This window comes from Lissotriton vulgaris, unplaced genomic scaffold (genome assembly GCF_964263255.1).
Source record: "Lissotriton vulgaris unplaced genomic scaffold, aLisVul1.2 SCAFFOLD_3410, whole genome shotgun sequence".
Classification (NCBI taxonomy): domain Eukaryota; kingdom Metazoa; phylum Chordata; class Amphibia; order Caudata; family Salamandridae; genus Lissotriton; species Lissotriton vulgaris.
In genome coordinates this window covers 168,997-241,085 of record NW_028251725.1, presented here as the reverse complement: position 1 = coordinate 241,085, position 72,089 = coordinate 168,997, and the positions used below count along the sequence as shown (strand labels likewise).

The 72,089-nt window shown below is 43.6% G+C and overlaps 1 protein-coding gene across 1 annotated transcript; it reads right to left on the bottom strand.

The window, feature by feature from the left end:
• Positions 1 to 41,036: 41,036 nt before the first annotated feature.
• LOC147662791 (olfactory receptor 8U9-like) lies at positions 41,037 to 64,719 on the bottom strand. The gene is made up of 2 exons (XM_086950900.1): positions 64,207 to 64,719; positions 41,037 to 41,999 (listed from the first exon to the last, which is right to left on the bottom strand). Exons 1-2 carry the CDS (start codon positions 64,717 to 64,719, stop codon positions 41,037 to 41,039), a joined length of 1,476 nt encoding a protein of 491 aa, XP_086807026.1.
• Positions 64,720 to 72,089: the final 7,370 nt, after the last annotated feature.

Genomic DNA, 72,089 nt, shown 5'->3' with positions numbered 1-72,089 from the left:
CCAGGAAAGCATTTTGTTGTGCTTCTATACTGCATCCTTCCCTTGGTTTCGTCCTCCTTTGGCACCTCTTTATCCTTTTGGGTCCCTCAATTTTTGGAATTTTACTTTGTTTTAATAGTTGATATTTATCTATAAAAAGTTGTTAGATATTGGGGGTGCTTGTCTAGTAATGAAGCAGTTCCTTCTCAGACAGATGGTGCATTGAAACTAGAGTCAGTTGTTAGCATCTCCTATTTTCTCTGTATCTGCTTCTTTTTGTAATCATTCCTAATGTTATCACATTTTCTGACAAAAGTAAACAATGTCCCTCCCATGTAATAATTCTTATCGCTCAGGAATGTTCAGCATTTTTTGTGGTATTTCTTCTGCCTATTTATCAAGTATTTTCTCCATTTCCCCTCAGAATCTGTTTATTGTTTCCCGATCCTTTTCATTTTTTAACTTGTCATTCATTTTTTAAATTTCCTCTGATATGCTGTCAAGATCAAATTTTGGATATTTTTTACAAGTAACTCCATCATATGATTCGATGTAGTGCCCATGAGACTAGACCATTCCTCTAACAACTTGGGATTTGTTTTTTCATGGGTGAGGGTAATGACTGTTCGAAGACATCTAGGCACATTACCAACTTCAATACATTTGTCTATTAACGTAATAGCTTGAGTTTCAAATAGAAAGAAAGGGGTTTATTAAAATATTTCTCAAGTATGTTGCTTGCAAGGAGATTGGCTTATAATTCTCTGCAAGTAAGACACAGTGGTCTTTTTTTTACTAAGGGTTTTACGATAGCATGTTTCCATGCAGAGGAGATATTGCCACTATTCAAGGAATGATTGAAAATGTCAGTTAACTCCAAAGCACTAGCTACCTCTCTGCTTCACTCTCGCTTACTTTCTGCTGATCCCTTTTTACGCACCCCAATATGGTATCACAAATCCAATCAAAATCAACAAACGCTCTTTATTTTGGAAAGAATGGATTGACAAGGGTAATATTGCACCTCAGCAGCTAATGAAAGATGGATCTTTTATGGATTTCTCAGCTCTCCAATCTTTCTACATTGTTTCCTCTACTCATGCCCTTCATTATCCTCTACTCAAGGAATCTCTTATTCGCCTTTCTCTTCAGGACTCTCCAAATATGCCCCTAGGGGCGGACAGAAAGACTTTGGCAATTTGTTTGTGGGTGGGGTAATTGGCATGCCCATCCTGGGTAGCCACCACCCCTACATATAAACAAACAACAACATTCCTGGTAGTGCTTTCCACCCCCTGGAATGGCAGATATGGGGCTATTGACCACATCTGCCTCCTGGGGATGGGCGGAAAGACTGTGGCATTTGTTTTGTGAGGGTGGGGTATAGGCATGTGTATGCTGGGCAGCCCCCACCACTAAACCTTTAGAAAAGTCCTTGGCGTACTAGTAGGCTTTCTGTCCCTTAGGGGGCAGATCGGGGGCTACTGCCCCAGTTTCCACCCCATTGTGGATGAATGACTGAATATACTAATTTAAGAATAGGGAACGCAAAGGACTCTGTAAAAGGGGCCTCTCCCCTCTCCCTGGTGCCTAGTGCGTGGATTTCTGCTTGGGGTCTTCATCCTCGGGTGATCCACAAGTAGAGTTCCACAAAGGAGGGATATCATTGGAAAGGGGAGATTCTCTCCTTTCCAACAATACTTCTCCCATGTGTTGCGATGCTAGGGGGCTGAGATAACCCCACAAGCACTGAAGCACTGAAACTGAAAAGAGATAATCTGCTCATTTCAATTTTAGTTGGAGAGCAATGACGTCAGTGTGCCATGCATGCGATCGTCATTACATTTAAATGAAAAAAATGCCTCTGGAGGTGGGAAAGTTGTCCCATACCTCCAGAGGCAAAAAAGGAAATCCCCCTGCTGTAAACAGGAGAGGGATTTAGTGCATTTGTGCTCATGACAGAACGGTTCCGTTATGAGCACATGAGCACTGGTTCTCATGATGGAACCATTCCATCATGAGCACAGAAGGGGTAAAACACAGGATCCTGAAAAGCGTTTCTGTTGTCCTATCTCATTTTATGATGAAAGGTAGATTTAGGCTTGAAACAACCTATGCCTGTTATGTCAGTTTGTAAACCCAGTTCCACCAATGCCACCAATCCACCAGAGTGCCGTTTGCGCGGAGGGTCCCTGCACGAGCGTCACTTCCGCCTTTGCACCACTTCCGCCCTGCCTCTCCACCGTGCAGGTGAGCGGTCTAGTGGTTAACGTCGACCAGTATAAATGGCAACCTGGAGGAAGCGCAGCGGACGAGCGCAGCGGGAGCGCCGACTTCGCGCCGAAGTCGCGCATAAGTCAAGCCCGTCTGCGCCCGTCCGCGGCCGACCGGGGCTAGGTGCCATGCATGCTGCTCAACGTATCACTTATACTTCATCTGCTCTCCGCTCCTGTTATACTCGTGCTCTTCCATCCCCTCACACGATTGCCATCGCTCAGACATATGGTATTTTCTCTCCGCTCCCTCCTAGCACCCCTCCGGCTGTTCCCTCCACTACTTTTCCTCCCAACTCTATCTCTACCACACTTCCCAAGCCTAGCTTTTCCGGTACGCGCTCTATTTCTGTCGTGTACCTGAACACCCGCTCTCTCCCCAAACATCAGCTTGAGGTCTTTCAACTTCTTGAGACGGGCAACATTGACATCTTGCTCCTCGCTGAAACCTGGCTACATGCGGACTCTTACCCTGACATTTTGGCCGCAATACCCCCGTGCTACTATATCCTCCATTCCAACAGGACCTCTGGCAGACCGGGTGGGGGAGTTGCTGCCATTATTCGTTCCAATTTGCAATTCACTTCCTCTATAATCACTCCTATATTGAACTCCGACATTCTTATGTTGAAGTTTTCTTCTCCCAAACACTCCTTTATTTGTGTCTTAGTGTATCGCCCGCCTGTCAACATGCCTTCCTTCCCATCCCTGTTCAGTGATCTCATCTCGCAACTTACCATTAACTCTTCTAGGATCCTGATTATTGGTGACTTTAATTACTGGCCATCCGACCCTTCTGAATCCTCTGTGTCACTTGACTTCTCTGGCTTTCTATCCGGCCTTAATCTTTCCCAACATATTTCTGTTCCGACTCACAACAAGGGCCACACCCTGGATCAGGTGTGGACCACCAACTTGGATATTTCTTCTCCCATGGTATACCCCTGTACCTGGTCCGATCACTTTTTTATTTCCTTTACCCTACAAATCATTGCACCCACCCGCCCCCCTCCATCTCTTAATTTTTCCGCCCGTAATTGGAAGCACGCCGATATCCCTCTGTTTCATTCGACCCTTGCTTCCACTCTGCCCCCTAGTCACTCTGATCTGAACTCCCAAGCTACCGCAATGGACCAATGGTTGTCTCATGCCAGTGACGCAGTCGCTCCTGTTAAATCCATCAAATCGAAGCGACCCCACGACGCTCAGCGCTGGTTCACTGATTCACTCAAGGCCAGCAAACTCCTTCTTCGCCAGGCTGAGCGCCGCTGGAGGCGTAATTATGATCCTTCACTCAAGTCTGTCTATACTGACTTACTTAAATCTTACAAAACATCTATCATCCTGGCTAAATCTGCTTATTTTTCTCAAAAAGTAATGAACTCTGCTTCCAAAACCAAAGAAATTTTCTCAATTGTCGCTGAACTTTCCCTACCTGACCGCGTCACACCCCAGCCCCAGCCATCACAAGCTTTGTGCGACTCCCTCAACTCTTTTTTTATTGATAAAATTATTACAATTAAAAACAATATTCCCCCTACCACAATGTCTCACACCAGTGCCCTTCCTCCTTCGAATCCTCACTCCCTGAATGTTTTTCCCCCGATTTCTTTAGACACCTTCCGCTCTCTTCTCTCGGCTGTGGGCTCAGGCTCTCCCAAGGATTGCTGTCCCCCCCAAATCCTCAGAGATGCCTTTATGGCATGCCCTGACCCCCCTTTGGACCTCCTTAACCGCTCTCTTTCCATAGGCTCTGTCCCTAATGCTTTCAAAAGCGCTGTGGTGGTACCTATCTTAAAAAAACCCGGTTCCGATCCCACGGTACTGGGCAATTACCGACCTATTTCCCTTCTCCCATATCTCGGGAAGGTCTTGGAAACCTATGTCACCCGCTGCCTCAGCTCTTTCATCGAGGAGACTCATTTCCTCGATGACCAGCAGGCAGGCTTCAGACCTTCCCACTCTACGGAGGCAGTGGTGACAGCGGTCATGGACACGCTGAGACAGGGGGCGGATAAGAACTTGGCCCAGGCCCTGGTACTACTTGATCTCTCGGCCGCTTTCGACACGGTCGACCATGACATTTTGGTCGACCGTGTCAGAAATGCTGGGATCTCGGGCCTGGCCCTGTCTTGGATTGTGTCCTTTCTCCAACTCCGGTCTCAATCTGTTCACCTATCCTCCTTTTCTGCTCCTTCCACTTCACTTTCCTGTGGTGTTCCCCAGGGTTCTGCATTATCCCCCCTTCTCTTCAATCTTTACATGCAGCCTCTTTTGGTCTCCCTCCGTCACTCTTCTGTTACCACTTTTAATTATGCAGATGATCTGCAACTTATCTTTCCTATTGATTCTTCTCCTCTCTCCCGCTCTAATTTCCAATCCACCATGCTTTCCATCTACGAGTGGATGAACTTCAGTCAGCTGAAGCTCAATCCTAGTAAGACAGAGCTGGTCCTGATCGGTGGGCCCCCTCATCCTTGGACTCCCAACTTTTGGCCTCCTGCCCTCGGCCCTCCCCCTTGCCCAGTTGACTCCGTGAAGAGTTTAGGTGTGGTCATCTCCAGTGATCTCTCGATGCGACCGCACATTAATGCTGTCACCTCGGCCTGCTTCTTTCATCTCCGCAGGATCGGGAAGATCCGAAGGTACCTGTCTCCAGAGGCCCTTATACTTGTCATCTTGGCCCTGGTTACCTCACGTCTAGACTACGCCAACTGTCTATACGTGGGGATTCCAGCTTACCACCTTCAACGCCTTCAACTGGTGCAAAATCAGGCTGCTAGATTAATCTTCCAGCAACCAAAACATCAACATGTCACTCCACTGTTAAAAACCTTGCACTGGCTTCCGGTTGCGCAACGATGCATCTTCAAGCTTGGTTGCACCGTCTTCAAATCTCTTTTCTTTTCTGCTCCTGCTTTTATTTCTTCCTGTCTCCATTCTTACACTCCTTCCCGACACCTCAGATCCTCTGCCCACAATCTGCTGGTTATTCCAAGGTTTCGTCGCAAGAAGCACGGTGGTGCTCGTTTCTCCTTCCTTGCCCCTTTCACTTGGAATTCCCTCCCTCTCCCTATCCGGCTCACTCCTGACTACCCCACTTTTCGCAAATCTTTAAAAACTTATCTGTTCCGCCTTGCCCACGGTTAGCTGTTCACACCCCCCGTGCTACACCCCTGTTGTCTTTGAGCGCCAAGAAACCAATTGGTGTATGAGCGCGGTATTAAAATTTTTGTAACATAACATAACATAACATAACCAATGTTCCCTTCTTATCATGTCCCTGTGAGATGCTACCCTTCATTTTACTTAGGTCTATCAATGTATCAATGTGAGCAATACATAGGTTAAAATCTGTGTCAGATCCAAATAAATCACTGATATTTTCTTTGTAACGTTTTGATTTGAAATTTTTTTTCTGAGGAATCAAAAGAGATCTGTACGTGTATCACAATAATTATACTTAGTCGCTGGACAAAAATACAAACACAATTCCAGCACATATTTCTCAATCAGGATCAGTTCATGACTGGATACATTTACAACAGTAAACATGATGTCTCACCGAATATTTCTGTTGCTGCTGCCTTGCCCTCCTCCAGGAAAGCATTTTGTTGTCTTTCTATAATGCATCCTTCCCTTGGTTTTGTCCTCCTTTGGCACCTCTTCATCCTTTTGGGTGACCCCTCAATTTTTGGAACTTTACTTTGTTTTTACAAGTTGATATTTATCTATAAAAAGTTGTTAGATATTGGAGGTGCTTGTCTAGTAATGAAGCAGTTTCTTCTCAGACAGATGGTGCCTTGAAACTAGAGTCAGTTGTTAGTATCTCCTATTTTCTCTGTATCTGCTTCTTTTTGTAATCATTCCTAATGTTATCACATTTTCTGACAATGTCCCTCCCATGTAATAATTTTTATCTCTCAGGAATGTTCAGCATTTTTTGTGGTATTTCTTCTGCCTATTTATCAAGTATTTTCTCCATTTCCCCTCAGAATCTGTTTATTGTTTCCTGATCCTTTTCATTTTTTAACTTGTCATTCATTTTTTAAATTTCCTCTGATATGCTGTCAAGTTAAATTTTAGGATATTTTTTTTACATGTAATTGCATCACATGATTCGATGTAGTGCCCATGTGACTAGACCATTCCTCTAACAACTTGGGATTTGGTTTTTCATGGGTGAGGGTAATGACTGTTCGAAGACATCTAGGCATATTACCAACTTCTATACATTTGTCTATTAACGTAATAGCTTAAGTTTCAAATAGAAAGAAAGGGGTTTATTCAAATATTTCTCTAGTACATTGCTTGCAAGGAGATTGGCCTATAATTCTCTGCAAGTAAGACACAGTGGTCTTTTTTTTAGTAAGGGTTTTACGATAGCATGTTTCCATGCAGAGGAGATATTGCCACTATTCAAGGAATGATTGAAAATGTCAGTTAACTCCAAAGCACTAGCTACCTCTCTGCTTCACTCTCGCTTACTTTCTGCTGATCCCTTTTTACGCACCGCAATTTGGTATCACAAATCCATCAAAATCAACAAACGCTCTTTATTTTGGAAAGAATGGATTGACAAGGGTATTATTACACCTCAGCATCTAATGAAAGATGGATCTTTTATGAATTTCTCAGATCTCCAATTTTTCTACAATGTTTCCTCTACTCATGCCCTTCATTATCCTCTACTCAAGGAATCTCTTATTCGTCTTTCTCTTCAGGACTCTCCAAATATGCCCCCAAGGGTGGACAGAAAGACTTTGGCAATTCGTTTGTGGGTGGGGTCATTGGCATGCCCATCCTGGACAGCCACCACCCCTATATATATAAACAAATAACATAATACCTGGTGGGGTCTTTCTGCTCACTGTAATGGCAGATATGGGGCTATTGACCACATCTGCCTCCTGGGGGTGGGCCGAAAGACTGTGGCATTTGTTTTTTGAGGGTGGGGCATAGGCATGTGTATGCTGGGCAGCCCCCACCACTTAACCTTTCAAAAACTTCCTGGCTTACTAGTAGGCTTTTTGTCCCTTAGGGAGCAGATCAGGGGCTATCGCCCCTGTCTCCCCCCCAGGGGGGATGAAAGACTGAATATACTCATTTAAGAATGGGGAAGGCAAAAGACTCTGTACGAGGGGCCCCTCCCCTCTCCTTGTTGCCTAGTGGGTGGATCTCTGCTTGGGGGTCTTCATCCTCGGGTGATCCACAAGTAGGGTTCCACAAAGGAGGGATATCATTGGAAAGGGGAGATTCTCTCCTTTCCAATGATACTACTCCCATGTGTTTCGATGCTAGGGGGCTGAGATAACCCCACAATCACTGAAGCACTGAAACTGAAACGAGATGATCTGCTCATTTCAATTTTAGTTGGAAAGCAATGACGTCAGTGTGCCATGCGTGCGATCGTCATTACATTTAAATGAAAAAAAGCCTCTGGAGGTGGAGAAAGCTTCCCCACCTCCAGAGGCAAAAAAAGGAACCCCCCCTGCTGTAAATAGGAGAGGGGTTTAGTGCATTTGTGCTCATGACAGAACGGTTCCGTTATGAGCACATGATCACTGGTGCTCATGATGGAACCATTCCATCATGAGCACAGAAGGGGTAAAACACTGGATCCTGAAAAGCGTTTCTGTTGTCCTGTCTCATTTTATGATGAAAGGTAGATTTAGGCTTGAAACAACCTATGCAAGGTGGCCCATGCTGAATCCTGATATGGTTCAAAGGCTGCTAAAAACTATTAAATCTGGCTCACCCAAAGACCCATTGCCCTGCTCAGTCCTAAAGCAACTTAACAGCAATGTTTTGGTGACTATTACTGATCTTCTCAATGCTTCGCTACTGGAACAATGTGTACCCAGTGAATGGAAGCATGCAATGATTCATCCGCTTCTGAAGAAAGCTGGCGCTGACCCCAATTTGCCAGCTAACTTCCGCCCAATATCCTTGCTGCCCACCTTTGCAAAAATATTGGAGAAACATGTACATCGTTGCCTTACTGATTTCATTGCCACTCATGACCTGTTACCATCCCACCAGTCGGGATTTCGTACAGGCTTTTCCACAGAGACCACCCTACTGGGGGTAACCGAAAACATGCGTCGTATGGTGGACAAGGGCGAAACAGTGGCACTTTTGCTACTCGACCTCAGCGCGACATTCGACACCGTGTCGCATGCGGTCCTCGCCCAGACACTCCACTCTCTGGGCATCCGTGGGGCGGCTCTCAACTGGATTAGATCATTATTGGAAAACCGCACATTCCAGGTCTTCTCACAAACTGCCTGCTCCGATATCATGACATTTAAACACAGAGTTCCACAGGGCTCCATTCTTAGCCCGCTGCTTTTTAACGTGTATATGAGTCCCCTGGCCAAGATAGTGGAGGAAACAGGGCTTTTAATGTTTTCTTACGCTGATGATTCCCAGCTGCTCTTTTCTTTATCAGCTGCAGATTCTGACAATTCCTCTTCCCTACAACTCGGACTTAGAAAAATCGCTGAATGGATGCAAAAAAACTTCCTAAAATTAAACGGCGAAAAAAATGAGTTAATCGTGTTGGGCAAAAATAAAGAACTCTGGGGACCCCAACACTGGCCAACTGAAATGGGCACCCCCCCAATCCTGTCACTCATGCTCGCAACTTGGGCGTCATTATTGACGACTCACTCAGTCTACACCAGCAAGCGGTAAAGACTTCAGCCACCTGCTTCGCCATTTTAAAATGGCTAAAAAAGATCTGTTGGATGCTGCCTGAAAACACAAAGAAAACAGTTGTCAAAGCCCTAATAACATCCAGGCTAGATTATGGCAACGTTTTGTACCTGGGGGCGAACAAAGTCTCTGTCCGCCGGTTACAATCAGTACAAAATGCAGCAGCCAGACTACTCTGCAAAATTCCCATCTTTATTCCAACCACTAAATATATCAGGAAGTTACACTGGCTAAAAATTGAAAACCGAGTTAAATTTAAATCCCTATGCTTTATGCACAGGATCTCCACCAATACCGCTCCAAAATACCTGCAAAACCTGGTGCGCCCCTATCGTCCTTCCAGATCTCTCTGGTCTTCCACGGCAAATCATTTTGAAATTCCTAGGATCAAACTGTCACGTATGGGTGGCAAGTCCTTTTCACTCCTAGGACCTTCTCTTTGGAATTCAATGCCACTTACACTGCGGTCTGAGCCGAATTACATCAAATTCAGGAAAGCCTTAAAGACATGGCTCTTTAACAACTAGTTTTCTGTAACTGCATTGCTATTGGGATCTGCTGCGCCGGGAAACCCTTTGTTGGGTAGCTGTGCGCTATACAAATGTAAACAAATAAATAAATAAATAAAATATGCCTGCTAGGTCAGATTGTAAAACCAGTTCCACCAATGTTCGCTTCGTATGATGTCCCTGTGAGATGCTACCCTTCATTTCACTCACGTCTATCAATGTATCAATGTCAGCAATACATAATTACTTAAAATAAGTGTCAGATCCAGATTAATCACTGATATTTTCTTAGTAACGTTTTGATTTGAATCATTTTTTGTAGTCTAAGTTTTCTGAGGAATCAAAAGAGATCTGTGGGGCGTGGCCGGGTGAGCTTGATGGAGCAGATTTCATCTGCAGTCAGGCATTGTTTTATTTTTTGTGCTTCAGACAGACTGCATTTAAATTGCCACACACCTTTTGGTGCAAGTTAAAAACATGGCACATGAAAAATATGAAAGAGAGGCCTATTCACTCTCAAATGCTTTTGCTGAATTAACATATGTTTTTTGCAATGTAGAGAAAAGTGGCCTTTTTAGCTTTGAAGATTAATAGAATATGTTTCTCTCTTCCCAGCTCATCCCTTATAATCTACATCCACTATTTCTGTCTTAATAGACTTTGACTTGTTGCATATTTTGATAAATATTTTCAGTTAATAACATCTCTTTTTCTTTGTTGCACATTGCAATGTTGTCATAAATAATAGAAAAGCTGCTTTACACTAGTAGCTTGGCTAGGTAAACATTTATACATGACATTAATATTATCTTTTTGTTTGTTTTATTCTGGGGCCTACCATTAAATGGCTGCCTGTGAAACCAGGCTATGGCTTGCTTTGAAAGAGAAGAGAGCATGCGCAGACTGTGACAGCTTGACTCAAACCACGAAGAAGTCAAGGACAGCTTGAACTGTACATTCTTGTGACTGTGCCAATGTACCAGTTAGTTAAAAGTATCCATCTGACTGCTCTGTGGCAGGAAGGAAGGAACTATAGAAACATTTTCCCTAGCAATTGTTGCAAACTTATAAAATGTATTTAATCATGTATGCTTCTTTTGTTAAAACTAGTAAAGTCAGGTTTTTTAGAATGATTCAGGGTTGTGAGAACTCGTGCCATCATGACAGACCAATCAGGTACAGGTTTTCCTGAAAGTTGAAACATTTTGTTTAGTCTGCCAAAATTTTGTGTATAAAAACTGACCTCTCCGGAGGAGGGGCTGGCTTTCTTAGCTCAGTTGGCTTCTTACTCATTTTGGCTTAGGCTTTGCTTCATTCTATGGGTTAGGTACAAGAAACGTCCCGGGAGATTGCTGAAGGGAGGAGTGGCGTCCGAGGAGTGTCAGGGGGAGGTTTCTTGCTTCCACGCCATATTTTTGCACTGAGGCCACATTCCTTTGAGGTCTGGTGAAGGGCGGGCTGTCTCCCTCCCTGCTTGCTCTTTAGACACAGAGATGCACAGGGCACCAAACAGATAGAAAGGCTTTTTAGATTTAGATAAACTTTCAGTTATGCTTTGACTAATTAATTAGGTCTGAAAAGATTTATTTTGACTTATGCATTTATTTCTCTTAATGGGAGATTTTTGCAAACTATTTGATTTTTGATTAGCCTTGCAAGACTATTTTTTCTCAGAAACTCTTTAAGAATTTTGAATGACATTTTGCGCCACATTCCTATATGTAATGCTTATATGCAAACTGTAATATGTTCTGTATTGATGCTATTTTTCCTGTTTTCCAAATTCTGTAACCTGATTGATATTTTACTAATTAATAAAGGGTCAGAGAAAAATTAACTTTTGACTAGAAAATAAAACCCTTTAAATACTCAACAACTCTCTTTATTGGCTTAAAATAACAATTGCATTTTTGACTGTTCATGATTATTAAAGTCTCCTGAAGGTAATACATGGTGTGAAGGGCCCAACACCTTTTGAGCGGTAAATTAGAGGTAGCATGAGGGTTTTGCATTGAGAAATTACCAGAAGAAATTACCGCTCCATCAGTTTTTGGTAAGCAGAGGATGGTTATTATTGATTAGTTTGGTCATTAATGATTATTGATTTCACCATCAACTACTCAACTAATGGATCATTGACCTTAGGAGGGAAATAAAATAATTGCCCAAGTTAGATAAATGTCCAAGTCCTGATTTCTGACTCCAATGCTCAGAACCTGAAGACTGGCAAAGCAGTACTGGAAGGTGATACAAGAAGTGGTGTAAGTATGAATAGGGTTGTGAAATGTTGTTAATATGCTAGCATGCTTTTTTTAAAGCGTTGAAAATAGTAAGGGTTTTTACTGTTGGTGACATTTTGCTCATTTTGAATTGATGGTGTTATTGATTATATTGGTAATTTCATAGGACATAATTTTTGGTTATTGATTACATGTTTTAACTCTTTATGTTAAGTAAGTGTCTTGTTCTATATTGTCTGAACACGCAGGTATGCACACCTGTGGAATCCCGGGAAGGAATAGCGGGTGGTAAATGGAAGCCACACTGCACTGAGGTTACTCGTCTGTTGGAATAATACTGAGAAGCTGGGTAGGGCTGGCAGTGTTAAATTAGGGACTATTTTCTGTGTGAGTGATTGTAGCAAAGAGTTCGCTGGTGAAACTTTGGTCTGATATCACCTAGAAAGGGTCACACCGAAGGAGTAGCAGGTTCTTCTGAGCTTGATTGACAGCAAAAGGGTTCGCTGGTGAAACTTTGGCCTAAGATATATCCTGAAGGATGAGGCCAAAGGAGTAGCAGGTTCTTCTGAGCTTGAGTGAAAGGTAAGCGGAAGGGATTTACCTGTAGTGTTTGAAGAGTAAACGGAAGGTCTAACTTTGTGAAGGGTAAGCGGAATGTGTTACTCGCAGTGAATATAAATCTATCCTTTATTTAGCACAACAGACAGAGTAGTGAATGTATTTATGTTGTTACTAACAAAGTTTATTGATTAAGAAAATATTGCAGTAAGGTTTTGTGGAGGGTCAGTAGTAGGAGTAAAACTGACTGAAATTGAGACTGACAGCTTTGAAAAAAAGAAATTGCATTGAACTATTGCAAAAATGAAATTGTTTGAAGGCTTAAAGAAGCTGTTAGGAGGTAAAGTGAAAAATTAGTTTTTTATTGGTGATGCTCCTGAAGGAACACCTGTGCATTTTATGTCTACCAATTTGGGACAAAATACATGTATGTGGGTTCACCAATGGTGCAAGATTACTGAAAAAGAGGGTGTTTTGAGGTTTCCAAAAGATGGTACTTTTGAATTGCAAATAATTGACAAATTAAGGGAAGTCTTATGTGAAATAAAGACACCATCTAAAGCTGCACAATTTGAGGCCTTAAGCATGTGGGAAAAGGTAGCAAGAGAGAAAGCAAGTGAGGATAAAAAGGTAAAGCACCAAATGCAGGAGAAGGGAATTAATGCTGACAAAGAGCTTCAAATAAATAATGATTCAGGTGATGAAATAATGGATGCATTGTTAACTGAGTGTCCACCACTTTATGTGGTTCCCATTAAAAATACTGAAAATAGTGTACTAGTAAGCACTACAGTGGCTACTGCTTCTGTTGAGCAGAGAAAAACAGAGATTGAGAAAACTGTGCAAACATTTCAGATTGACCCATTACCTGTTGATTCAGCACTGACAGTGATACCTCCAGGTGTTACTGCTTCAAATGTGCCTGATTCAGTCCAAGAATTGCTAACTGCAGATGCACAGATAATGCATAGAAAGATTATGACTGTCCCAATTAATATAGTCCCTACTGAAAAGGTTCAAAGAGCTGCAGAAGGAGTGATTATGGCAGGGTTTATTTCAGAAACTCAGAATTCACAGATTATTGAACAGAAATTACCCCAAGCACCGAAAGGTGAGGGAAAAGGGGTATTTACAACATCTGTAGCCCAGAATAAAATAAATGTAATTGAAAATTTGATTTTTCAAACCTGCTCTGAGGAAACAGCAGTGATTAAAAAGATTGAAAACATGGGAGAACATATTAACACAGGCCCTGAAAAAGAGAAACAGCTTAGTGTTTTAGATTCAGTACTTGAACATGGAGAAAATAACAGTCCATGCTGTTTAAATAATGAAAATGTGAACCAGTGTCAGGAAAAAGAATTAATTTCCCTGAGTAAGGAAACGTTTGCATGTGCATTAACTACACATAATGGCCTGACAGATTTGGCTCAAAATTATGAAATTGATGGTTCAGGAAGTTTTGCATCTCAGAAAAGTTTTAGGGTACATATGGATGATGAAGCAAATGAGAAAATATGTTCTTCAGAAATGCAATTGCACATTGTAGAAATATAATATATTTTTAAATGTGATTGGTTTGAGAAATTAGGAGACAAGTGGGCAAGAAAACATGAGAAGAAAAAGAAACCACCAGATCTAGCAAGGAAAATGGATAAGGAAAAGAAGCCACCAGATTTAGTTGAGAAAAATAATAAGCAGAATGAGGGAGAAGCTTTTGCTTACTCATTGAGAGAAATAGTGGGAGAAGTGCATGTTCCTATGCCACAGAATAAAAGTGAACTTGCAGCATTTCTGAACACATTCCCACAATTGAGAGACAGAATTATGCTGTGGTACCCAAATGTTGATGGATTTGTTGAAATTTTAAAGGAGATGTGCATTAATTTGGAAATGTTCTTTTACATTGCCATGCAGACTGAATTGTGGTTTGAATCTAAAGTTTTGCAAAGGCCAGGTGAGGAGACAGTGAAAAGGGTTTGCATTAATGTACCATTATTTTCTGTTGTTATGGAGAAAAACATAGCAGTGATTATTTTCCTGAAGGGTGGAGTGCCAGCAAAGGATGTTGATTGGGTACAGATTAAAAGAACACAGGATGGAAGTAAAGGTGTTTTGGTTTGTGAAAATTCAGGTATGGATGTTGCACTGCTGGAAAATGTGTCCTTTTGCCATCTTTATAGCAGATTTGAGCATTGGAAGAAGAAATATAAATTTAAAAATAATGCCCAAAAACATGGAGAAATGCAGATGCAAAATATACCAGCTAAGCAAATGCAAATGTCAGTTCAGAAACAGGTACCTATGGCAGGAGTTTTCCAAGCAAAGATGGTCCCACAAAATATGGAAAATGCTAAAATTGATTTAAATAAAATGTCCAGAGCAAATGTGAATTATTTCCAGAGACAAAATCAGAACCCAGTCCAACAGGTTGCTGTGTTTGAAAATGAGAGTTTTAACCCTCACAATTCTGAATTTGCCAAGTGCATTGTGAAGGCACAGGAAAGTCCAGATTTAGTTGCAGGAGTTTTAAAAAAAGAAATTACAAACCCAGTTTTAGAAGAATTTGAACCAAAATTAGGCCCATTTGAGGAAGATTGCAAAACTGTTGTCTGTGATTCAGGCCTAGCAGTAACACAATTGTTTTACAAATTAAACAGCACAGAATACTGTACATCAGATAATGTTATTTTTCAGATTCCTGATGAGGATGTACATTTTAAAATGGCCCAACAAGAAACTGCTGTAGCCTTATTTTCAGAAAAGACAGTTGGAAGATTACCTTCTGATTTTGAAAAAATAATAAACACAGAAATAAGAGAGTTCACAGAGAAGGATGCCAGATTAATAAAATGTGCAGAACATGTCTTATTAAAATTAGAACTAAATGACATGTATTCAGGAACACCATCAGTTGCAGGAATTTTACCAATAAAAGGATTTTTGATGGAACTGATTAGAAGTTTATGTAACTTTCTGATCACAGGTTCACAGAAAATAAATGAAAAGAACAGAATAGTGCAGGAGATTAAAAGCATATTTTTTTCATGTTGTCCTCTGGTACCGAATCCAGCCAATATATTTTTTCACATTCCATGTGCTGAAGTATGGCTTACTTTTAGTGATGTTTGCAAAGTCCATGTAACAGTGCCATTGCATGAGAATAGTCAGGAGTACTGTCAAAAAGAAGATGAATATCCGGGACACAAAATTGGAAAGGGAGGTAGAAAGGTGTCACCAGAAAGGGTGGAAATTATTCACCAGATGAATCCACCTCAAATTAAGAAAGAAGTCAGGAAATTTTTGGGAATGGTTAGCTGCTGTAGAGAGTGGTTACTAAACCTTTCCCTAGTGGCCAAGCCTTTACTGAGGTTGACACACACAGTTGTGTCTGATCCGCTTCCATTGGACAACAATTGCACAAAAGCATTCCTAGAGTTGAAAGAGAAAAAATGTTGCGCCCCAGCACTAGGAATGAAAGTTTCTTTGAAAGAAAATACACCAATTTGCAGTGAGAGGGAGGGCTGCACTCTCTCATTGCCTATTCAAAAAGATGACTGTGTTCAAAGGTCTGTGATGTATTGCCCAATGACCTTTGACCCTAACTTCACAAAAATGTCAACAAATGAATTGAATTGTGATGAAACTGAATATGAGTGTCTAAATATCATGAAAATATGCATAAAGCCAAAATCAGACTTTAAAGATGAACGTCTGAGTCAGCCCAACAATGTCCATTTTGTAGATGGCCCATGTTTGAAAGGTGACACATTAAAAGCAGCACATGCTGTGCTCCTTATACATTATGTTGTGAAAGCTTCATGGCTTTCAGTAGTTACCTCAGCCCAAAATTCGAAATTGATTGCCCTTACCATAACATGCAGTATATCTGCTCAAATGAGAGTCACTGTTGTCATGGGAGAGAGAAATGCTTATTCAGTTGCACACATTTGTGTTCTGTTAGCAGGTACATTCTATGGAATCTTCACAGATGAATTAAAAGAGGCTCAAGAAAATGTTTTTGAAGCAGCACTACAGGGTTGTATCAGAACTATTTTTGAGAAAAGTGACAACTGCATAGTGGCAAAAGTGTTATTGCAAAGACTGATGCCGAGGTATAGATTGCCAGTTTCTCTGAAATCAGATCATAATGTGGTCTCAAAGATAATGTAAATGTAAATGTAAATGTATTGGCATTTATATAGCGCACTACTTACCCGTAGGGTCCCAAGGCGCTTGGACAATGAGTGCAGGACAACAGATTGGACAAGGAATGGATTGCAGCTATCTGCCTGAAGTGTCAAGCATAATAAAGCAACACAATGGCAGCACTGAGTTACCTTTTGCAAAAGACGGTGTCTCACCAACACCAAAGTGGCTTGAAAATGCATATGCAAATGCACTTGTGGAAAAAAATGATGTGAACACTAGCCATGGCTGTGTAGGTCTGGTTGATGTACAGTGTGCAGTTTCTCATCAGATTGCAGCTGCTACACAGGATCTGCATAATGGATGGTGCAACGGCTTTGATCTGAGAGATGCTGTGGTGAAACATCTGAATCTGATCAAAGTGAAAATAAGAGTGAAAGGCATTGGTTGAAAAAGTGCAAAGGATTGATGGTGCTCTGTCAGAGTTTCTCAGCACCTAAGTAGTCTAATTTGCATTGAAAAGGTAGAGAATGCCACACTGTATGAGCCATTCTGAAGGCAAGCTGATGACAAAGAGAAAAGAAAGGCTGAAACTGTCCTGTTGAATTCCTTTTTTATTATTTTAGTTACTTATTTTAAAGAAGACTAACTGTTCCAAGAAGCTACTTACAGAACTCTGCACTAAAACAATTGAGCTTGGCTATATATGATCTGATTACAGATAGACTTGTGTTTGCCTTTGTAAAATTGTTATGTGCTCAGCTTTTGCAATTAAAAAAAAAGTCACTTTTGAAATTGAAATGTGTGATGAATTAAAAATCATCTTATTATGATTTGAATCATCAGAAGGGTGGATTGATGGAGCAGATTTCATCTGCAGTCAGGCATTGCTTTATTTTTTGTGCTTCAGACAGACTGCATTTAAATTGCCACGCACCTTTTGGTGCAAGTTAAAAACATGGCACATGAAAAATATGAAAGTGAGGCCTATTCACTGTCAAATGCTTTTGCTGAATTAACATATGTTTTTTGCAATGTAGAGAAAAGTGGCCTTTTTAGCTTTGAAGATTAATAGAATATGTTTCTCTCTTCCCAGCTCATCCCTTATAATCTACATCCACTATTTCTGTCTTAATAGACTTTGACTTGTTGCATATTTTGATAAATATTTTCAGTTAATAACATCTCTTTTTCTTTGTTGCACATTGCAATGTTGTCATAAATAATAGAAAAGCTGCTTTACACTAGTAGCTTGGCTAGGTAAACATTTATACATGACATTAATATTATCTTTTTGTTTGTTTTATTCTGGGGCCTACCATTAAATGGCTGCCTGTGAAACCAGGCTATGGCTTGCTTTGAAAGAGAAGAGAGCATGCGCAGACTGTCACAGCTTGACTCAAACCACGAAGAAGTCAAGGACAGCTTGAACTGTACATTCTTGTGACTGTGCCAATGTACCAGTTAGTTAAAAGTATCCATCTGACTGCTCTGTGGCAGGAAGGAAGGAACTAAAGAAACATTTTCCCTAGCAATTCTTGCAAACTTATAAAATGTATTTATTCCTGTATGCTTCTTTTGTTAAAACTAGGAAAGTCAGGTTTTTTAGAATGAGTCAGGGTTGTGAGAAGTCAAGCCATCATGACAGACCAATCAGGTACAGGTTTTCCTGAAAGTTGAAACATTTTGTGTAGTCTGCCAAAATTTTGGTATAAAAACTGACCTCTCCGGAGGAGGGGCTGGCTTTCTTAGCTCAGCTGGCTTCTTGCTCATTTTGGCTTAGGCTTTGCTTCATTCTATGGGTTAGGTACGAGAAACGTCCCGGGAGATTGCTGAAGGGAGGAGTGGCGTCCGAGGAGTGTCAGGGGGAGGCTTCTTGCTTCCACGCCATATTTTTGCACTGAGGCCACATTCCTTTGAGGTCTGGTGAAGGGCGGGCTGTCTCCCTCCCTGCTTGCTCTTTAGACACAGAGATGCACAGGGCACCAAACAGATAGAAAGGCTTTTTAGATTTAGATGCTAAACTTTCAGTTATGCTTTGACTAATTAATTAGGTCTGAAAAGATTTATTTTGACTTATGCTTTCATTTCTCTTAATGGGAGATTTTTGCAAACTATTTGATTTTTGATTAGCTTTGCAAGACTATTTTTTCTTAGAAACTCTTTAAGAATTTTGAATGACATTTTGCGCCACATTCCTATATGTAATGCTTATATGCAGACTGTAATATGTTCTGTATTAATGCTATTTTTCCTGTTTTCCAAATTCTGTAACCTGATTGATATTTTACTAATCAATAAAAGGTCAGAGAAAAATTAACTTTTGACTAGAAAATAAAACCGTTTAAATACTCAACAACTCTCTTTATTGGCTTAAAATAATAATTGCATTTTTGACTGCTCATGATTATTAAAGTCTCCTGAAGGTAATACATGGTGTGAAGGGCCCAACACCTTTTGAGCGGTAAATTAGATGTAGCATGAGGGTTTTGCATTGAGAAATTACCAGAAGAAATTACCGCTCCATCAAGCTGACATGGTGGATGCAGCCTAAGACAGCTCTGTCCCGCCAAAAACTTATCCAACAAAATTATCCTGCCTCCCATACCCTGCGGCGCCCCTGGGGAGCAGTGCTGGTTGTGGCGGCTGGCGGCAGGCTCCTTGCAAGATCCCGGCTCTCCACGACCACCGGAGATGGAGAATCCTGAGTTGCAGCTGTGAGGCCTATACTGGGCTGCGGAGCCGGGGACCTCGAGTTTGGCGGTCCCCGGCAGAAGCTCTGATCCGGTGCGGTAGCCTGGAAAGAGTGGTGGTACTCCTGGCTGGTCTGGATCGGCGCTGCGGTGGCCGGGGCTGGCCCTCTGTTCTTGGCGGCCGGCCGGCCTTGGACTCAATAGACAGCCGGGGGCCGGGCCCTGGTAGAGCGAGGAGGAGGTGCGGCCTGCATGCCACCGGGCAGCCGGGGCCTCAATTTTGGTGTTATCCGACCGGGCCCGGCTAACTGACCCGGGGGACCACTAACTACCCAATATCAAACGGGGTAAGGAGGAGTGCTATGCCTGTGACACTGGGGCCCTTGATTCGGCGGCCACATCGGGCCGCAGTGGTGGGTACTGGGAACACTCTGGGGACGTGCGGGCCCCCCCCCCTCTGATACTGGCCGTCTACGGCGCCTGGAGCCCTGGAATTCGAGGGGAAGGCGGAGCGGCGGCCTGATGGATGCCCGCCGTTTATGACCATTATTGGGCCCTGCAGGAGCAGGACTGGTGAGACGGCGACCATCCGAGTACAGCGACAATAGTCTGGTGGCAGAGGGGGCGTGGTAGTTGCCCCAATCAGTTGCCCATTAAGTTGCAGTGGCCTGAGGGTTAACCGGTCCGGTGACCTTACTGCTCGGCGGCTTTGTCTGGCCGAAATGCGCATCTCGGGGTTGAGGATGATATGGCGACCCTGAAACGCAAGATGGCGAGTATGGAATCCATCCAGAAGGGCCTGGCGCTCCGGGTGGAGGATGCGGATGGCCGCGCCAGGCGAAAAAACCTGCGCTTCGTGGGCCTGCCAGAAGGTTGCGAGAAGGACGATATGGAGGGCTTCCTGTCGGGTGGCTGGAGAGCTGGCTCCCGCAGAACTCTCTCTCCTGCTGTTTCGTCATCGAGAGGGCACACAGGGCCCTTATGTAGAAACCACCGGAGGGGGCGAGGCCGAGGCCGGTGATTGCTAAACTCCTGAACTATCATGACCGGGACACTATCCTCAAGCTTGCTAGGGACAAGGAGCCGCCCATGTATGAGAACCATCGGATCATGATATTCCGGGCTATACGCGCCTGGAGCAGCAGCAGTGGCAATCATTTATGGCAGTGAAGCTTGCGTGAGTTGAAGCTCCCCTATGCCCTATTGTTTCCGGCCCATCTGCTGGTGGTGTACCAGTCCTGTACTCACTTCTTTGACACCCCAGAGGAGGTGTTTCGCTGGACTGATGAGACGGTCCAGATCAGAGTGCATATGCCACCAGGGTTGGATGCTGATTCCGCTCGGACTGGGTCGCAGACGCGGGCCGCCCAAGGAGCTCGTCGAAAGGGCAACTGGAGGTCTCGCTCCCTGCAGCGCTCGGCATCGGAGAGTGCAACGGAGGGATGGCAGGAGGCCCGGAAGGATCGTATTGATGGAACTTGAACTGCTGCTGATGATGCTTTGGGTATCCAGCCTACAGAGATTCGACCACCTAACTGTATCCCAGACTATATATTGTTTGTTTTCACTCTATTCCTTGATCTGTTTGTGGTCGGATGGGTAGATACTGCGCTTGTGACTGTCCACCGCCAGGTCTATTCTATGAGGGGCGTTATGCTGTGGGGTTGAGGGGGGTGTTGGGGGGGGAATCAGGGAAGTGCGTTAGTTGCAGGGGACTGAGGGGCTTGGGAGAGTTACTGGGGATCCATTGGGGTAGGGGGTAGCCGGCATCCAGTTGGATGTTGGGAAGTTGCTACTCCGCGACAGGTACTTCACTGTTCTTGAGGTATGGGCGGGGAGTTTTCACAGTTCTGGGGGTTGGGGGGGAAAGTGGGGGGTGGGGGGCAGGTTGGTGAGTTCCAGGGGGGGTTTGTGGGAATACGATTCCACGACAGTAACGGTATCTCCTATGAATCTGTGTCTCTTTTGGTGTGGCCCGCCGTGGGGCGCTCTCATTTCCGGGGATCCAAATGGCGACTGATGGGATGAAGGCCCCGAGTCGTGGGGCATCACGCCGAGTTTTGAGCTGGAATGTGAGGGGTATGTTGGATAAGATTAAGAGGGGCGCAGTTCTGCGGCAGGCGAAGAGAAAACGCGCCAAAATTTTGTGTCTACAGGAACCTCACTTGTTGGGTAACAAGATATTATGCCTTCAGCGCTTTGGTTAACAACAGGTCTACCATGCATGCTTTGTTAGAGGGTCCCGGGGGGTAGCCACTTTGGTTCACCGCAGGCTTTCATATGTTCACTCCACCCAGTGGGTAGATACGCAGGGCAGGTACATATTCATCAGGGGAGGGTGGGAGAGGAGCCCCTGGTGCTGGGAAGTGTATATGCCCCACCCCCGTGGCAGTGGTCCCTGGTGGAGAGGTTGTTCACGGTCTGGGCTGATATTCCCGAGACACCAGCGATAGTGGGAGGAGACTGGAACGATGTCATAGATGGCCAGCTGGATAGGTGTAGGCCCGGGGATGGCCAGTTGACTCCTGGGGTCACTAAATTGGGGGATTTGGTGCGAGGGCTGGATTGGGTGGACACATGGTGATACCTACATGCACATGGGAGGGAGTATACCTACGTATCAGCAGTACACAAATCCTTCTCTAGGTTGGATTACATATTCGTCCCCCGCTCAGTTATTGGGATAGTGGAGTCGGTGACCATACAGCCTAGGGGGCTCTCAGATCACTCTCCCGTAGTCATGGACTTTGCTCTGGATAGGGGGCAGCAGCCGTTCCGATGGCACCTCTCTACGTGGCATCTCCAAAATGAGGAATACCAGAGACATATGAGGGAAGCTATAGCACACTATTGGGTAGAGAACGCGGGACCTGGCCTGAGGGCCAGTACTCTGTGGGAGGCTATGAAGCCCAGGCTCCGGGGAGTGGATATTGCTTGGAGTGCAGCGGAGCACCGGCGAAAGAAATCAGACTTGCTCCGGGCGGCAGCGGAAGTGGAGGCCCTGGAGAGCCGTTGCAGTATAGGTGGAGATAGTCTAGCAATGGGGCAGCTCCTTCTGGCACAACAATCTTATGCGTCACGGTTGCTGGATGAGGCACAGCAGGTATGGCTGGCGACGCGTAGCAGAATCTATCGGTGGGGGGACAAATCCGGGACAATGTTGCACCGCATCTGCCAAAATACGTTTCAGGCACGGGTCCTACTGGGACTTCTAGATGCGGCTGGGGGTCCAATCACAGACCCACGGGCGCTGGCGGAAAGCTTTGCGACGTACTATGTGGCCCAATATGCCCCAAACGAGTATCTACCGGATGAAATGGTAGACAAATTCATTGTGGATTTGCCGCCTCGGGCGGTGACAGATGAAGTAAGGGACAGACTGGAGCTCCCCCTTACAGCAGAGGATCTGGGGCAGGCGCTAGGGGAACTTAACGTAGGGAAAGCTCCTGGGCCCAATGGGTTCCCCAGTGAATTATTTAAGCACTATCACTTACAGCTCGGTGCCCACTATAGAGCTGCTCTGGAGGAGGCTAGGGAGAAAGGCACTCTCCCGGCGGATTGGCGGGAACGCGGAGGTAGTGGTCTTTCAGAAACCTGGCAGACCTCCGGAACAGCACGAGTCGTACCACCCTATATCGCTATTAAACATTGAGGCTAAAATACTAGCCAAAGCATTGGCTAACCGTCTCCTGCCTCATATCATGGGGCTTGTGCATCCAGACCAGGCCGGATTTATGCCAGGTAGGGCCACTAGACATAATATACGTAGAGCGCATGTAGCTGTGGCGGCTATTCAGAATACCGGGGTTCAGGTGGCACTTCGGCTATTCAGAATACTGGGGTTCAGGTGGCACTTCTTCTTGCAGACATTGACAGAGCCTTCGACTCCCTGAGCTGGACTTATTTATTTGCGTTGCTGCCCCGACTTAACCTGGGGCCCCACTTTTTGTCCTACCTGAGACTCTTATACACGGATCTGACGGCGTCGGTTAGGGTAGCAGGGGCGATATCTTCTAAGTTTCCCATTGCGCGTGGTATGCGTCAGGGTTGCCCCCTCTCCCCATACCTATTTGCCCTGGCAATGGAGCCGCTGGCGGCCTGGGTGCGAATCGATGCACAGCTCCACGGCTTCAATTGGGGTCGGGGTCTGACAGACAAAATCGCCCTATATGCCGATGATGTCTTGTTCTTTCTCACACGACTGGACAGATCGGGACCGCGCCTATTAGAAATCATGCAGATCTTTGGCGAAATGTCGGGTCTATATTTAAATCCTCGTAAATCGACTCTGTGGGTCCTGGGGGATGGTCCAGGTGTCGGGGATTGGGCTTCCACGGTGCAAATGGCTGAGGGAGGTATCAAGTATTTAGGGGTGTTTATTTCCGTGAGTCCTGCGTTGTCCTGGGAACATAACATGCTGCCGGTTTGGGATAGGGTCTGCTCGGAGATGAAGACGTGGTCCCGGATGCCCCTCACCATATACGGCCGGTCAGCCATCTTCAAAATGGTGGCTCTCCCCCACCTTCTTTATCAACTACAAAACCATCCATACCCGATTTTGCCTCAGTGGTTCCGCCAAGTGGATTCTATGCTAGGGCGGTATTTGTGGGCGGGGGGAATGGTGCAGGTAGCGCTGCACACCTGCTTTTTGTCCACCTACGATGGAGGATTGGCGACTTCTGATGTACTGTCTTACTATCAGGCCTCCCATCTGTTAGTCCTAAATGAATGGTGGTATGGAGATAGGGGAGATCTGGCATATGTCCTGGAGAGACATCTCATGGGTCCAATACGCTGCAGACAGTCCTCTATGCGGCACGGCTACGGAGAGGACTGCCGCCGGCCACTCAGGTGGTGTTTCAGGTCTGGAGGCAGGCTCTGCGCCGTATGGGTTGGTGGGACAGACTGACGCGAGAGACCTCACTGTGGAGCAACGGCCGTTTACCAGCTCTGGCGTCCCTCCAAGGGTTTGGAGGTTGGGATGCCATAGGCATCTCGTCCCTAGGAGATGTGATGTCCGGTACGATGCTCAAACCCTTTCAGGATCTGTGAGGGGAGTCTGGTATGACTAACTCCCAGTTTTTTCGGTATCTGCAGTTCCGCCATGCCATCTTGCCGAGTTTCGCGGATCTAGATTAATTGCCGGAGTTCAGCCCACTGGAGGTCAAGGTCTTTATGGGAGATATAGGAGAAAAAAAGATATCCCGCATATACTGCACATTAGTCATACATTGCTCGCCGCCTCTTCAGAAACTTCGGGAGTCCTGGGAGCGAGATGTGGGGGCACTGGAGGAGGAGGATTGGAGAGAGGCGCTGGAGGCCCCGAGGGGCGCAGCCATAGCAATAAGGCTGCGACTGATTCAATTTAAATACCTGCATAGGGTCTATTTCACAAGAGAAGGACTGTGGCGGGCTGGCCTCATAGCATCACCAGATTGTCTCAGGTGCGGGGTAGAGGTGGGGACGATCAGGGCCGGCTCTAGGCTCATGGTGGCCCTGTGCAGGGAGCGTATGTGGGGGCCCCGGAAGAGGGGGTCCGGATGGGACGGAGCTCAGGAAGGTGTTTTAATAATACGTCCAGAAAAGTCGTTAGATGATTGACCAGTACCTGCGGCTGCTCCTACCCTTCCGAATTCGTCTCAGAACGATACAATTTAGGAGGAGGAGGGCATTGTGACACACGACATGAGGGACTGGGCGCACAGACAGCTGCAGTGCCAGGGCCATGACAGGGGCACCGGACCCCCACAATCCCCCACAGAGAAATAATCGGTGGCTCTTTGCCCGGAAACAGTAATATTGATGCCATATCGAATATGGTGTCTTACGCTTGGCGGATGGCCACGTCCATTGCAGACACTGCATAGCCACCTCGTGACACAACAAGCATTTAACTTTTGTCGAAATTTGCTGCTGCGTTTTGCCAACTTTCGCTGTTTCCACCAGGCACCACGTGGAGGTAGCAGCAATACCCAGCTTTTTTTAAATATATTTTTTTATGTTATGTTTTTTAACTTTTTCTTTTACTTTTTTACTTTTTGTGTTTTACTGTTTGCTATCTCTTCTATATTGTTTCCACTTTTCCATTTTCCTTCTTTCGTTATCTTACGACCTGTTTTTTTCATTTCTGCATACTTGCTGAATAGCAACATAGCGAGTCTGATTAAAACCATGGAAAACATCTTGCGTACTTCTTTATGAAAGGAAGTCAACTTTACGAGCCTTCTGTGCTGCAAATTCCCTGATAAGCTGTCCGTAATCCAGAGATCTAGTAATGTCATGTTCAATTGATAACAGGGCCAAATGATTTAGTCTCTCTTGAGTCATTGATGTCCTCAAACAATTTTTTATCAATTTCAGTTTTGAAAAAGTTCTTTCCCCTGAAGCCACTGTAACTGGGATTGTCAACGCAATGCGTAAAGCCACTGCAAGATTTGGAACTGCAGTGTGCAGTTTGTTTTCATAAATGAATTGTAATGTTTCCAAAGCTGTTGCATTATTTGCCACCAAGGAGGAGAACATTCGAAGCTCGGTATGTAAATCTCCGGGATCAACATCTGAGTCAGAACTGTCGGTTAACACGATGCTTAAATCTGCACATCTTTTCCTCAATTCACTATCGTTCATGCTAGCAATTTTCCCCCAGTCGTGAAGGAATCCAAAGAAATCATAGTGATGTTTCATCTGAGTGAACCTTTCAGTCATTGATATAATTGCTTGATCCATCAAGACGTTGAAGAACTCAATGCGATATTTCTCTTTTGGTTCTAAGATTCCCTCATCACGACTCTCGTATTGAAATTGTCTCCTAATCGTTCTTCTTCGCAAACTTGTAGATGCAGGAAAACTTATCTCATCTGAGCTCATCTCCAGTTCTTCCGCCAACTCCTTAGCTGAAACTTGTGCAGATGTCAAACCACTCTCCTTATAAGTTTCCAGAAACTGGACAGTCTTTTCAAGGCATTTCAATGCAATGTCAAGTTGCATATCCTTACTTTGCATAATTTTGCTAACAAGATTTATTTGCTGCAAAAGGTCATACCAAATCACCAGCGATACTAGAAATGCATAACTCCTTAATTGCTTAGCCAACCCGGCTGCCTCAGTTCTGGCCTTTGTGTCATTCGCTTCCTCTGATACTTCAACCACTGCATCATAAATGGCGGCCACTTGGAAACGGACAGCCTAGACGCTACCAATACGGCATTCCCATTGAGTTTCGGATATGGGCTTTACTGTCAGATCTTTAACGTGCTTAATTAGTATTTGCCATCTCTGTGTTGAGGCAGAAAACAGTATGTAAATTTGATGCAAGATTCAAAAAGAGTCACAGCATGAGTGGATGATTTCGCCATATCACTAAGTACTAAATTCAAGCTATGGCAACCGCATGGAACATAGAACGCTCTTGGATTCATGTCAAGTAAACGTTTCTGAACACCACTCATGCAGCCTCTCATATTTGCCCCATTATCATACCCTTGACCTCTGCAATTTTGAAACGGCAATTGCAATTCCTGCAGTTTTTGCAAACATGCTTCTGTGAGACCAGCACCTGTGCTGCTTTCAACAGGCAAGTATCCAACAAAAAATTCACTTATTTCGACTGGCATTGTTTCCACGTTCACAATTCGAAGGACCATCGTCATTTGCTCCTGATGACTTGCATCAGGTGTGCAATCCAAAATGACAGAAAAATATTTACTCTTGTGTATTTTTGCAATAATGTTGTCCAAAACTGAAGCTCCCATAAGATTAATGATTTCATTTTGAATATTCTTGCCCGAGTAATGGGCATGGATTTCAGCGCATTTAATTCTACGCACATGCTCTTGCATATATGGGTCTAGCAGCTCAACAAGACCTAGAAAATTGCCATTGTTCTGTTTGAACAAAGTATCAGTTGTACCACGAAAAGCCAAACTTCGTTCTGCTAGAAAACGAACAATGAATATGATCCTTTCCAAGACCTTGCCCCAACGATCACTTTCCACTTGCAGTAACTTCTGCTGTTCTTTATCTATTGTCTGTCCTTGTTTTAACCTTCTTTCTAATTCAACCCAGGCACGGACGGCGCACATATGTTTTGAAGAGGATTCATGATCAGACAGACAACTGTGCATGTGTGCCCAGTCGTCATTTCCATTATAAGTAAATTTGATCCCTGCGTCAGAAAACAATTTACAGCAAAAACAGAATGCTGCATTATTATTTTTTTAATAGGCAAGCCAGCGCCTATCTATAATTTCACCATTCCTTAATTTCCGTGAGAACATGGTAACAGAAATACGACGTTTTCTTTTTGAATGCTCATCACTTGGATACTTTGTTTTAGAATCTGGGTCTCTGGAGGGACCCCTTTCAACAAGAAGAACACGTTACGCGTCAGTAAGAGAGTTCGGCCACGAAGCAGGATCACTCCAATCACATAAATCATATTCAGAACACAGGTCTGTAATATGGTCTTGCTCTTTGGCTTCCTTTTCACTACCAGCATCATACGTCTGTAAACTCTGAACCTCCTCCAGAATGCCAGATGTTGATGGACCGATGAATGATGTTTCAGTTTCTCTGTCTGAGGGTCTATTGTCAGGATCCTCATCCTGAGTTGGTAATTGCTGCATGTTTGTATCAATGTCAGAGTCACCTTGTTCATTTTCATTGGTCTGCCCGTGAGTATCATTCTGCTCATGGATATTATCATCATTTTTTTGTTCTTGTTTATGGTCGTCAGCGCCTGTTTTACCTAGTGCATCAGCAGTACTCTGGCCAGAGGATTCTCCATCTTTAGGTTTCCCTTGGGTGAGAAAGTTCAGGATTGCTCCTTCCTGTGACGCTACGAAAGCCTGCTGAGCCACCTTTCTCTTTCGTTTCGAAGAACCAGATTTGTGTACTCAAATTCTCTTCATTTTGCTTGCAATACAACGGGCCGGGCTGACAGTGGGTAGGGAAAAAAAGAAGGCAATCAGCAGTGGCGGCTGGTGAAAGATTTTGATGTGTCATTTTCATTTAAACCACAAATTTCCAAATCAAAGGATATTTCCTAAAGAAATTAGGACTCTGATAGGTCACGTTGTTGTGTAGTTCCTATATTCCCAATAGGCTCTGCGCATTGGAAAAGCATATACTATAGAATTGACGTAGGACTTAAGTCGACTAGGTGTCTATCGAATATACTACACTTAATTGTGTGTGCCAGCTAGCAGGGTCGGCTTCCTTCTGCACTTACTGTAGCGAGCTCGGAGCTGCGTCGAGCAAATAGATAGTCGAACTGCTCCAAAGCACTGTATGTTTGCTAGGGCAAGTGTGGGCATATTTATACCTTGAAGGTGCCGAGTTTGACGTAACCTTGGACATAATAACGTCATTAAAGACTCGCAGTTCTTTGAAAACTCCATGAGGTCTTGGATAAATCAATTTTCAAGCAAGGGGAAGTCCCTGACTGCTGAAGACTAGTTTTTCCAAGAAATCGTTACGGATTTTCGGAACTAGTGGAAGTGGCCATGCCGTATTTGGACTGCATGGGCCAAGTCTAAATATGGTTATGATTTCTATGCCTATATACAGTGGCGTCACTAGGGTTGGTGTCACCCGGCGCGGGTAACTCATGGTGTCACCGACCCCCTCACGACTTACCGCATGGACCAAGGATACCAGTAAAAACCCTGGGGCTTATTTTATTTACAAGCCCCTTGCACCGCCGGTGCACCACTTTTTCCCATATTAAAAGTGACGCACTGGTCGCGCAAGGGGCTTGTAAATACAAAATAACAAGAACCGTAAAGAAAACCAAGACAACATCCGAATAAAGGGCATTGAAAAGACTAGGCGCGCCAAGCTTTCCACATGCATGTATCTACGTGTGTACTATAGATCATATACAATACAATCAGACATGATTACTGTTGTTTCGTTGTCATTTAACCCATGGCATGACCACTGTCCACCTACCATGGATGCAATGCCTTGCTTACTGTCCTGTAATGCCGTTTACTTCTCTGTAATGACGAACATTGGTAACAGGGGAATTATCACTACATCCTACACATTTGGTATTAGTGAGAATAATCATTACTCCCATAAAACCTCTCTGAGCGTGGCTATGGAAATAAAAAGCGGAGCCTGAATTCATCGCCATCTTTCATGTCACTACGTGAGCCTTTCTCATGAATGTTATTAGGACATTACTTGTGGGTGTAACTCTTCGGCTGCCACTCGTCCGGTGCCAGCAAGTGTAACTATGAGTATATATGTTGCTTATCTGAATTAATAGGTTACATGCACAGTCACAATAAAATAAGTTTTATATCGATGTGAAGAGCTTTTTGGAGCAACAAAAGGAGCTAATAAAAGAAGCATTGTTTTGGAATAAAGGATATCATTTTTCTGGGAGTCTCATTCGAATTTGCACTGAAGCTGTTTTAATGAGAAATGTTCGATCTCGATTTTCGAGGTGCACGTCATAAGAAGGACAGGACTTGGAAAAACTTTCGAGGATACTAGTGCTTTCATAAGAGTACCTGTGCAGCCGGTAAAGAAGTTGTATTTTCTGAAATTAACCCTATGAGTCTTAAAAAACATAAATACCACACATTGAGCAGAATCAAGAACGTTTCTTATTTGGCCTTGGCTCGCAGGTCCCTCAGCCCCATTTCAGCCATTATGGGTTCCTAAGAACAGTGCTAGGCCTCAGCCCTTTAGTTTTAAATCAAGCACTCCCGATTACACTCTGGGGGATGCTTTAACAGCTTCTCATAGCTCACTGGGGAGAATTAAACTTTCCATCTCATCTGAAATAGTCACGTGCCACAACCAAGCTGTTCTCTGCCTCCCACTGTATTCCATGTTATGGTTTCCTAAAATAGCTGTCGGATCTGTTTTTAATGCTCATAACTGCCTGGGGTCCATGAATGCTGCCTCTAACAACACCAGAGACCCTGCACCCGGGTATACCTCCTACTCTGGGTGGGTGGGTCACCAAGTGCAGCGATGTACAGGAAAATGCACAATGCATACCCCTGGCTCTCAGACACGATATTATGCTCCCCAGAGCAAGCACCAGTCTATTTGAAACTATCTTACATTTTGCTGGGTTACAGCATTTTTGCATTCTTCTATATGTGCGCCCTTCATCTTCGTGCTTCGAAGCGCTACAAAGAACACTTACGTACATCAATTAAATGCACATGTGCTTGGGCTAGCCGCCCAGCAAAGACGCTCTCTGATTCACTCCCCCAGAATAAAATATCTTACTTGCAGTGCCTAGAAACGGTAGAGATGCGGATATGAAGCCCTGCATGACCACACGGTATTATGCTTCCCTCCAAAAATCAGGCCAAGCTATGTTAAATAGTACACTGTAGGGCCTTCTTGTCAGATTAAATGACTTCCTGAGCTGCGCACACATGAAATTCAGCATTCTGCAGTTCTTTCTAATTCACCCTAACAGCGTATATTGGTCTTTCATCATGTTCACCTAAAATCTTCGGAAAATAAGGAAAGCATAATATAGCTATTCACTTCCACCTTCAGAGTACTCATGCATTGGAAAGACGCCTGGCTACCTCGAGGGCTTGGGTCCTGTATTTGAAGAGCACCTATCACTTCAGCCATTTAAATCAAATTGAACATTTCAAACTGGGCAGGCTTTCATTGTAAGAGTGACTGTTCGAGGCCTGTGCTGCACCCACATTGCACAACTGTGCCTAATATTCACAGAATGATCATTGAAATTAATCTATATGTTGTGTGTCTATACCTGCAAGTCAGTCCGCTGTCCGCTCGCTGAGACTCTCAGTCTCACCGTTCCAAATAAATAGGGTCGGGGAACGCGGGAAGAGTTGAGTCTCGAGATGCCGCCGGACTGGACAGAGGTGTTCTCTGTGAGATCGGCGGTGGCGCGTTGGTTACTATAATATTGTTCTTTATTCTCACGATGAGATGACGATGCACGCACTCTCTGGCGCCGGGAGCGCGTGACCACCACCGTCGTGACGCGCTTAGCAGCAGGTGCAGTTGCGCACTGCGCACAGCGCGCGGGGGCTGTCCCAGGGCCGTCTGTCACGTCATTGGTAGTGCTAAGATTGACGGCCCTGGGACCCAAACTGCTGGCTGACTCTGGGCAAGTGAAACAAAACTAGTATTATTAGTAAAACAACAACGGCGCTGCCAACCATTGCTAGCCGGGGTGAGTCGGACTCGGAGCCGGAGGCCGCCAAATCCTGCCAGGGGGCCGCCAGTGCCACGAACGGATCCTCGTCGTGGCGGCCCCTGGGGTTTGGCGGCCCTGTGCAGGTGCACACTTTGCACATGCCTAGGGCCGGCTCTGGGACGATGATCCATACGGTGTGGAGCTGTAGTGTGCTGATTAGATTCTGGACTGGAGTGTGGAACTGTTTGGTTAAGGTATTGGGATGGGAACTCCCTCGTACACCACAACTAGGGCTACTGCAGGTCTTGGAAGGGGTGGGGGGTACCATTTATAAGAGACACCTAATGCTGTTGGGTCTTACCCTCGCCAAAAGGGACATAGCACAGGCATGGAAGGACCCCCACCCTCCCTCAGTTTTGGTGTGGAAGAAGGGCCTTGACTTCTGTATGGGGTTGGAACAGCCAATATTTGTGGCCCGTGGGTGTCAGCGAAAGCATTACAAGATATGGAAGAGGTGGGCGGCATATCGGGGCCTTTGGTTGGAACCCCCAGTGGAACGGGAGATGGATCAGGAGCTGTGATAAGAGATACTGAGGCGGAGGTACACACATGCTACTGGTTTGTAGTTATACTTTGAGTATCTGGAGCTAGCTGTCGTGCGCTCGGGATGGGCGGGATCTGGGGGGGTGTTGGGAAAGGGTTCGGGGGGAGGGTTGGGGAGGAAGGGGTGTGTTCAATTTTCTGTAACATCTGATTTTAAAATACTGTGTAGATTGCCGATTTGAAATGTGCCATTTTATGGTGCAGTTGACCTCAGTGTGCGAGGGGCTGCTTTATCTGTGCAATCTCTCAATAAAATTTTGTTCTAAAAACAAAAAAGAGATCTGTAAGTGTATCACAATAATTATACTCGGTCGCTGGATAAAAATACAAACTTAATTCTAGCACATATTTCTTGATCTGGATCAGTTCATGACTGGATACATTTACAAAAGTAAACATGATGTCTCACCGAATATTTCTTTTGGTGCTGCCTTGGCTTCCTCCAAGGAAGCATTTTGTTGTGCTTTTATACTGCATCCTTCCCTTGGTTTCATCCTCCTTTGGCACCTTTTTATCCTTTTAGTTGACCCCTCAATTTTTGGAATTTTACTTTGTTTTAATAGTTTATATTTATCTATAAATAGTTGTTAGATATTGGGGGTGCTTTTCTAATAATGAAGTAGTTTCCTCTCAGACAGATGGTGCCTTGAAACTAGAGTCAGTTGTTAGTATCTCCTATTTTCTCTGTATCTGCTTCTTTTTGTAATCATTCCTAATGTTTCACATTTCTGACAAAAGTAAACAATGTCCCTCCCATGTAATAATTGTTATCTCTCAGGAATGTTCAGCATTTTTGTGGTATTTCTTCTGCCTATTTATCAAGTATTTTCTCCAGTTCCCCTCAGAATCTGTTTATTGTTTCCTGATCCTTTTCATTTTTTACCATGTCATTAATTTTTTTAATTGCCTCTGATATGATGTCAAGTTCAATTTTAGGATATTTTTTACAAGTAACTCCATCATATGATTCGATGTAGTGCCCATGAGACAAGACCATTCCTCTAACAACTTGGGATTTGGTTTTTCATAGGTGAGGGTAATGACTATTCGAAGACATCTAGGCACATTACCAACTTCAATACATTTGTCTATTAACGTAATAGCTTGAGTTTCAGTTAGAAAGAAAGGTACTTATTCAAATTTTTCTCTAGTACGTTGCTTGCAAGGAGATCGGCCTATAATTCTCTGCAAGTTAGACACAGTGGGCTTTTTTTTCAGTAAGGGTTTTACGATAGCATGTTCCATTGCACAGGAGATATTGCCACTATTCAAGGAATGATTGAAAATGTCAGTTAACTCCAAAGCACTAACTACCTCTCTGCTTCATTCTCACTTACTTTCTGCTGATCCCTTTTTACGCACCCCAATTTGGTATCACACATCCATCAAAATCAACAAACGCTCTTTATTTTGGAAAGAATGGATTGACAAGGGTATTATTACCCCTCAGCATCTATTGAAAGATGGATCTTTTATGGATTTCTCGAATCTCCAATCTTTCTACAATGTTTCCTCTACTCATGCCCTTCATTATCCTCTACTCAAGGAATCTCCTATTCGCCTTTCTCTTCAGGACTCTCTAAATATGCCTCTAAGGGCGGACAGAAAGACTGTGGCAATTTGTTTGTGGGTAGGGTCATTGGCATGCCCATCCTGGGCAGCCACCACACCTACATATAAACAATCAACATAATTCATGGTTGGGATTTCTGCCCCCTGGAATGGCAGATATGGGGCTATTGACAACGTCTGCCTCCTGGCGGTGGGCGAAAAGACTGTGGCATTTGTTTGGTGAGGGTGAAGCATAGGCATGAGAATGCTGGGCAGCCCCCACCACGGAACCTTTCAAAAAATCCCTGGCTTACTAGTAAGCTTTCTGTCCCTTAGGGGGCAGTTCACCCCCAGGGGGGATGAAAGACTGAATATGCTCATTTAAAAATGGGGAACACAAAATACTCTGTACAAGGGGCCTCTCCCCTCTCCCTGGTGCCTAGTGGGTGGATCTCTGTTTGTGGGTCTTCATCCTCCGGTGATCCACAAGTAGGGTTCCACAAAGGAGGGATATCATTGGAAAGGGGAGATTCTCTCCTTTCCAACAATTCTTCTCCCATGTGTTTCAATGCTAGATGGCTGAGATAGCCCTACAAACACTGAAGCACTGAAACTGAAAAGAGATGATCTGCTCATTTCAATTTTAGTTGGAAAGCAATGACGTCAGTGTGCTATGCGTGCGATCGTCATTACATTTAAATGAAAAAAATGCCCCTGGAGGTGGGGAAAGCTGTCCCCCACCTCCAGAGGCAAAAAAAGGAAATCCCCCTGCTGTAAACATGAAAGGGGTGTAGTGCATATGTGCTCATGACAGAACGGTAATGTTATGAGCACATGAGCCCTGGTGCTCATGATGAAGCCATTCCATCATGAGCACCGAAGGGGTAAAACACTGGACCTGAAAAGCGTTTCTGTTGTCCTATCTCATTTTATGATGAAAGGTAGATTTAGGCTTTCATTTGAAACAACCTATGCCTGCTATGTCAGTTTGTAAACCCAGTTCCACCAATGTTCCCTTCTTATCATGTCCCTGTGAGATGCTACCCTCCAATTCACTTAAGTCTATCAATGTATCAGTGTCAGCAATACATAGGTAAAAATCAGTGTCAGATCCAGATTAATCACTGATATTTTCTTTGTAACGTTTTGATTTGAAACATTTTTTGTAGTCTAAGTTTTCTGAGGAATCAAAAGAGATCTGTACGTGTATCACAATAATTATACTCAGTCGCTGGACAAAAATACAAACTCAATTCTAGCACATATTTCTCAATCAGGATCAGTTCATGACTGGATACATTTACAACAGTAAACATGATGTCTCACCAAATATTTATTTTGGTGCTGCCTTGCCATCCTCCTGGAAAGCATTTTGTTGTGCTTCTATACTGCATCCTTCTCTTGGTTTCGTCCTCCTTTGGCACCTCTTTATCCTTTTGGGTGACCCCTCAATTTTTGGAATTTTACTTTGTTTTAATAGTTGATATTTATCTATAAAAAGTTGTTAGATATTGGCGGTGCTTGTCTAATAACGAAGCAGTTTCTTCTCAGACAGATGGTACCTTGAAACTAGAGTCAGTTGTAAGTATCTCCTATTTTCTCTGTATCTGCTTCTTTTTGCAATCATTCCTAATGATATCACATTTTCTGACAAAAGTAAACAATGTCCCTTCCATGTAATTATTTTAATCTTTCAGGAATGTTCAGCATTTTTTGTGTTATTTCTTCTGCCTATTTATCAGTATGTTCTCCATTTCCCCTCAGAATCTGTTTATTGTTTCCTGATCCTTTTAATTTTTTAACTTGTCATTCATTTTTAAAATTTCCTCTGATATGATGTCAAGTTCAATTTTAGGATATTTTTTACAAGTAACCCCATTGTATGCCTCGATGTAGTGCCCCTGAGACTAGACCATTCCTCTTACAACTTGGGATTTGTTTTTTCTTTTTTTTCCTTTTTCTGTCCTCATTTTACCACCATAGTATCAGGTGAGGTCGGGGTGGGGATATGACATGCTGTCTCAGTTTATACATCTGGCAGCGATTAGGTGAGATGGAATACCAACATCCCTCAGCAATGGCGACTCCTCCCAGGACAAACATCACGAAACCATTACAAAATGTCTGGTGGAAATTACAGCCGATTGGGACCAGGCTTAGTACCGGGTAACGGCTCTACAAGTAGTATAAACCACAGTAGCATAATCATTGGACCCGGGAAAAAGAAAAAAAAAAACCCGGTAACTCAGTGCTGCCAGGTCAACAGATGCAAAATGTCCTTTTACTTTGGTTGCCGGCCCTAGCCAAATCAAGTCTGGAGACTTGCAAGACTGAAGCATACCAATCATTAAGAGAAGGTAGTAAAGGGTCCTTCCACTTTTTGCAAATCTCCCTTCTGGCCAGTAAAATAGAATAAAAGAACAACGTTTTTGCCGGATTCTGGACCCCTTCCAGAATACCAAAGATCACAAGGGGGAGCTCAAGGACCACTTGGAAGCCCAATGATGTAAAAAGAGTGTTACCAATCGCCTCCCAGAATGAAACCAAATGGGGACAATCAAAAAACATGTGTGCATCCAAGGCAGCTAGTAGACCACACTTAGCACATGCTACAGACTTCCCCTCAGAGAATTTTGAGAGTCTAAGAGGAGAATAATATGCTCTGTGCAGAGTATAAAGATGGTTCCTGCGTAGCCAAGCGGGCTTAACGATGTCCCATAAAAGCCTGCATGAAGAGGTCCAAAGATCTTGCAAATTACGACCAACAATAAGAGAGCCCCACAGCAGGTCTGGTAGCCGAAAGTCGCCATCTGTTTCATCCAGGATAAGTTTGTACGAGAGGGAAATCTCAGTTTTTGCAGGTGGATTATCAACTAGACTGGATATTAGCTGACTATAACCTCCAAGTGGAAACCTATTCTCTCGTGAGGGAACGGAAAAAAATGAATGGGTCCAGCTAGCTATTTGCATATATTTAAATCTGGCAAAATTGGGGCCGATTTTATTTTTAAGATAGTCCCAAGAAAGTCACCTTCGAGGAAGAGGTTCCCCCAAACTTCCAGGCCTGCTTCCTTTAATGGAACAGCAAGACTGTCTCGCAACCAAGCGGGGCTTTCAGGAAGGCCCCAAAGAGGAGTCCTGCTACAAAAGTACCACAATTTTATAGATTTCGTTAGTTCCGACCATATTTTGGCCATCCCTTGCAAAACCTTCAGTTTGATTTTCTTAAAAAACTTGGGGTTTCCAAATATAATAAAAAGCCTGACCGACTAACTCCTTCCCATTTAAGCAGAGCTGAGAAGAGAGTTCCAACCCCATAGTCAACAGGCATTTTTAACAACATTCGGTTATGGGACAACTGGAACGCCCGTGCATACATTTTCAGGTCTGGAGCTGCCAATCCACCTTTCTCCCTGCGTCGTCTGAGTTTCTTCCAAGCAATTCTTGGGAGATGTTTGTCCCAAATAAAGGATGTAATTTCCGCCTGTAATTTTATTAACAAAGATGGATCAAAATATAGAGGGATGGTATTAAATAAAAAGGAAACTTTAGGTAAAGTCATCATTTTAATCAGGTTAACTCTCCCTATTAAGGAAAGAGGAAGGTGAGCCCATGCTTGCATAAGTCTACGGCAATCTTTTGCAACAGCAGTGAAATTTAGTGTAGCAATTTGATTAATGTCTTTTACGATGTTAAGGCCGAGATATCGCATAGAGGACCCAGCATGTATAGAAGTATCCCTCTCATCATTGTTCCAGTTTAACATCTCGGTTTTCGCAGCGTTAATCTCATACCCAGATACTTGCCCAAATTTCAAAGCAATTTTTAGGACTGCGGGAAGTGCCGTATGAGCCTCAAATGTAAAGATGAGGACATCATCCGCATACAGGGCCACCTTTCTCTCCCATCCCCTATAGATAAAAGGTTTCATGTTAACATCCTCCCTCAATCGCTAAACGTAGGGTTCGATATATAAATCAAATAGGAGAGGGGAGAGAGGGCAGCCCTGCCGCGTCCCTCTTGAGATGTCAAAGGGGTCCGATAAGTCACCATTAACCAAGAGGCGAGCAGTGGGACTCTGATATAGAAGACCGACAGCTCGACGGAAGCCCTCGCCTATGTTAAACTTGGCCAAGGCCCTCGACAGGTACAGCCAGTTAACTCTGTTGAAAGCCTTGGTTGCGTCCAACATAAGAGCGGCAGGAGGGAGGGTCTCAGCTGATGCCATATTAATGGCCCCTATTAGATCGTATGTTAGCTCATAAAGTTGGCGCCCCTTTACAAATCCCTTCTGGTCATCATGTAGAACATCAGGGGCCACTAAAGCCAGCCTTTTTGCGAGAACTGTAGCAAAGATTTTATAATCTACGTCCAGAATTGAGATTGGCCTATAAGACCCGCAAACATCAGCTGGCTTCCCTGGTTTCAAAATTAGGGTAATTGAGGCGCTGTCCCAAGATATTGGGGGACGCTGTCCACCAAGTAGGATTTTATTGAACAAGATGGTAAGAAAGGACACAATTTCTTGTTCCAAGGCTCTATAAATTTCGGCAGGGAGCCCATCGGGTCCTGCGGCCTTCACTTTGGTTTGATTTTTCATAGGTGAGGGTAATGACTATTTGAAGACATCTAGGCACATTACCAACTTCAATACATATGTCTATTAACGTAATAGCTTGAGTTTCAAATAGAAAGAAAGGGGTATATTCAGATATTTCTCTAGTACGTTGCTTTGCAAGGAGATTGGCGTATAATTCTCTGCAAGTAAGACACAGTGGGCTTTTTTTCAGTAAGGGTTTTACGATAGCATGTTTCCATGCAGAGGAGATATGCCACTATTCAAGGAATGATTGAAAATGTCAGTTAACTCCAAAGCACTAACTACCTCTCGGCTTCACTTCCACTTACTTTCTTCTGATCCCTTTTTACGCACCCCAATATGGTATCACAAATCCAATCAAAATCAACAAACGCTCTTTATTTTTAAATAGAATGGATTGACAAGGGTATTATTACACCTCAGCAGCTAATGAAAGATGGATCTTTTATGGATTTCTCAGATCTCCAATCTTTCTACAATGTTTCCTCTACTCATGCCCTTCATTATCCTCTACTCAAGAAATCTCTTATTCGCCTTTCTCTTCAGGACTTTCCCACGATCATTCCTGTTCAAACCTTCCTTTCCCTCATCAATTTCTCCACTCAATTCAAAGCTTCTACCATATATAAAGTATTATCCCACTCTTCGAAAATTAGGACCAAATCCAAGTTAGAGCTTTTATGGGAAAAGGATCTAGCCCTAACAATCTCCTTATCCACATGGGATTCCCTTTGGAAAAAAATCATACCTCCTCACGTTCTGCTAGCACTACCCAGACCTCATGTTATTTCTACAATAGACTTTTCCTTTCCCCCTGTGATATGTATACATTTAAGTTACTAGATTCCCCGAAGTGTTGGTCCTGTCCTAACAATAATAGTGATTGCCTTCATATGTGTTTCCTTAGCCCTCTTGTTAAAGCTTTTTGGTCCCAAGTTTGGTCAAAATTGAATGATATTTTATTGACTAATGTTATTTTTGAAATTTCACATGTTTTTATGGGCAGTTGTTCTCCTGTTTGGAATGTTCCCGGCATAGTGGGTAAATTCATTGTTTTATTTTTAGCTATCACTCCTCAAATTATACCCACCAACTGAAAAGACACTTCAAAAATATCCTTCCAAGCCTGGTGGAATTTACTATGCCATCATCACAGACTTGACCATGCTTTCGCTAATTCTACTACTTTGTTGATCAAAAAAGATTTATTATGGTTGTCTCTAACTTCTTTTATTTCTAGGTCAAACAGTTATGCTTGTGCATGCACTCTTTATTGTTTTTCATATTTAAAAAAAATCTATTCACTATTACATATTTTGTTTTTCTTCTTTATTATACCTTAGACCCTTTTTTCTTTTTTTTCCTTTTCTTTTCTTTTTTCCTCTTCTCTCTCTCTCCTCCTCTCTTTCTTCTCCTTCTTATAATCTTAAAAATGCATTTGACTTGGTATAGTTTTTGTTTCAACTGAGGTGTGATTCATTTTTTTATCCTACTGTTAAAACTTACTCTAGTACTGTTACCCCTCATCATACAATCTGTATTGATGTTTTACTATGTTTATCAATTACGCTCTCTAAACTAAGAAAATGTCAGTTAAGATGGACAGGAGTTCATCGCCCCCCTTTCTCAGAATGTCGGTGGGTGCAGAATCAATTTGTGAGCCAGATTTTATGGACTTCAGGGTTTCTTCATTACCCTCTTTGCCTAAGGCAGGAAACTAGGTTAATTTAGCTAAGGTTAAAGAACCTGCGTGTGGGGTCGGACTAAGGTTTGAGTTTTTTGGTATCACTGTGTACAGATTATTTCCAAGAGAATGATCATTGTTCCTCCATCTTGTTTCTTAACTTGATTAAAAGTTATCAAGAAGCTCTTGAATTTGATTATATTCATATGTCTACAAGAATCAGCAGGAAAGATTGTAGTGATTATTCTAATATCTAGATCAAACAGCATACAAGGGATATAGGGCCATATGTATCATTCCAAATTGCGAACGCCAGCGTTTGCGATCGCAATTTGGCTAAGTGGTATGTATGAAAGAAAAACTGCCTTACAAAATAAGGAATCGCAAAATTTGCGATTCCTTATTTTGAGATTGCATTTGAGGAATCGCAAATTGCAATTCCTTAAATGCAATGTAATAAGCACAGAAAAAGTGCCATTTTGCCTTAAGGAGTCGCAAATTACCACCAACTTCAAGTTGGTGGTAATTTGAGATTTCTTTGAAAAATTCACTTTTTTGCATTTTTCAAAATGCCATGTGGCGCACATACATGCTCTTAGGGCACGTATGTGTGCCACATGTGCACACGTACATTTCAGGGGTGCAACAGGGTCCCCTTTTGTCACCCTGGCACCCTTGAAATTGCATTCTCAATTTCCGATTCTCTAATTGAGAATCGCAAATTGAGAATGTCTTCCCATTCATTCCTATGGGCCTCTAGGCCCATAGGAATGAATGGGGAGGTATTCCTTAATTGCGAATTGCAAATTGCGATTCGCAATTAAGGAATTTGTGGGATTCGTGAAATTATTTGCAAATCCTACATACAAAGCGTTTTGCGATTCTCAAATAGCGACTTTATAAAAATCGCTATTTGAGAATCGCAAAACCAAAGTTTCATACATATGGCCCATAGTTAGTAAAACTGCTCCCATTTGCAGATTTGCTTGGATCGAGAGAAATCAAGAGTATGTCAACTCTATTTAGCACAGCTTGCTGTAGCTGTGCCACCTATGTACTGTACACTAACCTATGTATTCTCCATAAGATTCGATTGGGCTGTGGAATTCATGGTCTCAATTCCATGGCAATGCATATTTTTATTAACCACTGCTAATCTTTCCAATAATCTTTGATTTAGCTAGCATGCGCATACCACCAAGGTCTTCCTAAATGAATAACGGCTTTCTATGCATTTTATTGTTATCTGTAGCAGTTTTGACCTTTTCGAAAAGTTAAAGAGCTGAAATGCCGGAGGTATGCACTGACGGTATTTAGTTCATATTTCATCTAACTTGTGGGAGAGCAGCATGTTGTCCCAATGGCTTTCCTTAATGCCCCCTTCACGTCCTTGTTTCTCAAACTATAAATAAGGGGATTCGTCATTGGAATCACTGTTGTGTAGAGCACTGCAATCACTCTATCCCTCTGTGAAGTATAACGGGAAATTGGCTGCATGTATGTGGACATAATAGTGGTATAAAATATGATAACCACAAGGAGGTGGGAAGAACAGGTAGAGAACACTTTAGACCTCGCTTTGGAGGACTGGATCTTCAGGATGGTAGAGATGATGTGAATGTAAGACAATAGGGTCAGAAGAAAAGAGCAAAGAACAATTGTCACAGTTGATGCAAAAACCCACATTTCATGGATACGTGTGTCATCACAGGACAACCTAAGCAATGGTTGGATTTCACAGAAAAAATGTCTGATTTCCCTGGACTTGCAGAATGGCCGTCGGAATGTAAACACTGTGTGGGCCAAGCAGTTCACAAGACTAGAGATCCAGCAGGTGGATGCTAAAAGAACACAGACCCTTTTGCTCATCAGGACTTGGTACCGAAGCGGTTGGCAGATGGCTGTGTGGCGATCATAACTCATGGCAACAAGGATGAAGCACTCAGCCGACCCTAAGGTCACAGAGAAATACATCTGCAATGCACAGCCCAGGAAAGATATGGACTTGTCCTTTAACAGGAAAAGGGCCAACAGTTTTGGCACAATGGTTATTGTGACACTGATGTCGATAAAAGAGAGGTGACTTAGGAAGAAATACATTGGGGTATTCAGACGAGGGTCAATTCTTCGAAGTATGATCAGGAGAAGGTTCCCCATCACAGTCACTAAAGAGATGGCCAGGAATACTACAAAGAGCACAATTTGCAGCCAGAAGATTTCTGTCAAGCCCATAAGTAGGAAATCGGTCCCTAAGGTTAGATTTTGATATCCGTTCTTTTCCATCTGTTTTATCTGTAGAGGAAATGAACAATTAATCATCTGTTGCATTATTCCTAAACCATAGCGTTTTCTCATGTTTTGTTTTATCAAAGTAAATGTTACATTCTCGTTGTGATTACCTCGTCATTCTACCAAACTGCATATCTGCATATCATTTTTATTTAAATACACCACAATGGTACTCTTCTTACTACAACATGAAAGGCCAGTCATCACTGCATAGGTATTCTTATGTTCAGAAAGATTTTATTAAATTTTAGGACAAAAGGAAAACGAATAAGTACAATACAAAAAAGAGGAAGGAAGTTACAAGCGTAAGCGATCAAATAACCAATATGAAATGCAATCAATCATAATACGCAATATTAACATATAATAATATAAAAGAATCGCAATTAAAGAGGAAGGGTAAGGATGAAAGGGAGGGAGAGGGGATGGGAATAACATGTCATAGGAACGTGAATTCATAAACTACAGAGTTACAGTTAAAATGTAATGTAAAAAATAGAACATAAGAAAATTCATAACAATATCATTGCAAAACATATGAATCAATAGGAGACCAAAACGATTGAAATGATTGTGGATTATGAGTAACGCCTTTAAGAGAAAGCTGCGCACCTCTTCTCGTACAGGTAATCCATGACCACCAAGCATGAACTGAAAGAGAAGAAGCATCTTTCCAACAGAAAGTAATGGATTTTAAGGCAGCTGTGATTAGAAAATTAAACAATTTTGCCTCTGATTCAGAAAGGGGATGAGTTAGGGCAATCGATTTGCAAATTAAAAAATTAAAGGAAATATCATCTTGTAAAGGTAAAATTTTCAAAATTACATTCCATACTTCCAACCAAAATTTCATAATAACTGGACACTCAAATAACATATGGCGAAGTGAACCAGGGCTAGCGTTGCAGTGCCAACAAACATCAGAGAGTAACAGTTTTGCATGGAAGAGACGTGATGGAGTCCATAAAGTGTTAAATAAAATATAAGCATTGGTTTGATAAAGGGACACTGGGAGCCAGCCAGAGATACTGTCAAGCCATATAGAGGACCATGAGTCATCTGACAGGGAGAGGGAAAGTTCATTGTTCCAAAACGACGAAATAATCTGGACATTGGAGCCCTGTGAGGAGGAGAGTTTTTTATAAAAAACAGAGACAGCTTTAGGGGAAGATGTTACAGCTGTGAGGTAAATTAATTGGTCATTTGTTGCGGAAGAGGGAATACCATTGGGGAAGGAATCCAAAATAGAGTTACACAAAAATTTATATTTTAAAAGGTCAGTAGCTGGGATACCAAACTTTAACTGTAGCTGTTCAAAAGGAATAAAAGCATTACCATTAAATACATCTTTAAGATATAAAATTCCTCGTGAAATCCAAGAGGACCAGAAGGAAATGTTTCTGTTCAATTTAAGTAGCGCACTGTGCCAAAAAGACAAGTGGACTGTGGAGAGTAGGGGTAATTCAAAATTAGAATCTAAGTCATTAATTATCAATCTGGAGGACTTAATGATAGAGGAAAGATGAACAACCTTCGCTGTGGATGGCATTGACATCAATGAAGGTAAAGAAAAGGGCCGTACAATGGATGCTTCAATATCCAACCAAATTGGAGGTTTTACCATATGTGAAGTATTAAACCAAAGGGCACTCTGCTTTAAGATAAAAGCTTTATGGTATAGGTGAAAATCTGGCAGGGAAAAACCAGCACGGGACTTAGGAATTTTTTAACTTTTTGTAAGCAATACGAGGGACTTTGTTAGACCAAAGGAATTTGGACAAGAGTGTGTCAACAGTTTTATAAAAACTGAGAGGAAATTGGGTGGGGATCATAGCTAAAGAGTAAAAAACTTTAGGCGCTATATTCATTTTTATAGATTCCATTCTTCCCCACCAAGTGAGATGAAGAGCAGACCACTTGGACGTTTTGTTTTTAATGTAGGCAATTATAAAATCAGAGTTAAGTTTTAATTCAGCTGGCAGCGATGAAGCAAATAGAATACCCAAATATTTAATTTTGGTTGATTGCCAAAGAATATCTGTGTTCTGGAGCATCTCTGAGGTACAAAACATACTTAAAGGAAAAAAATCAGTCTTGCTTACATTTAATTTGTAACCTGAAACCATAGAGTATTGAGCAATAATGTCTAATAGGGAAGGAACAGAAGAAAGAGGGTTATTAATAAATAATAAAACATCATCCGCATAGGCTAAAGTTTTTACCATAACATCATTGATCACAATACCCTGAATGTCATCACAAAGGCGAATATAATTAAGAAAAGGTTCAATACCTAAGAGAAATAACAGTGGGGAAAGGGGACAACCTTGCCTAGTTCCTCTAAAGAGAGGAAATTGATTAGAAATTTGACCATTAATGAACAAACGAGCAGTAGGGGCAAAATATAAAGCAGAAATCATACGAATAAAAGAGGCACCAAAATCAAAAGACAATAAAGTTTTAAATAAAAATTGCCAGTGAATCTTGTCAAATGCTTTTTCTGCATCTAAGGCCATCACTCCTGCAGGAGAAGTAAGGTGAGCGCTTTGTTCAATAATATGTAATAGAGTTCTAGTGTTATTAGCAGAATATCTATTTTTCATGAAACCAGATTGATCTGGACGAATAATGGAATGGAGGACAGGAGCTAATCTAGTAGCAAGGATTTTCGCATAAAGCTTACAGTCCTGATTTATTAGGGAAATAGGGCGATAGTTAGAAACTAAGGTAGGATCTTTATCAGGCTTGGGCAGAACAATGATTAAGGCGTCCGTAAAGGAGCCTGAGATAGTACCAGAGGAGCTAAAGTGAGAGAAAAGGGTATGCAAATAAGGGAGAAGATGAGATTGGAATTCTTTGTAAAATTCTGCTGGGATACCATCCGGACCTGGGGATTTATTTTTGGGAAGTGACTTAATGGCAAGCAAAATTTCTTCAGATGTAATTGGAGAATCTAGACCTGTTCTATCTGATAAGGAAATATGGGGTAAATTGCACTTATTTAAAAAAGAATCAATTAAAGATTCAGAGCAGGTGTCAGGTTTACTATAAAGGGTTGAATAAAAACGTAAAAATTCTTGCACAATATCATTATGAGAAATAGCTACTTTGCCTTGAGATCCTCGTATTGAGGTAATCTGAGTCTTATCTCTTTAAATTCGTAAGTAATTAGCAAGGAGTTTTCCAGATCTATTGGTATTAAAACGAAATTTAGCATTTGACTTGGAAAGTTGAACTCCTGCTCTCTGACTAAGGATGGCATTAAATTCATAGCGGAGTTTTTGAAGTGTAAATTTGTACTGGGGGTCATTAGAAGAGATAAACAAACGTTCAAATTTAGCAATTTGCTTTTCCAAATGCTTAATATTAGCGTTAAATTGTTTGTTTTCATGAGCCATAATGAAAATAGTGGTACCTCTAATGTAGGCCTTAAATGCATCCCATCTGGTGACAATTGATGTGGAATCTTCAGGGTTGAATAAAAAATAGTCTTGTATAGCCTGCAATAGTTTAGGTTTATGCTTATCAGTAAGGACAATGCTCGAGTTCATACGCCATCTATTTTGTTTAGTAAAAGTAGAAGAGATATTTAAAACAAAAGAAATTAAAGCATGGTCTGAAATATCTATAGTGCCTATAACAGGATTTGTAGCTGACTGAAGTAGGGAAGGTGAAATCAAAAAATAATCAATCCTTGAATGAGAATTATGGGGATTAGAGAAAAAGGAAAACCATTTTTCAGTGGGAGAATGTAGTCTCCATACATCAGCCAGTTTGGTTGTACTTAGGAAAGATTTAAAAGCATGAAAAACTTTAGGGGGTCTAAACTTGGTAGTAGAAAGTCTATCAAGTAGCGGATCAATGATAACATTAAAATCCCCTCCAATAATCAAAGGAAATTGTCCCAACTTTAAAACTTCTGTAGCTAAGTTAGACCAAAACAAAGGATCATCAGCTGTGGGGCCATAGATATTAAGTAAAAAGAAGGTGGAATCATGAATTTTAACTTTAACAACAATAAATCTACCTTCTGTATCCGTGAATTTATTGATAATCTGACAGTGTAATCTCTTTGCAAAGAAAATTGCAACCCCATTTTTTTTACCAAGGGCAGGTGATGAAACTATAGTGCCTACCCACTTTTTTTTCATATATTGTAAAATGCTATCATCAACATGTGTTTCTTGAATAAAACATATATCAGCTTTAGAAGCACCCAAGTAGTCTAAAATTTTCGTTCTTTTAACTGGATGTCGCAAACCTTTAACATTAAGAGAAACAATTTTAACATCATGAATAGTAGCCATGAAGAAGTAAAATGAGGATGAAAAGAGGCGTTAAAAGAAGAGAAGAGAGAAAACAGCCATGGAAGAAAAGTAACTCTATGTAGAAAGCCAGAGAAGGTAGGGAAAGACACAAATGGAAGAAACAGAAAAGGAAGAAAAAGCGACAAACAGGGTACATAAATAAGGACACAGAGACGCACACCCGTTCCACAAGCATGGTCAAAAAACCGTTGGAGCCCATGAAGAAAAAGGAATCGCCAGGAATGCTCAAATTAAATGCGTTCAGGTAATAGGAGCTTGAGTATCCATTGATGACGATGACGAAGCTTGTTGGTCCAGAAAAAGTCTTACGTCTTCAGGACGGTGAAAAGATTTTGAAAAGGTGTCTTTCCAAACTCGCATTGTAGACGGATCAAATAGACCATACTTAAAACCAAGGCTTTTCAATTGTGGACGCAGAGAGGAAAATTCCTTGCGAATAGCGACCGTTTCTTTAGCAAAGTCTTGATGGATAAATATTTTGGAGCCATTTACCAGAAGCGAAGGAATGTCTCTGGCTGCTTTCCTTATGAGGACCAAGTGATGGTGACGCAAGACCTTGAAAATCACCTGCCTGGGTTTAGTATGGCGTGGATTCCTGTGTGAGGGAATTCTATGCGCTTTGTCCACTTCAAATTTTTCCGGGAATTTGAGATTTAGAAGACCAGGCAGCAAAGATTTCAAGTATAAGCGACAGTGGGAGCCCTCAATTTCTTCAGGCAGATTAAAAATGCGGAGATTATATTGTCTGTTACGGTTCTCCAATTCCAATAATTGGTTATGCATTGGTACTATCTGAGCCATCAAAGGTGTAAAAGCGTCGAGTTTGGTTTTATTGTCCTGAATTTTAATAGTATTATCGGAAACTTTCATGGATATGGACGCCATATCTTTGCGAACATTTTTCACTTTGTTTGCAATAGTATCAGTATTCATGCGCAGCGCTTTAATTTCCTCCAGTATCAGAGTAAGTGAAGGTTCAGAAGTTTCAACAACCGTAGACTTTTTTGGGGGAGGAGACACCTGCTGCTTCCTTTTGTTGACATTAGAATTTTTGTTATCCATCTTGAGGAGGAAAACCAACTTTTTGCGTCAGAAAAATGTAAAATACCAAATCCACCTCAAAAATGTAATAAATATGAGGGAAAAGGGTATTAAAAGCTCCAGAAGTACTTGAACAAAAGGCAGTGCAGGAGTTAATGTGAGCCGTGGGAGTGGCTAGGCCCAAGCCAGGCCCTTTCTTGAGAAGTGCACCGCCCCCTGTGCTGAGGCAATCGGCTGAATCGGAGCAGAGGCAGGGGAGAGGAACCAGGAAGCAGGCAGAGGGGTCCCCACATGATGAAAACGCCCCAAATTGACAGAGAAGGTAGGGGGCCGGTATAGGATGCAAGCGCTGCGTTAATGAAGCAAACCTTGTGGCAAAATCGTCGTAATTCAGCTCATTAGGCTGATGAGATTACGGAGCTCCGGTGGCGGCGGCCATCTTGTCGACGCGCTCGCGCGTCTCCCACTGCATAGTTATGCTAACAAACTAAGAGTGATATGTGGGATTACATATACATAGAACTGCATTGGGTAAGCCCCTTGCTTATGATTGGATAGGTTTATTGTCTATATCATTTACCTACTCCTGATTTGATGGCTTCCCTCCCTTTTCTTGCCTTTGTGCCACCAAGAAGTATTTCAAACGCAGTATTTTGATTTGATGGTATTTTTTTCCACTGAGGATGGCAGATTATCCATTGCAGTGCAAGCGAGGCACAACTTTGTCTCCATCTCCCTCCTTATAGCACTTTCTTTTACCCTTCACCCAACCCCTCACCCAGAGCACACTTGGCATCCCAGTTTCTTGGCATTTGTGCCTTCTTGCCATGATATCTGCAGGTTGCCATCTTAAAATATTTTTAAACGGGGAACATGGCCAAGATGGCGCCAGAGTGGTTGTGTTTTCACAGAACTCTGCCATCTGAAACCAGGTGGGGCATTATTGGCAATCTCCAAGCAAACCAAATTAACTATCCATGGGTCTAATAGGTCTTAGACAGGCCATTCAATAGGCAAAGACCTAGTGCACTGTGTTCCTATTATTATCTGAGGACACTACCTTAAGAAAGGAAAATCCTTAAAAAAGGATGGATTCCCAATCTCCAAGCACCTATTCTGTACCTGTTTGATGGCAACCTGAGGGGAACACTGCGGAAAGTGGGGCAGGTGCTCTAACTTTGAGGAACTAGCAAATTGATTGCCAGCTGATTGAGGGCCTCTGATGACCACACTCTCAAAATGACAGATGGAGCAGACTGTGACTGCAGATACAGTGTTGCTGAGTATAGCACTGGGTGTTAGCCCTTTCTGTATACAATTGAGTGCTAGCCCAGTGATCGTGCCTGTGTGGAGAACTGAAATTGGCACTGTACGCCCGTGATGGACTGCCCTGCTGCCTACTGGTGAGCTCCCTTGCACCAATGCTGTCCCGCCTCCCTGTGGCATAGCTACCATTGTCCATCCACACTGATCTCCTACCTGCTACTCAGTGGTTGGAGTGAGGCAGTAGTAATGCAGCATAAATCCTACTCCTACCCACCCCATGTTATCACAGCCCACTTGGCCCGTTTGGCTGCCTGGGGAATCCAGGCCTGGGTTTATTGTGTGGGGAGTGCATTGTGTTGTGTGGCCTATACTCTAGCAGGGGAAGTCTGGCAGAGCCCTCTAGGATCCACTTGGCCTGATTGCTCACTCCAGATCCAGAGAGATGAGGAAATATAAATTTTATGGTCAAGTTGTGTTCCCTAGCGAGTACCCCACCGTCTCCATGTACGAGTTAAAGTGCATGTAACTTCCCTCCTGTGCCAGCTATGAAGACGCAAATACATTTGCGTCCAACGTTAACATGTCCTCTTTCAGACCCACCATGAATGGGTTGAGTGGTCCGTTCCTAAGTATGCTATGCCAACGTCTTTTTGTAGTGTACTCCTACGTTTTTCAGCTCTGGCTGAAGTAGGCCCTGAATCTCTGCCACCGAACCTCTTTTCTGGCTTCTGACTCCGAGAATCTCTGCCCAGGCAGCCCCTGTACTCGTGAACTCTGACTTACTTTCAGCGCGGCCCCTCGCGCTCGGCTCAGCCTGCTGCCTGCCAAGATTGACTATAACCTTCGAGTTATCTGTTTCCCTCCCCGAAAATACATTCCTGCCTGCTAGCTCCAGTAAACATCCTTCCTCAGCTGCAGGGCCAAAGGGCCGACCTGTCTCTATGCAACTAATTCAAGTAATTCATAGCTTCTGTTGCCATGCTCCCCTGGAAGGCCCCGTGCCCCACGCTTCTCTTACAGACATTCAGGCGCTTATACACGCACTCACAGTCAGTATAGAATAGCTTCTGCCCCAGAGACCTTTCCGCCCAGATAGCTTAGTTCCTAAACATCAGATATCAGATATGATAGAAGCACAAGTTGATCTGACATGCCAGACTTCTGTCTCTTTCCGTCAGTGCAAATGTCAAGTCCCCAGCACCCTCCGACTCCATGTCATGCACACGTCATGCAGCTGCGCGCGCATCCAAGTTTCCGATTTCTGCTGACATTGCAACATTTTCTGTTAGTGCCACCCCTTTGGTGACACCTACCTGTGACGTTTCTAGAACACACCTCTAGTTCACGCCTCTTGATTACGCACATGTACCACGTGTATACTGTTATCTTGTCTTCTCTCTGCTGTTACGCCTTCTATACTGTTTCCAATGATGCAAAATAAGTATATAAGCTATGTACTGTTAATAAAATGTAGCGCGCTCTATCCCTTCTGACACCCTGTGTGGTGTTCGGAACATGATAATTTGGTCTTGACCATTCCTTTCTAAGGAATAAAACCCCTAAGAACTCTAACACCACGGACTCTGTTTTCTTTCATTTCCGATTGAGTGATTATTGATTAAGTACTTACCTGCATAGAAATTAAGAGTAAATTATTTATTTACATCATTTTGGCGCCCGAACAGGGACCCCTCCCCCACCTCACGCGCCGGTTGGTGCGTTGCAACCTATGTCCCCTGCCGTCAGTTAGCCGGAACATACGCGTATCGGCAGGATTTCCTGCATCTCCCTCTGACCCACGGAGGTGACGAAGACTGCGATCAGTACCCAGACGAGGCGGTGAGGAGTGCGGAGGATCCCGACCAGAGCCTAGCCGAAAGAAGCAAGGTCCGAGGTGTCAAGAGGCCCACCAGGTTTCCGAAGTTTTCCGAAGTTTTCCGAAGTTTTTCCGAAGTTTTCCGAAGTTTTCCGAAGTATCGAGTCGAGTCCAGTCGAGTTTTCCGAGGCCTTCTGTTTCCGTGCTTCCCGGTGAGTACCATTGCTGGGTCGTATCTAGACGGGTTTGGGTACACAAGTCCGGTCTGCACTGTTTTTAGGCAGTGTATCTGTACTGTTTAGCAGTATATCCAGTATTCCGAATTTCTGAATTTTTGCACTGTTACACCAGTGTATCTGTACTGTTGAGCAGTACATCCAGTATAGTGGGGTAGTCATCTATGTCTTAAATGTTTTTTTGTGTGTGATTAATGTCGTGGTATGAATGTGACTGTTTTTTTGTGCATTATTCTGTTTTCTTGTATAACTAGTTACATTCAGAATTAAGTATCAAGGATTGCGCATTTCAGTATCAAGTAAGCAGAATGCCGTTTTTCAACAAGTTAAAGCAGATAGGAACTAGGAAAGGGATGCTAGAGGAAGAAATTCCTATCCCTCCTAGGGACACTCCAGGCAATTTTATGTACAATAAGCATGGTATAGATGCCATATTGTATCTAGAATTATGGACCGATTATACAAAGCACCTAGACGAGAGACACAGATGGCCAGTTAATGGAACATGGGATGCCGAGTGCATCATGAAGGTAGAAGAGGCATTACGGAAAAAGAAAGCCAGACAGTCTCAGAAAGATGCCATAGAATTTTGGCGTAAGGAATCACATAAACGTGCTGAAAGAGCACTTCGTAGAGAAGACAGACTTAGAGAATCAGAAAAAGCTCGAGAAAACGAACTAGTTATTGAAGGAATCCGAGTAAAATCAGAACAAATAGATCGCATCCGAAATAGCCAAGTAAACGGCATGTATCTTATGGCCGAGGGTACACCTGACGCCATTTCAGAAATACCGAAAAATTTGCCGTCGCCATTAGTTCCAACTAAAGTAATGCCAAAGACCACCCACGGGTATCTTCGAGAAATTAAAAGAAAAGGAATGGGAGGTGGGAGATACAAAGATTGCATGGGCAGAAATAGAGGACGAAGAAAAGAAACGGGTCCCAGGGTTAGGCCTTGGGGACAAAACTAAAGCGTTACCAGGTTTGATAGTACAGGTCCTGCCCAGATTATTGACAACTAGAAAGGAAGATTGGGACGCCATCTCGTCCTGTAAACAGAAACATGATGAAGATACTAGTGACTTCTATTCAAGATTCGAGAAATGTTTCATTATTAATAGTGGCCTCCAGCCAAGTAGCGAGTCGTACCCGCATCTTTTTGTATCAAAGTTAGTCGAGAATTCCCTACCGTTAGTTAAAAACCGTGTATACAAGGTTGAGAGTACATGGCAAGCAAATACGCCATCACAGATGTTACAAATGTTACAATATCATCAGAACAGAATAAGAGAAGAACAAGATCAGGAACAAAAACGCATGAAAGACACAAAGATGAAAATGTTATTGGCTCAGACGGTCCCATCCGACGGTCACAGAAAGGGTACGACCCAGACCAGTCACACTGCAGCTCCCGTTAAAGGGACATGCAATTATTGCAAGCAGCCAGGTCACTACGTACACGAATGCCCAGTCCTGAAACATAACATAGCGACAGGTAAAACTAAGGAAAGACCGCATCCGCCTAGACAAGACCATAACCAGCATCAATCTTCACAGAATACACAGAGTACACAGCCTATGCATGCTTCCTCGACTCCAGCACAGACCGTAGCAGTACCACAGCCACAGCCCATTGCTGCAACTCAGCAAGTTTCACAGCAGATGTACCAGTATGCCCAGTCCGCTTACCCCGAATATTCACGATATACATGAAACAGCCTAGAGAGGGAAGGTGGCTTGCCTCTTATTGAGATTCCTGTAGATCAAAAAGGTCCTTATGTACACAGTCAAGTATTGGGAAAAGACAGGAAGTTTTTAATTGACACAGGGGCAAGTCGCACTACAATCAGTCATGATGAAGTTCCAGGGGCACCCCTCTCAGGCTCACAGAATGTTTCCCTGGGTTTTTCAGGACAGCCTATTATAAATGAGGTATCAGAACCAGTTCCCCTGGCTGTGGGTCCATTATCACGTGTTACAGACCTGTTACTCACGAAATCATGTCCAGAAAATCTGTTAGGAATTAAAACATTGAAGGCTCTAGGAGCTATAATATGCTGTTCCCCGGAGGGGGTTAGACTCTTTCTGCGGGATTTCAAGGGTCATTATGTTTTGCGAGAATTCGATGTCAGATTGAAAAATGTACCAGATTACTTGTGGGCAAAAGGCCCAACTGATGTAGGCTGCATGCATATCACACCATACCGTGTTACACTCAAAACAGGTGTTGTATTACCCCGAATCAGACAATACAAGTTACCACCCGATGCTGTAGTGGCTTTACTGAAAATCATTGACGAGCTCATTGCCCAAGGAGTGGTCGTCGAGACCGACTCCAATATCTGTAATTCACCCATCATTCCGATTCTTAAACGTACAGATCCCAATGCACCGCCAGTATATCGGCTGGTGATTGATCTTCGAGAATTAAATAAATGCATTATTCCACAGTATCCTGTGGTCCTAGATATCTCATCTCTATTGACTGCCATTGATTCAGAAGCAACGTTCTTTACTGTAATTGATCTCAAGAACGCCTTCTTCAGCGTGCCTATTGATCCAGAGAGCCAATATCTCTTCGGATTCAGTTTAAATGGACGCAGTTTCAAATTTTCGCGCGCACCTCAAGGATTCACAGAAAGCCCCAGCATCTATAGTCAAGCACTGAAAAGACAACTAGATTGCATTCAAATGCCAGTTAACACCGCTTTACTGCAATACGTCGATGATCTGCTGATCACCGCACGAAGTGAGCCCGAATGTGAAGAAGCATCACTGACAGTTTTACATTTCCTGGCCAACAAGGGGCACAAGGTGTCTCCTTCGAAGCTACAATTCTGTGTTCAGCAAGTTGTGTACTTGGGTCACTTGCTGTCCAAAGTGGGGAGACAGCTCACTCCCGATCGCATTCAGTTAATTGTAAATATGCCGCAACCCCGGACACAAAAGGAAGTGCGGGCCTTCATAGGCCTCACCTCGTACTGCAGACAATGGATTCCCCAGTATGCATTTCTAGCTAAACCACTCATTCAGTTAACGACACAGGAGGCAGCAACTTCGACTGCCCTCCCTTGGACTCAGGAACACACACAAGCCTTTGAAGAATTAAAGAAAGCCTTATGTCAAGCACCAGTTTTAGCGACACCATGTTACAGCAAACCGTTTACACTTTTCGTTACAGAACGTGATGGTACAGCGTTGTCTGTCCTCACCCAAGATCAAGCAGGTTCACATAAGCCTTGCACTTATTTTTCAAGTACATTGGATTCAGTAGCCCAGGCACTCCCTGCGTGCTTAAAGTCTGTAGCAGCAACAGCGTTAGCAATCCGACAGAGTGATTCAATTGTTTTAGGTCATCAGTTAACAGTTCAAGTACCACATTCTGTAGAGGTTTTGTTAAACAGAACCCAGACTCAACACTTGACTATAGCACGACTGACAGGTTATGAATTAACACTATTCCAGCCACACATAGAAATCAGACGCTGCAGCATCCTGAACCCCGCAACACTGTTACCAACAGTTATGACGGATCCAGCCCCACATGATTGTATAGAAATCATTAATGCAGTAACAAAGCCTAGACGAGATTTAACAGATGTTCCATTGACAAATCCAGACCTGACACTTTATGTGGACGGTTCATGCATGAGAACAAGTACAGGAGAATTAGTGGCCGCATATGCCGTGACCACTGAAACTGAAATTAAAGAAACACATCGTATTGACACACTGTCTGCTCAAGCAGCAGAGCTCATCGCTCTGACCCGAGCTTGTATTCTAGCCAAAAACAGAAATGTTAACATATACACAGATTCACGTTATGCATTCGGAGTTGTACACGACTTCGGAGTCCTCTGGCAAGAACGAGGTTTCCTGACCTCTCATGGGGCCAAGATTCAACACGGTCCCCTCATTCAAGCACTGTTAGAAGCAATACATTTGCCTTCGGGCATATCAGTCATGAAGTGTAAAGCACATACTAAAGTTACAGATTCTGTGTCCCAGGGTAACGACCTGGCAGACCAGACAGCAAAACATACAGCACTGACTCACACCCAGATTACTGATGTGACAAAGACAATAGTACCGACAAAGTGTATGACAGTTAGAGATCCCGCCCTAGACGTAATTGATATCCAGACACATGCTACTCCAGATGAAATAAAGAAATGGACTGAACTAGGAGGGATTCAGACAGATCAAGGTTGGATAACGAAGGAAAAATCTATATCGTTTCTCCCTGACTCAATGGTTCAAGTCATGATAAATACAGCACATAGCCCGGCACATCTAGGAGAGAAAGCAATGTTAGACAGTCTACAGAATCTCTGGTACAACAAACACTTACGAGCAGCAGCAAAACAGAAAGTGCGTACTTGCATGATCTGTTGTCAGTTCAATCCAGGTAAAAGCGTCCCTGTAGAGCAAGGTGGATTTCATCCTCCCGATCACCCTTTTGAAGTCCTCCAGATGGATTATATCCAGATGGACCGCTGTCGAGGTTTTAAATATGTTCTCGTAGTTGTCTGTGCTCTGTCCCGCTGGACCGAAGCATACCCAGTATCAGATTACACTGCTCCGACCACTGCCAAGCAGCTGGTTCGTGAATTCTTCCCACGGTACGGCTTGCCTCGTGTCGTATACTCAGATAACGGTCAGCCATTCTCATCTGCATTAATGAAAGAAGTTTCTCTACTGCTAGGATACCAGTGGAAGTTCCATTGTGTCCGACATCCCGAAGCAGCAGGCCTTGTAGAAAGGCATAATCAGACACTAAAATTACGTCTTGCAAAGATCTGTCAGGACAAAGGGGTCGACTGGATAGTCGCCCTGCCCGGGGCACTATTCTACATGAGAATGGTCGCCCACTCGAGATCAGGGCTATCCCCGTACGAAGTGGTCTTTGGCAGACCACCGAATATGTGGGGGACGCCCATTCCGAAGAAAATAACTGATGTTGATTGCAATATGTTGACAGATTACCTTGCCTCCTTGATGTCTGCACTCCAATCATGTCGTTCACAGGTTGCCGCAGCTTTCCCCGACAACACTGATGTAAAGCCGCACGAGGTCCGTCCTGGGGATCTGGTACTCGTCCGGAATTTCGACCGGAAAAGTCCGCTGGAGCCCCGCTGGAAGTCCCCGAAGACCGTTCTTCTCACCACGAGGACCGCCGTGAAGATAGAGGGGAGAAAGGGGTGGGTCCACACGAGTCACATCAAGCTTTGCAATGAACTAAAAAACGAACTAAAACAGGACTCTGACTCGTCCACCCCCACCAAAGACTGTATAAAACCAAGTGACTTTACCGTTACCGAACGAGAAAAGACTCCCCAAGAACAATATCGTATGAAACTCCGATCTAGCAAGTCAGACAGTTTAATTGTTTAAGTCCTCCCCTAGGTGAATCGGTTAAATAGTTTCTGACATGTATCCCCTAGATCGAGATAGAGAGAGAGAGAGAGAAGCAAAGAAACGTACATACTGCAAATCACTGCGTAGTCACTGTATAGTGACATTGTTAATAATGTTTTTCTTAAGTGTTCTAATTATTATTGCCAGCATTCTGCTACCCATTTATTGGCCTATTTTCAGGCGTGAACAATCTGCTTACAATGTCTCTGCTGAACACACTTTTAGTGAATTACCTGCACATGAACTCTCTTACAGACTTGCGCTGCGTAACAACACATTCATTAGTATGTTACACCACTCCCATCAGACAAATAATGCTACCGACTGCTGGATATGTGGCCGACTCCCTCCCTACCAGAATTACAAGGGAGCTCTGCCCCTCTTTCCGTACCCGTTCACTCACAATGGCTCCTGTGGTGCATGGTTTAAAATAATTAATTCCTTAGATCCTGATATTGCTGTTTTCGATGGAGGCTGGGTTTGGGGAAACTTGAACTCAGTTCTGTTAGATGTCTGTTACCCTGACAAGGAGGGACTCCCCACTCGAATAGGAACTGATCTAGAAAATGAGGTATATGGATTAGGTAACTACACAATTAGTCTCATGATCCTTACTGTTGAATCCGAAGCCGCTCCAGTTCTGCCCCATATGTTAGTATTACCAGTCACAGGTGAATTGTGTGTCCGAAAGAAAGGTTCAGTACACGTAGGTCATAGTAAATGCACTACTGTGGTCGAATTCAGTGATCAGGGTAAATCGTCTTTCAAAGCTATCAGTCACTCTTATTTTGTTTGTGGTCATACCGCATACATACGTTTGCCTCCAGACTGGGATGGTACCTGTTATATTGCATTCCTTCTGCCACCTGTTTTTCTAGCTCCCCCTGATTACCATAGAAATACGAATCTAGTCAAGAATAGATCCAGAAGAGATATCCCACTTGTCGACTACACAGAAACGGCATGGGAACAGTACACTGATTTCAATAAAGGATTCTTTTTCTTTCTAGGACCTGTCCAAAACAGTAAATTAATACGTAGATTAACTAGAACACTTGAAGCAGTAGTACATGAAACTGCCTCCGCCTTAGGTAACTTAACAGAGGAGCAATCTGCTATGCGGGTTGTTGTCCTTCAAAATCGTCTTGTTATTGACGTCATCTTGGCAGATAGAGGTGGAGCCTGTAAGGTCATCGGGTCAAGTTGCTGCGTTTTCATCCCACAAAATGCACCATCTGTCTATCAAGCTATTACCCGTCTGCATAAAATTGCAAATCAAATACATCAGAATCCAGGCACCTGGACTTGGTCTGGTTGGTTCTGGACAACGTTAACAGCTTGGGGATGGAAGATCCTATCCTTCCTAGGCATTGGCCTAGTCATAGTATTCAGTTGCTGCCTGTGTCTACAATGTGGACCGGCAATATGTGGACTGTGTGCCACTTCCTGCATTGAACATTCCAGTTGTCTCTCAAATCGTCAAAGAAAAAAAGATGAACATATAATGTTACAAGAACAAACTGATCGATTCATGAGGATCGATATATCATGAAGGGTCCGTAGGGAACAAGGAGGGAATGAGGAAATATAAATTTTATGGTCAAGTTGTGTTCCCTAGCGAGTACCCCACCGTCTCCATGTACGAGTTAAAGTGCATGTAACTTCCCTCCTGTGCCAGCTATGAAGACGCAAATACATTTGCGTCCAACGTTAACATGTCCTCTTTCAGACCCACCATGAATGGGTTGAGTGGTCCGTTCCTAAGTATGCTATGCCAACGTCTTTTTGTAGTGTACTCCTACGTTTTTCAGCTCTGGCTGAAGTAGGCCCTGAATCTCTGCCACCGAACCTCTTTTCTGGCTTCTGACTCCGAGAATCTCTGCCCAGGCAGCCCCTGTACTCGTGAACTCTGACTTACTTTCAGCGCGGCCCCTCGCGCTCGGCTCAGCCTGCTGCCTGCCAAGATTGACTATAACCTTCGAGTTATCTGTTTCCCTCCCCGAAAATACATTCCTGCCTGCTAGCTCCAGTAAACATCCTTCCTCAGCTGCAGGGCCAAAGGGCCGACCTGTCTCTATGCAACTAATTCAAGTAATTCATAGCTTCTGTTGCCATGCTCCCCTGGAAGGCCCCGTGCCCCACGCTTCTCTTACAGACATTCAGGCGCTTATACACGCACTCACAGTCAGTATAGAATAGCTTCTGCCCCAGAGACCTTTCCGCCCAGATAGCTTAGTTCCTAAACATCAGATATCAGATATGATAGAAGCACAAGTTGATCTGACATGCCAGACTTCTGTCTCTTTCCGTCAGTGCAAATGTCAAGTCCCCAGCACCCTCCGACTCCATGTCATGCACACGTCATGCAGCTGCGCGCGCATCCAAGTTTCCGATTTCTGCTGACATTGCAACATTTTCTGTTAGTGCCACCCCTTTGGTGACACCTACCTGTGACGTTTCTAGAACACACCTCTAGTTCACGCCTCTTGATTACGCACATGTACCACGTGTATACTGTTATCTTGTCTTCTCTCTGCTGTTACGCCTTCTATACTGTTTCCAATGATGCAAAATAAGTATATAAGCTATGTACTGTTAATAAAATGTAGCGCGCTCTATCCCTTCTGACACCCTGTGTGGTGTTCGGAACATGATAATTTGGTCTTGACCATTCCTTTCTAAGGAATAAAACCCCTAAGAACTCTAACACCACAGACTCTGTTTTCTTTCATTTCCGATTGAGTGATTATTGATTAAGTACTTACCTGCATAGAAATTAAGAGTAAATTATTTATTTACATCAGAGAGACTTTCCCTCAAGAGGACCCCTGGAATGTTGGTGCCAAATAGGGTGAGGATTACCTGGCGCTTGCTGCGTTACCTTGGGCTGCAACAGAGATTGTTGGTGGTGCAAGCTTTGGATAAGTGCATGCCGCTATATTTAGATAACTTTGTGCCTACATCTGTAGTGGCTTGTTTGGATCAGTACTCACTGGAACCACTGTGCTTTGGGAAATGCCCTTTTGGATAGCAGACCAGTGCTTTAGGATTGTGCTTTACCACTATCTGGACTGGGAGGGGTGATCTGGGGGTGGTGGGGGTCCTCTGCTTTATTAACACACAATTGTGTTACTATTAAAGAGACATTTGGAGTGATTGCCCTGCCCTTCCTGTAGGGGACATTTGGCTGAAGCTTCCCACATTTTGTGACACCTGATCCCTGTGCTATCGAAGTGGGAGAATTCTGGTCCCTAGATCAATTTGACTTTGGATCCCAACTGCTTTCTGCTTTGTAGTTCTCTCACTTCTCTCACTCATCCTGATGCCACGATAGAGTGCTGTGGTGTTCTTCATGACTACAGAAACCATTTTGGCTACCAACCTCTCCAAGGAGAATACCACCTAAAAAGGATTGTTGTGCAAGACACTGGCTAAACATCGCCCACCTACTCGCTCTGGGACCTCCACACACTCTTCTACGGAGGACGCCGAAACGTCAATAGTTGAAGAACATGTCACTCTGCCATTCCTGGAGGTGATCTTTGGGGCCCTGAGGGATGATATAGCTGCCCTTAAGAAGAATATAGCGTCAGACATTAAAGGCATCAAGCACGATGTGGCTGAATTAGGATATGTAAGTAATCAACGAGAAGATGAACTAAATATGCATTAACAGGAACTACAAGAATTGTGTGAGAAAAATGCTGAACTCTGTTTTCACCTTGAAGATTTGGAAAACAGGTCATGTCGCTCCAATTTATTTGAATTTTGAATTTTAAAACATTTATAGAGCGCACATTTACCAAGCGGTTTCTTGGCGCTAGGGATGCAGACCCGTGGTCAGGGCAGGAGGTAAGCCGCTAGTGTGGGAAGGCTTGGGAAAAGAGGAAGGTTTTAAGAGCTTTTCGGAACTCTGAATAGTGCGAGGAGGACCTGAGGGAAAAAGGAAGAGAGTTCCAGAAAACAGGGGCGAGGGTGGAGAATTTCATGCCTCCCAGTTTCTTTCTCCTAAATCGAGGAACAGAGAGGAGGAATTGGGAGGAAGAGCGCAGCTCTCTACAGGGGAGATAGGCCTTAATTTCTGAATTGATATATTTAAAGCGTATGTATTAAAGTGTCCTTATGCAGGCTGACTCTGGAAAGCCTGATGGGTATGTGATTCAGCTGTTTGCCATGTGGCACCTGGACTGCTGGACAAAGAAATTATCTTAGACCACACAAATAAAGCTGGTCACCACACAAGTACTCGAGGCACCCCTCCACTCTTGTAAACAAAAATACATTGTCATGGCAGCTGTACGAGACAAGACCACCACAACGTTCAAAGGCACGAAAGTGGGAATTCTTCAGAACTTTTCTGTCATTATTCTCCAAAGATGTTAGGTCCTTGAAACCAGCCATGTCCTTTCATTTGGAAAAGGGTGTGCACTACCGTTGGGGGCACCCCTCTCAACATGTTTTTGTATGGAACAAGGAAACCCTGGAGGAGGCCCAGTCGATTTTTGGCTTTCCAACCCTTTTGGAAAAAACACACAAAAGACCATGACAAAGCCCCCTCTCCATCCATCTGGCCAAGTCATTTCGTCATTGGAGCTCAGGGACTAGATCTGCAACTAAACCTACAGAAGCTGACAGAAATAGAGAATGAACAGCCCTCCTTAAACAACTCCGGCAAAACGGGAATAACTCTGAACCATAGACATACTGATTGCTGGTTCGACTTTCTTATGCTTTGAACTGCTTTCTCCAGTACAATGAACTTTCAGACTGCCATGTCACCATCTAAGAACTAATGTAGCATCACCCGGCAGAGATCACCGTGTTTCCAGCATCTGACCACCGAGATGCTCCAATGCTATGGAAAAGGACCCCTACACCAATCCCCTCAGAGAATCGACTCACAACAACAGATCCGTAAATAGAGATAATCTCACAAATATCAACATAGAGCAGAATACCCTAACCCACTCTGTTAACAAGATGAAGTGTGGGCTCATTAATTACAGATCTGCTAGCAAACATGCTCCTGACATATTCAACCTGATTCTAGAGAATGATTTAGACATTATTGTCCACACCGAAACATGCCTAAATAGTTTCTCCTCTCCCATCCTTGACTTACTGGTTCCTCCTACTCATGACCTAATCTGCCTAGACTGAGAAACGGGAAACCCAGGGGAGGTGCGGCCTGCATTTATCGTAACTCAATCTCAGTCAAGCAAGCAGCAAGCTATCCTCCTGCGATTACCTCTGTAGTAATATCTCTGATGATAAGCGCATTGCCAGCAAGCTTCACATATTTTACCACCCCCCGGGTGATAACTTGACTTTTATCGATGGGCTAATGGAAGTCATTGCATCCAATGTCAACTCACAAGTACCTCAAATTTTCTTGGCTGACTTTAATCTCCACTGCAACAACGCAAATGATCATGGTGCAGGCTGTCTTAAAGAGTTTATGTCAGACCAGGAGCTATCTCAATTCTGTGACAGCCCAACTAACAACAAGGGAGAGACACTGGACCTCATCATAGCAAAAACAAACATTGTCTTACTAGAATCCATCACCCCATGCGACTGGACTGATCATCACTGCATCCTCTTCTCCATCAATATCGAAGTAACTCAAAAAAGGGGCAAACTCTCAAAAACAAGACAATGGAAAAGAAACTTACAAAATATCAACCCCATCTCCTTGGTAAACCGATGCAACTCCGACCTCACCCACATGATGGACATGACTGATGTACATGACCTCCCAACCTTCTACAACTCCACTTTGCTTGAAATCCTGGACTCTACAGCACCCCTCCAAGAAAAAAACATCTCCTCCAAAATTTCCAAACCTTGGTTCAGTGAGACCCTAAACTCGGAGCGACGCAAGCTAAGAGTTGCAGAGCGATTATGGAAATCAGCACCCACCACTGATAACCTTAATCACCTTAGAAGGTTAAGGAACTCATATAACAGGAAGATTCTTAAGGCAAAGGCAGACTTTTTCAGAACCCAGCTGAACCAAGCAATCAACCGTCCAAAAAACTCTTTGAAATCGTCAAGCAACAAGCATGCAACACGACTAACTCTAGGGAACTAAATTACCTGGATACACCTACCTGCGATGTGCTTGCCAATTTCTTCCGCGAAAAGACTAAGGCCATCGAGCTCGACATCCAATCCAAGAAGGCTCTCCCACAATCTATGGCCCAAGATACTAAATGTGGTGCCCTACTCAAAGTCCACTTTAATACTTCAGGGGAAGTCACAAAAAACAATGCCTCATGGCACACCTTCTCGCCAATCTCTCAACAAATAATCTATAACACTCTTCAAGCAATAAACCCTTTCAATCACTTCTCTGACCCCCTGCCTCCTGCTCTTTTCAAAATGTTAAAAACAACTATCCTACCTCTATGGGCAACAAATTGTAAACACCTCTTTGAGACAAAGCTCCATTCCGCACTGCCTTAAAATAGGGCAGGTCACACCTATACTAAAGAAAGCTGATGTCACTCCATCTGATCTCAACAACTACCGCCCTATATCCAACATCCCCACTTTGGCGAAACTGCTGGAGAAATGTGTACAAATTCAATTATGCAACCATTTTGAGAATGACAACCTCTTAGAGAGTCACCAATCTAGCTTCCACCAAGATCACAGTACAGAATCTGCACTCGCACACATTATGGACGACATACTAAAAATGCTTGACCTCAATCAATCATGCCTAATGATACTTCTTGACTTATCCTCCGCCTTCAATACCGTCAAGCATGACAACCTTTTGTCCCTATTGGAACGAAGGATGGGCCTCTCAAGCACAGTGTTGCAAGGGTTCTCCTCCTTCCTAAATAACAGAACACAAAGAATCAAGATGAAGAGTTCACTCTCGCAAGCCTCCGTAGTCACCCTGGGTATCCCTCAGGGATCAGCCTTATCACCCATTCTTTTCAACCTACTAAAGGAACCTCAGGTGGCGCTTTTATACCACCCAAGCCTTGTTTACTTCCTTCTCAAAACAGTCAGAAAGCTACATTGATCTGGTCAAAATTAATAATAATACAATCACCCTCTTCAGACTTTGCACGCCAACTAACCCATCCCAACCGCCTAGCCATTATAATGTGTGATGATGCTCTAACCCCCTTGTCTGACAGTTTTGTACACCAGAATTTCACCTTGTGAATAAGCACATCTCTTGTTTCCATTGTGTTATCGTTAAGGAGGGTACCCCTACTAGCACTGCTGCTAGAGGGGTGGCCTCAGGTGGTAAATGGAGCCTACATCTATTACCGACCCAGAGATTTGTAATGGCAGCCACTTGTTTCATTTCTTTGGTTTTTCCTGGGATAACGATATCAGGCTTTAAGGCCCGGGGTATGGAATACTATATTGCGCTCCCCTCAAGTGTACTACGTTTTGCACATGTGTGCTATTTTGGGCACTATTTGGCTCGTTAGGCACCTCATTATTTTCATTGTTCCTAGGATTAGTGTCCATCAGTTCAGCTAATTGAGACTCTAATCGTGAGAGCTTTGCTATCATGCCTTCTATTACATTCTTAACACATATGGTCAAGTCCTCCCTGAATGTCCCAAAGATTGACTCCAGGCGTGTTTAAAGAAGGTCTCCTACTGCTGCAATAAGGCGCAAAATCAGCGGATTCTCCTGGGCCAAAGGTATATCACCCCCACTCCTTAGTTGGAAAATGAGTTGCACTGGTACCCTGCTTCAAACCTCCTTTCTGACTTTTTTTGTTAGGGGCGGGGTCGAAGCAGGGGATTTGTTCCCAGCCAGTCTACCCCCTTTTTTAGTCATCAGGCCCTGTGAAAGGGTTTAAGGACTTTGCATGACCTGTATGGAGACGCCCCCTTCCACAACTATGTCTGTATCAATGTCTGCTCCTGAGATTGCATGCTGTAGCGCTACTGTAGGCGGGGTAGTAGTGGGTGCTGCCTCACCCACCACAAGCTGTTCCTCTACATCGTGGATTTGATCAGTTGATACCCCTACTGCTGTTGTTTAATAGGATATGGAGGCACAATTATGTGGCACTTTAGCTCTTGCTTTGTCTACGTCGATACTACATGGCAATTTGCGCTTACCCATGTTGAATTCAAGAAGCAAGAGGGGTGGCCCAGCCCAGTCTCTATAAGTCGCTGATGGGCCCACACTTGACCACGGCATTGCCCAGGTGTGGCCTGGGCACGCCCACATGTCCCGTACTGGGGGACCCCAGCAGGCTCTTTATGCGCCTCCCGGCACGAATTGATGACCAGTGGCGGCTTCTGGCATTTAGACTGCTGGGTAATAAATTCCCTGGTGGTTTGGGACATGTGGAGCAGGCAGGCAAGAGGGCTCCCATGCTGCGAGAGCCCTGCGGGCTCTTTATGCGCCTTCAGGCGCAAACTGATAACCAGCAGCACCTCCTGGTGCTCAGACTGCAGGGCAATTAAGTCCCTGGTGGTTTTCAGCATGTGGAGCAGGCAGGCAAGAGGGATCCCATGCTGCAAGAGCCCCACGGGCTCTTTATGCACCTCCGGGCATGAACAGATGACCAGCAGCGCCTCCTGGCACTTAGACTGCTGGGTAATAAAGTCCCCAGTGGTTTGTGGCATGTAGAGTAAGCATTTTTAGAACAACAAGGGGAACCCAGCGGGTAGCTATGAACCATGGGTAACAACTGAATTCTCAGAAACAAAGGTTCTTAGCTTTTTTGGGGATAAAGCAAATATTATATAGAGCACAATAGCCTACTATATGTTTAAACTTCCTTGTCCAGCCGCGCAAGGAATTTATTTGTCAAAAGATATCAAATGTGGTTACAAATACATTTCTACAACAATAGCAAGACACAATCCTGTGCCGTACTAAGAGGAAAAAAGAAAATAGAAAAGAGAGAAAGGGGTGTTTTCAGGCAAAAGAAAAGGAGCAGGCAGGGCACTGTTATAGGTAAAGAATACTGACAGTGGCGCCTGGAGTAGTACATACAAAATCATATATAAATTATTTTCATGTATGCCAACTCATAGGCGTCGACGTTTTGATTCCTTTGCTCAGTTAAATAAAGGGGATCATCTTCAGGACCTATATAATAGGGTTTGCCTGAGTTTTTAGGAAGCGCCTGTTGGAGAAACAATGAAAAACAAAACAGGAAATAATCAGGCGAGAATCCTGGAGGGCGGTCAGTCCATACCATTCTTAACGATTACAATAATCGAAATCGCGGTGTGTGCAGAGTGCTGGTGACAGTGGTAACCTTTCAGTTCAGGTCCAACATTCATATACAATTGTATTCGGAATCGCAGTGACATAGGTACTGTGGGTGAAGTAGTTTGGGGTTGTGCAGAACATGTGATTACAAAATTGCTCGAGGCTCAGTGATCTGGTGATTGAGCGGAGCATTGTGCGTTTATGGTTATCATGGGGCAGGCTTCTGTGCAAGTCTGGTGGGCTAACGGTGACTTGAGCAATGCCTAGGATGTACCTCTTACAAGAGGTGAAGGATGGTACACTTGGTTAGTAGATAATGGGTGATGGCACCAGGGCTGGTTTGCAGCACGACAACCAAGAAGTATGTTCCTGTAATGAACAAGTTTGTACATGGGAGAGCATGTGAAACACTCTATATTCACGGGTGCACCATACATACATGTGCGATGGTGGCGTACCTTAGATAACAGGACTAATGTCCTGCAATTTGGTGGGAGCTGAAGAGCCGTCAGCTTTCTTGTAATCCCCGTTGCGGCGTAATACCGATCTATAGGATCAAAAGGGGAACCAATATTGGGGATAATGGCCAGATTTGTACAAGGCGAGGGCTAGTAAAAGAATTACAAGATAGAAAGCATACCATTTCCTGTTGTACTTCCCGTTCGTGATGGGTTATGGGCTGGGGTGGAGGGTTGTCGGTTTCCTAGTTGCGCCGGATGCGGCGAGCTGTGGGTTCAGGGCAAGCCGTTACTAGGGAGAGTGGCCTCATTGGGTGGGGCGGCTGAGATACAAGGTAAACAACATACCGTTTTAGAGGGTTTCCGATTGGGGTGGATAGTTGGAGGGAGGCTCAATGGCCGTCGCCGCCGTACGAGCAATGTCGAAAAATGGACCGCTGTAAATAAAGTATACATTCAATTAGCACCAGAAGTCTCTTGCAGAGACCTGGGCCTGAGGATTTGGCTTGCCTACCGGCTAGAGAGTGCTTACCGGGTCGAAATCGAGCTCGCGGGGCACCGTCTGAGTGCTAGGTCCTGCTGCCGGATCCTGGTTTGGACATGTGGGTGGGGCCAATTATAAGGGCTTGTGCCCAGGTCACGTGAGGGTGGAATTGGGCGCCATCTTGTAGTGGTGGTCTAGCGGGTAACATTTTATGAACATTAAACAGCTATTTAGGCGTGACAACAGTGCTGCGAAGAGACTAACCTGATTCGAGGCGTGTTGGGAGAGAGTGAACCCGGTGAGGGACTATGGTGGTGATCATACTCTCAGTGATTCATCTGGTATTGCCATTGTGAAGGGAAACATGCTGGATGTGAGATTATGTGGAAAATGTAAAAGTTATAAAAACATTAAACATCAGAAAAAAACGTATCAACAGGTTACTGAGCTCAGCAACTCTGTGTACTTGTCAGTTTAGCTCAAGTCATGTATAGGAAATTGTTCTTTCACAGGAGTGTTGTCTAGTCTTCGCTCCGGTTGAGTCCTGTGTGAATGGTGTTGAATTGTATTATTGACTTAAGCTCTTCACGATTCAGAAGTTGTTGTAGATTGCCTCCTCTCGGTGGTAGTTTCACAGACTTCAAAATTGTCCACCTCACATCGTCTGCTGTATGTTTCATGGATGCAAAATGTTCAACTAAAGGGGCATTGGGGGTGCCGCATCTTATGCGGCTCCTGTGCTGGCTTATGCGTGTCTTAACCTTTTGGGTAGTTTGCCCCACATACATTTTTGGACAAGAGCATAAAACTGCATAAATTACATTAGTGCTATTGCAATTTGTGAGATCTCTCATATCAACAGTTACATTATTGTGACTGAAAGTACGTCCCTCCAATGTTAGATCACAGACAATACACTGACCACATTTTACATGTCCTCTGATGGGTGGAAGTCCCCAATTGGATTCAATTGTGTTATTCGGGGTTGGAGCGGGCAAAGCAGCTCGGACCAGATGGTCCCTCAGGTTTTTGCTCTTTTTGAACGCAAATAGTGGTTTGTCTAGGTTTAATTGACCCGCATTTATTGTTGGCCAGTGTTGCAGAATGGTTTTACGGATTTTATTCGAGACCGGAGAGAAAGTGGTCACACACACAATTCTCTCTATTCTCTCCTGAGTCTTTGGTTCTAATAGGACTTCACGGGGACAATACCAGGCTCTCTTTGAGGCGTTCTTAACTAATCTGCTGGGGTAGCCACGGGCTTTTAATTTATTTGCCAGGATATTGGCCTCCCTAAAGTAATCGGGTTTTGATGAGCAATTACGCCTGATCCGCAGGAATTGGGAATATGGGAGCGAGTCTTTAAGGGCTCTTGGATGGTTACTGTCATATCTCAGCAAAGTATTGCGTTCAGTAGGCTTCCTGTAAAGCCGTGTCAATAGTTCACCTTCCTCATGGTAGATTGTTAAATCCAGGAAGGGTATCTCTGTTTTATGATGGGCCAGGGTAAACCTTAGGTCAGCACAGTTATTATTCAGCCAGTGAAGAAAAGATTCTAACGTATTTATACCAGAATTCCAAATCATAGAGATGTCATCTATGTAACGCCTCCACACGGCAATACCAGATCGGAAGGGATTCTCGGCCGATAAGATCGTGCCGGTCTCGAGCGCGTCCATAAACAAAATTGCCAGGTGGGGGGCAAAAATAGCCCCCATTGAAGTGCCCTTTATCTGTTGATAGAATGCCCCATCAAAGACAAAAAAATTCCTTGTCAGGCAAAGTTCGAGCAATTGTAAAATAAAGAGTGTTGGTACTCTATGGGGTCTAGGTCGAGAGTCTAAGACTTTTTGGATGACGAGTAGAGCCGCTCCTTGAGGGATATTAGTATAGAGCGACTCTACATCCATGGTACAGAGTGTTTGGGTCGCTGGGTCGTAGGGGGAATGCTCTACCAGATTTATCATTTCCATGCTGTCACGTACATAGCAACAAGTGGAGGGCACAAAGTCCTTAATGAAAAAATCCACGTAAGAACCCAAGGGTTCCAAAATTGAACCGCAGGCTGACACTATGGGTCTCCCTGGGGGGTTTTCGATGCTTTTATGAACTTTTGGGAGGGTATAGATCACCGGGAGAAGTGGGCTTTTAACATTGAGGAATATGTATTCCTTCTTACTGAGGTACCCTTCGTCTCGGGCATCTGTGGTAAGCTTTTTAATTATGCCTTGAATCTCACTCGTAGGATTACGACCAAGTCTTAAGTAATGTTCTCTGTTGCCCAGTTGGCGGTTAATTTCATTCTTATAAGAATCAATATTCTGCAGGACAATTCCACCGCCCTTATCCGCACTTTTTATAATCACGTTAGTGTTGGTTTTAAGTGTACAGATGGCCTCTTTTTCACATTTGGGGATGTTGTATGGGACAAATAGCTTTTTCTTTTCTAAGGCCTCAAGGTCTTTGAGGACCAGCTTCTCAAAAGTGATGACCTCAGACGGGATCATACTGGCTGTTGGGAGGAAGGTTGACGGGGGGCTAAAAGGTGTGTTACAGTTAGGGATCGGTGAAGGGTGCAACTGAAAGAATGCTTTCAGACGAATAAGTATGAAGAATCTGAGTAATTCAGTCTGGAGTTCCATAAAGTTAGGGCGGATGGTGGGAACAAAGGACAGTCCCTTCTTGAGAAGTTCTATCTCTGAATGTTGTAGAGTGTGACTAGAGAGGTTGAAGATTGGTATCAACTCAGAGGTACTCTGTAGAGGGGATGCTACCACTGGTAAAAGTTGTTGCGGGTCTTCCGCTCCCCTGGGGCGTTGAACCATCTCTGAGGTTTTTTCACTCTCCCTCTCTGGGGGGTGCCTGGTTGGCCTCTGGCTAAAAAATTCCCTTGGGCCCCATCTCCTCCTCTTCTTGAGTTACTGCCTCCTTCACCGGGATCTGAGTTATCAGATGAATCCTCAGAGGCATCCGAGAATCCGACTATATTTTGCTGTTTGTTGTAACGGCCCCAAGGTCTATTCTGGGGATTAAATTGAGGCCTGTTAGTGTAAAAATCCTTGTTGAGGTAGGGATAAGTACCCTCAACACTGTAGTTTTTTATGTCTTTTTTGATTTTATTTGATTTTTTGATTTGCTCGATGCGGTGGAAGTCTGCGACCGCTTTTTCTACTTGTTCCAGTAGTTTCTAGCACTCTGGGGTGGGGTCTGAGTCATTGATCTGTTTTAAGAGGTCACTGATTTCTGTCTCTAGTGCTTTAAGGGTCTCAGTAGCGATATCAATACCGAGTGCTAACCATTGTCTGGAGCACGTGGTACCAATATAGCTAAAGTTTGAAGTGTGTATTTAGGATTGTCTGTGAAAATGCCTGGGATGTTGCGGACCTGCAGGCCTAGTGGTATAACCTCAGATGTGTAGAGTAGGCAGGCAAGAGGGATCCCCTAGTTCATATCATTAGGGGAAGGTTGCAGCATATGTTGTCCTTCACTGGCTGATCCTGTTAGTTGACCAAATATTCTAATGCCCTTGCCATATGATTAAAATACTTGGCCTCAATGTTCGAAACCTTAATGACCCAGTGAAACGCAATGATCTTTCATTGCTGCGGGATTCCAGACAGACTGGCCTCAGATGCATTCCCGTTGGTTTGATACCAGTTTTTTTCCTCAGGGCCACACAAACAAGGTGGGGTTGTAGTTTAATTAGCTGCATGGGTAACAGGCAGGGTGGTACAGACACAGGCGGAAATTGCAGGCAGATTACTTTTGCACGGTATTGCTTCACATTCCCCCATGTTTACGGTTGCCATGTTGTACACCTCTAATGACCATCATGAACTCTTCGTACTAGACTCAGTGGGTCGGGTACTAACTTCCCATGATTCAGATATATTGATAGGTTGAGATTTCAATCTAGCGCCTGATCCTCTTATGGATAGATCGGGCCAAAGAGTGGGAGGCGCCGGGGTCTTTCCAGTGACTGGCCTCCAGTGATTAGTGGATGCAGGATCTTTGGATGTTTGGCACAAAATTCATACCTCTGATAATGCATATTCCTTCTATAGCAGAACAGATTTTTACCTTACTCTCCCTCGACTGACGAAAGGCCCTGCTGCACTGTCTGCCCACTCACCTATCATTTTAACCCTGTGAACACCATCCACAACACCTCCACATAGTACCTGGTGTTTTAATCTTAAACTACTTCAATATGACCCTACACGCACTGAAATTGATACAGCCATTGCTACTTTTTTTTACTTCAATGACACTTCTGATAACCCCCTTGCTCTCCTCTGATATACGTTGAAGGCTACACTACAGGGTACGTTTATAAGTATAGCAGCCAAGCACAATAAAGATAGAAGAGATAAGCGATAACAATTGGAAAATAGGATAAGAGATCTTGAGGAGGAACACAAAAGCCTGGGCTCCCACAGGGTGCAACAGCAACTCACTACAGCGTGAAAGGAATTCTGGGCACTTAATATGGACAGCGTTGAATATTCTCTTCTTCGTATCAAACAATGATATCATGTAGGAGGCAACAAGGCAGGCGCCTCCTTGCACATCGACTGCAAGCCCAAACTATTAGACATAGTATTATGGAGTCAGACCAACATCAGGGAGACAGTGTCTACCAGGACTCCCAAATTGCCGAAGAGTTTGAACATATCTACTCTACATTGCATACTGCAGATATACTTGATCTGGACATGGCCCTGTGATACCTCAACACTATTCCCCTGGACTGCATACACACTTTCACACTTTGAATCCATACTAATGGATGATGATATTTAGGTGGAGAGGTCATGCAGACAATATCTTAGTTAAAAGCAGGGAAAGGCCAAGATAGCTACATTGCTGAATATTACACCCTTTTTGTCTGTACTAGTCCCAATCCTAACTTGCTTTTTTAACTCCATTAGTACCTCTGAAACACTCACTGCCACAATGAGATATGCTAGTATCACAGTAATTCCCAAAGCTTGAAAAGACCCCAGATCATGTGCTTCTTATACTAAAGCTTTTTCGGACTGCTTTATCAGGCAGCCTCTTAGATCCATCCTCTTTTTCCTGCCGAGTTGGAGATTTATCCTTCCTGCGCTAGAGGAGTGCTAGATTAAATCTAAACAGCTTGTTTTCCGGCGGTATCTGTTTCTTCTTTATCCCTGCGGGTCCCGCTGACAACATGGCTGTTAGTTTTCATTGTTACTTTGAATGATTTATACATTACCTATTGGATTCATGTAATATAACTTTTCTATTTTGCATATATATAGGGACTTTGCACTATCAGTGGGTGGAAACATTGATGAATGTTTTAGTGTGTTTTCACGGTTTGAATGGTCTGATTGGATAGTAAGCATGTATGAATGTTTTGTATGAGTGTAAGTCCTGGGTGAATATCACCGTTTGGGCGATAACCATTTAAAAAAAAAAAATGTTTTATCATTTGCGTACTTGGCTCCAATCTGTCAAGACAGAAAACTACCGCAGAGCAGAAAATCAGGCAGTGCCTCTGTACTGACTCAGCATCAGCTGGCAGGGATAGCGTAGGAGGGATGGTGAACCAAATCCCTTCAGTATCAGCTGGCAGGCTGTGAGACTCTAGAATGCGGGCTGTTCTGTTGGACAATAATGCCCAGGATACCAGGGCCCTTTAAGCAACGTCACTACTACAGAAGGTGAGCCATGTCAGCATTAATCATCGGACCTGGGGGAAAAGAAAAAAAAACCCAGGTGTCAACATGACCTCTCCAGCTGCTTCCAAAAGGCTCTTTTCACCTGATTTCCTCCCCTTGCCAAGTCAAGTTTCGAGATCTGGAGG

What these genes read in the sequence shown, in the direction of transcription:
- LOC147662791 (XM_086950900.1), bottom strand. Translation starts at nt 64,719, where the DNA reads ATGCCACAAACCACTGGGGACTTTATTACCCAGCAGTCTAAGTGCCAG. An exon ending in GCTTCTTGAATTCAACATGG is followed by an intron (nt 42,000 to 64,206) that starts GTAAGCGCAAAT and finishes TTTCCTCTACAG; the next exon opens with ATAAAACAGATGGAAAAGAA.